Source organism: Euleptes europaea, chromosome 19 (genome assembly GCF_029931775.1).
Source record: "Euleptes europaea isolate rEulEur1 chromosome 19, rEulEur1.hap1, whole genome shotgun sequence".
Taxonomy (NCBI): Eukaryota; Metazoa; Chordata; class Lepidosauria; order Squamata; family Sphaerodactylidae; genus Euleptes; species Euleptes europaea.
Genome location: NC_079330.1, coordinates 37,319,025 through 37,390,440, shown reverse-complemented (window position 1 = coordinate 37,390,440; position 71,416 = coordinate 37,319,025). Strand labels below are relative to the sequence as shown.

The following is a 71,416-nucleotide window of genomic DNA, read 5'->3' as shown; positions in this document are numbered from 1 at the left end:
ATGGGTGAATATTGATTTGTGCAAATGGGATGCTAGTAGTAAGAGTGCAGTGATGTTTCTCTGTAGTAGCAAGTTTTCATCGTACTCTTTTGAGTGCAGGGTCACGTTGGGAAGGAGCAGACCTGCTGAACTCAAGATGCTTCCAGTCCCAAGACCCATCTCTGGGCCCACTTCTTACTGCTTTCATTTATTTATTTACAGAAGTGAGTAAATAAGCTACTATGCAACCGTTTCCAAAGTGGCGGACCACAGGCGTCAAAGCCAGGTGAATAGTCAAGACCAGTCACATTCGAGCCATCGGGTTCTGAACCAGACAGACCTGGTCATTGACTCATGTCTGATCGTCACAGTTGAACATGGTAAGTTCAGGTCTCAACCCCCTTTGACACAAAATTTGCGGCATCCCCAACTCCTGAATCTGCCTCAAGGAAGTCAGACCATTTGTCCGTCCAGTTCAGTACGGGCTGAATGACAATAACTCTCCAGGGTCTTTGGTGGAAAAAGAAGCTTTTCCTAACATCTGCTGTCCCTTTTTTTAACCGGAGATGTCAGGGACTGAGTCCAGCACTTTTCTGCAGTCAAGGCATGAACTCGGTCATTGAATCTCCTGAAATAAGAATCGCATTTCTTTTTGGATGTATCTATGACATGTAATACTACAATTTTTTTCTCATTAAATAACATGCTGTAGCATTCTTGGCCAGTCATAATTTGAGAGGGGGATTTCCCCCAATTTTCCCCACCACAATCCTTGCCTCCTGCCTACTCATTGGGACTCACTCCAACCCCGTCACCCCCATGCCTAAAATGCTCCCCAACTTTCCAAGCTGCTTTGCCAGGACACAACACAAAGCTGACACTCAGATGTGACGCACACACAGCCCATTGTGGAACTAACTATGTGGTTCTTTGAATACCTGTCTGATACATGTTGAATTCCAATATTAAAAAACGTTGGTTTCCAGTGCACCTACCATCATGTGCAGCTTTCTTAGGATTTATTGGGGGGCTTGGGGTGTAGTGGTTAGAGTGTCGGACTAGGCTCTGGGAGAGCCAGGTTGAACCCCCACTCAGCTATGGAAGCGTGCTTTGCCCCAACCTGGACTCACCTGCCTCGCAGGGTTGTCATGAGGATAAAATGGAAGAAAGGAAGTATAAATGAAATAAATAAATAAATTGTTGTTTGGTATTGTAATTGTGTATAATAAACTGCCTTGAGCCATGGGGATAAAAATGTTTTTAAAATGAAATAAAACATGCAAATCTCAGTTTGGAGAATTTGGACACAGTTTTTTGCACCACCAGCAAAGGTATCATTTTAGCTCAGGAGCGGCTTCACAGCCCCAACCAGAAGCTGCCAGGTATCCTATAAAGATGCCGCTTGAGTTGAGGCCTCCTCTCCTTCTGGCCTCAGGCCACAAAGAGGCAGCAGGTTAGTGGCTGAGTGGAGATTTGAACCTGAGTCTCCCTGTCACCCCAGTTACCATGTAGGGGAGGGGCTGTGGCTCAGTGATAGAGCATCTGCTTGGTAGGCAGAAAGTCCCAGGTTCAATCCCCGGCATCTCCAGTTAAAGGGACACGGCAAGTAGGTGATGGGAAAGACAGCTGCCTGAGACCCTGGAGAGCTGCTGCTGGTCTGAGTAGACAATACTGACTTTGATGGACCAAGGGTCTGATTTGGTATAAGGCAGCTTCATGTGTTCATGTGAGCAGTCAGGCTTAGAGCTGTTGAAAAAAAAATTCAGTAAAATTCGGATTCGGCAAAATTGGGCCCATTTTTATCCGGGAAATGCCGAAGTCCGAACTCCCCCGATTTGGATCCATGGAATTCGGCACTAAGTTCGGAGTTCGCGAATAAATTTGGCCATTTAAAGCCATTAAAAACACATCCGCGCCTTTCCATGGCTCCGGGGGGGGGGGCATTTTTGGAGGTAAAGGTCCCAAACTTTCAGTGTAGCTTGAGGGGACCCTTCTTGCAAGAACCCCCAAGCTTTGTGAAGATTGGGTCAGGGGCCCCTGAGTTTTGGGGCCCGGAAGGGGGTCCCCCCATCTGCCCATTGGAATAAAACCATTAAAAACACAATCGTGCCTTTCTGAGGCTCCGGGGGGCATTTTTGGAGGTAGAGGTCCCAAATTGTCAGTGTACCTTGAGGGGACCCTTTTTGCAAGAACCCTTAAGTTTTGTAAAGATTGGGTCAGGGGGTCCCAAATTATGGGGCCTGGAAGGGGGTCCCCTCTTTGATCAGCCCATCGGAATGAATAGAATAGACCTTTTGGAGTTTGCAATGCAAACCATTGCAATTGCAACACGCGACCTTGGGAGTTTGCAAGCCATGGAAAGGAACAGAGGCGCGCTAGCTATGCATATGCTATTAGCTAAGCAAACACGAAGAAAGGTGCAGGCGAGTGGGGGAGTGGAATTTCTCCTTATGCAACATTTATTGCAATAAGCAATGAGGCTTGCAAAATGGTTGCAAAAGTAAGGCTGGCTTATTGAACAAATCAGTAGGAGCCAGACGGTTTATGGGAGAAAGGGGAAGAGATAAGCACCGGCTCAGCACGATTTTATGCCTTCCATACAAACAAACAAACCCAAAAGCACAACACATTACTGAGAATGACCAGTAAAAGTTTTGCAGACACAGGTCAAGGAGGTTTTCCAAAGCGCAAAGAAGAAAGTGGAGTGAGGCACACCCCCTCTTATGCAACGACCCCTTCGGAGTAAAAAACGCCAAATATGGTAAGTGCTGATTTGGACCCCACCCCTGCCCCCAAGCTCCCGTCCTCGTGCTCCCAAGAGGCTGCGCGAACCTACTGCCACACGGACTCAACTCCAGGCGAGGGTGGCCAGGCCACGGGCAGAAAAAAAGAAGAACACAAACTCCCGCAGAGGCGAGCGGGCACAAACACAAACCCCTGGCAGAACAGGAAACCCCCCCCTCAAACCTGTACGGCTCGGCTCAACCCCAAATAAAAGCGATCGGGCACCAACCCCCCCCCCTCAAGCCAGTACGGCTCGGCTCAACCACCTACAAATGACCCAAGGAGGAGGCAGGGCAGTTGGCGAGCGGAGGGAGAGACTCACATGTGCACACCGCCACACAGACTCAACTCCAGGCGAGGGTGGCCAGGCCACGGGCAGATAAAAAGCAGAACATAAACTTCCGCAGAGGTGAGTGGGCACAAACACACGGCAGAACAGGCAAAAAAACACCCTTTGGCTTCCCCCCCCCCCCACCCACAGAAACTGCTCCCACACACACACACAGAATCTGCTTCCCCCCGCCCCCCACACACACACAGGAGAAAAGGTATAGAGGAAAACCCCAAAAATCAAACTGTGTGGATGTCTTCCAGCAGGAGCAGGGACGAGAAGTAAATTCAATCCAGTCCTATTCCAGTAAGCAGGATTCGGGATCTCGCAGTCAGGAGCAGCACTACCAAAATGGAAGGAAATGAGTTGCAGACTCGGGACGGGAGGATGGGAGTTTTTATACTCTTCTCCTGGCCAATTCAAAAGGGAGAATCCTTGTTCTGATTGACCAGAAGAAGACCCAGATTGGTCACCATTGGCCGTGGGAGAATGTTGCTTACTAACTGATGGTTATGCTGCTGATTTGGAGCCGCCGAATTTGCTGAATTTATTCGTCAGTTGCCCGAACTCGCCGAATTCGGGTCGTCGTTTTCCCGCCTTTTTTTAAATTCGGCTCCATCCGAACTGAAAACCACTCAATCGGGGAAAATTCGGCTGTTTTTCAGTTTGGATGGAACCGAATCGACAACCCCAGTCAGGCTTCCTTCCCTCATGCCTACAAATGACCCCCCCCTCCTCCCCCGCCAAGCACGGCTCTTCCAGGTACCCGGCATGACCTCTCACCTGGTTTATTTTAAACTGCTGCAAAGACTTTGGTGGGCGGAGGGGGTCCCAACCCTTTTGGTTGCAAAGCTGGAATGTTTTTCAAAAAAAGTAAATAAAGTATAAACAAAAGAAGCATAGGGTATTATAAACCAATTTCAGGGCAATGAAAAATATTCTGCTTTTTCTAACCTACGGTAGAAATGTAACATTGGACTGGTAGAAAGAGAAAAGGCTCTTCAGCTTTAAATAGAGCTGGCTGAATTATTCATCGTCAATAAGAGGCTTATGTGGAATAAATTATTCAAAAAAATCATGCTTCCCCTGTCTGATGAGCACTGTTTAAATAGAAGTTCAGCTGGTTTTACAAAGGAGACCTGAGAGCCCCCCTCAAAGAAAGGGTGTTGCCCGATCACAGTCTGCGTCAAAGCAACTGAAATTCTACATCCAACAACAACTGACCCCACACTCCAAAATCACTACTCCTTTAAAGAAACAAGTTCAAAAGGAAGCCCCATCCTCCCCAAAGGTCTGATTGATCTGGTACCATTCCAAGAGGAAGTAGCCAGATACCCTTCCATTATCAATGAAAAATTATCCCCCTAAGGAAGGTTTCAGATTGAAATTTGCATTGTGTATATTGCAGGATTCCTTTGAAGCACTAAAGTTTGAAGCACTTTGAAGTTTTGGGTTATAATATTAAAAGGCAATGACAGTGCATGATCAACATATAAACACCATGCAATCCTATGCAGAGTAACTCTGCATAAGATTGCACTATAAAATGTCTCCCTGCTATGCAGACTGCAAAAAGAATGAGCTACAGTATGATGGGATGGCTCAGGAAATGGCTTTTGTAATGGGAGCAGAACTGTGGACTGCGCCACTGCTGAGGGCGTGCGCGCATTATCTGTTTACGGTAGATGTTATCCTGCTCTTACTGCATCGTGTTCCAATTCTGTCTTTCTATTCTCTATACTGTTTGACATATCATGTCTATACTTTTATGCATTGTTACTAAAGAACATGGATCAGACCAGAGAGGGAGTTCATCTAGTCCAGCATCCTGTCTCACACAGCGGCCCAACCCGTTCCACTGATTTGATTGTATTGTTTTATGCCATTCAGTCATAATATAAAAGCCAGTGTGAAGTACTGGTAAGAGTGTCAGACTGCAGTCTGGGACACCCACGTTCAAATCCCCGCTTTGCTGTGGAAACTCGCCAGGTGACCTTGTGCCAGTCATACACGCTCAGCCTGACACACCTCACAGGGTGGCTGGGAGGACAAAATGGAGAAGGAGAAGAAGGATCTCAGAGCCCCTTTGGATCAACACTGAGAAGAAAGGAAGGGTGTAAATGAAGTAACTAAGTAAGTAAACTGCCTTGAGTCTTAGTGAGAAAGAAGAGCTATAAAGAAAGTAAATAAATAAATTTGCATTTTCAAGGGAACTGAAGAACCTTCAGATCAGCACCTTGGACAGCAGACGGCTGTGCTCAAGAGCATCCTCCTGAGCGATACCGGCTTGTGCTCGATGCGCCTCCCGACACAGCAGAAGCAGCGTTTGCTCTGGCTGTGGAGCTGAAGCTCTTGCAGGAATCCCATTTCAGGACATGAATGGAGGGTTGTCGGTCAGGGCCATTTGTTCCGCTATCAACGTGTAGCTTTTCCAAGGACATCATTCTCCCTCCCCCCCGCCCGTCCCGGAATAATTAGGAAAACAAAAGAAGGAAAGGACGTCTGAGGGATACAGAGGATAATCTGGAGAAGCAGCAGAAACATGGCAGGAAAATGATAATAACTCCCTGATAGGTTGTACAGTGTTGTCATCTTCAAACTTTTTAGAGACCCAAGGCCCAGCCTCAGCACAGCCAGCCCAGCGGTACCCACCTTTGAACTGTACACTGTACACCTCTGCTTTTGTTCTTCTCGTGTTCCTTCTCACTTCCCCCTTTTTCCTTCCCTCGGTCTTCTCTCTTGCTCTCTTCCCCTGCCCTTGGTGGCTGTTGTAAGGGCAGAAAGGTGGGGGTATAAATTTTGTAAATAGAAATGTTGTAAATAACGCCCTTGTATAAATCTGTGGAGAGAGTGGGTTTGGAACACAGCGTGAGACTCATTTCGTTTATTTATTTACTTACTCCATTTATAACCCAATTGACACCCAAAGCAGCTTACAGTGTTCTCCTGTCCTCCATTTTATTCTCAGAACAAGGCTGTGAGGTAGGTGAGGTGGAGAGAGGGGTGCCCAAGGCCACCCAGCAAATTTCCATCACCAGAATGGGGGTTCAAACTGGAGACTTCCAGATCCCGGGCCATTAGGTGGGTGCCATTAGGGGGAGGGGGAGGTTTGGAGCAATTGCAGGCACTGAGTAGGAAAACCAAGACGAATGATTGGGGGTGCGTGGCACTTTTCCTATGAGAAAAGGCTAAAGAGTTTGGGAGTTGGGGGTGGGGGAGAAGTATGGGCAGTATGTTAGAGATTCCTACCTTTATGCATTGTTTCTATGCTTCTCCCATAACACTAGAACTCGGGGCGCCCAGTGAAGGTGACGGGGGCAGAAGACTGAGGGCAGCGTCTTCACGCAAGGCAGAGCTCTCTGGTGGAACGGATGGCCACAGAGCAGGCGGCGTGCCTGCAGCGTGCCGAGGTGATAGACTGCTGAGCTTCTAGAATGAATTGTACCACTTTATTTATCTACTTCACTTATACCCCCATACTGCCCGATGGGAATCCAAAGCAGCTTACGTTGTTCTCGTATCCTCAGTTTTATCCGTACAACAACTCTGTGAGGTAGGTGAGGCTCAGAGTGGGCAACTGGCTCAAGGTCACCCTGCAAGCTTTCATAGCCGGCGGAGGGATTCAAGCCTGGGTCTCCCAGCGCCTACCTCAACCACCACACCACACTTCAGGCCCCAGGGGAGAGATGGAGCTTTTCAGTGCTCCTCGTTTAAAAAAATCTCCTCCATTAAGTAGGAAAAAAAGAAAAGAAGGCACAGCAGGAAGCCAGTCGAACACCATTTCCCCCTATTGTGGTCGGTGACCTTGAGCCCATCGCTCTCTGTCAGTCTAGCCTACCCCATAGGGTTGTTGTAATGGGGAAACGGGGGAGAAACGCGGGCGCCGCCCCGCCCCCTCCGCGCAGCGGCGTTTGGCTGTGTGATTGGCAGCAGCAGGCCAGGTCAGCCCGAGCCAATCACGAGTGTCCACGTCGCCCTCGCCAGGGCTCAGCCCGCAGGCGTCAGGGAAGGGCCGGCCCCGCCCCCCCCCCCGCGGCCGCGAGGGAGGGAGGGAGGGAGGGAGGGCAGCCGCGGGGGGCGGGGGGCGGGGGGCGGGGCCGGCCTTGCGGGGCTGTCGTGCGGCGGCCCGCCTCGATGGGCTCTGCGGCGCCGCCCGCCCCGCCGCCCCTGCTGCTGCCGCCCGGCTGCTCCCCCGAGGTCCCCGCGGGGCTTCTGGGCGGGCGAGGAGGAGGAGCCGATGCCGCCGCCGCCCGTGGGCCCTCCTGACCGCCCCGCAAGGTAGGCCGGCGGCGGGGCGCCCCGAGGCGGAGTCGGGCCCCTGAGCCCGCCGGTGGGGGGGGGGCCGGGACGGGACGGAGGGGGCGGGGCCGGCCGCGTCCCGGTGACGTTGTGGGGGGGTGGGGGGGGGCGCCTCGGCCTCGCCCCGCCTCGCCCCGCCCCGCCCCCACTCCTGCCGGGGCGGCTGCAGGGGGCGCCGCGGGGCCCAGCGCGCCCGGGGGGGCGAGGCGGGGGGGGCAGCGGGCGAGCGGCGACGCAGGTAAGGGGGGGCTCCGCGGGGGCCGCTTTCTTCCGCCCCGGCTGGTGCGCGGGGGGGGGGCGCCGGGCCTGGGCCTGCTTGGGGTGGGGCGGGCGTCCCTTGGGCCGGGGGGGGGGCGAGGCCGCCAACCCGCCCGCAGATGGGGGGGCGGGGCCGGCCCTGCCCCCCCTTCCCTCCGCCGGGCCCCCCGGCCCCGCCCCCGCTTTGCCACGGACTGTTGCCATTGACGGGCGCCGTGGCTGCGGGGCGCCTGGGCTCGCCCCCCCCCCCCGCCTGCCCGGCCGGGTGCCTCTCCTGGCGGGGGCTGCTGCACCCCTGCTCGCCTCTCCCGTGGACGAGCTGCCCACGCAGGTGCCCCCCCGCCCCCCACCCCCCCGGCCAGTGGGAATCTGCAGCCGTGCGTCTGCCCCCGCCCCCCCCCCGCCCCGTGGCCTCTCTGGAGGCGGCTCTGGCAGAGGGGGTTTAGCAGAGACCCGGCAGGCGAATGGCGGGGGGGGAGACGGAAGCCCCCACTCCCCTGGCGGGCCCCCGAGGCCCTGGCCCTTCCTTCCCCTGCGATGCCCAGAGTCACGTAGCCAGGCTCAGTGAGGGGGTTGGGTTCAACATTCAGGATCAAAGTGGTTTTTTAACTCAAGAAGGGACGTTCCTCCGGTCACCATGGCCAGTTGGCGGTTTTTCTTTGCTTGTGACTTGACCGACTTACTAAAGCCACCTATTACCAGAATTGGAAACCACCCGTTTTATAGCTGGGGCAGCCAATGAGGGAGAAAGAATGAGACTGAGGGACTCTGCAAGGTGTTTCGCCAGACGCACCATTTTTCCAAACTTCCCTTGCCAAGCTCTTCAGTGGAACAAAAGTTCTACTTGGGGGAAAGCCTGTAGCCCTCTCCATGTTGCTCTTTCCAGCCATGGTGCTGAAAACAGATTGCAATCTGTACCACGCAATCCTGTGCGTGTTCACTGGGAAGTAAGTTCAGGGGGGTTTATTCCCAAGCACGAATGAATGAATTCACCCTGGCCCTGTGTTCTGCTCCTCCTGAATGCTGGTGCGAATGGGAGAATTTCTAGAATTAATTTTAGAATTGGACCATGTGCGCTTTTGCAATATTTTCTCAATTCTTCCAGTATTTGCAAAACCCCACCACCTGTATGTGTATATGGTTTAATAAAAAATTGCACAAAAGCAATATTGATCATACCACATGCAACTAGGGTGTGCAGGGTTTTCTTTTGATTCAGTCTCCTGTTACTTATTTATTTGGTACATAGTAATCCTGGCCACGGAGCTCAGGGCAGTGTACGTGATCTACCCTCACAACAACCATGTGAGGTAGGTTAAGCTCTGAGACAAAGTGACTGTTCCAAGGTCACCCCAGCAAGATTCCTGGCAGTGTGGGATTTCGGACCTGAGTCTCCGAAATCCTCGTCTAACGCTCCAGCCACAACACTGCACTGGTTCTCATGCTACTACAAGCATATCTATGTTATGCTAACAGAAATATGCGGTGATTAGGAGAAACTGCATATGATGCAGCAGAGAGAGCATGGGAGAGTGTTCCAGCATCCCCTCCCCGGAAGGAATAGGCCACCCATTGGCCCTGAATTTTCTGTGTTTCTTTTTTGAGAAGGAAGATTTTAGCATGTGTACTTGCGGAGGTGCTAACAAAACCACATAGGCGGTGTTCCAACCAGTGGTTCAAGAGCTCAAGGAAAAGGATTTGTGGGATGACTAAGTGGAGATGCAGCAGAGGTTTTTACTGGGATGCATGGGTGTCAGGACCGGCCTGGCCTGAGTACGGAGTGCTGTGGTTTAGCCAGGTGCTAATCCAAGGTCGCAACTGTTATTCTGTCATACTAATGTTTTGCCTAACTTCTGTGGGAAATGAAGGGTTGCCCTAGCAACCGGAGGTGACCTGATTTTGTAGCCTTATATATATATACACACACACACACACAATCTTCTGTAGACTGCATCCCATTAGAGTCTTTCTAGCTTCTGGAACTTGTGTATTTCCAAATAAACCAGCTTTCTTAGGATTTCCTGCCTATGGAGTCTTTATGGATTTGCCAATGAGCACAGAGCTTACAATGGGTGGAGAAAGCAGGTAGAGCTTCCTCCCCCCCCCCTTCCTTCCCAATTCCTCTCCTTTAATGGTAGCACTCAGGAGTACTCTGTGAAATTGATGTGTAGTAGAGGAGGGGCAGATGGGAGTTGTTCACACAGTGCAGACACAACCACATGATGTGGTCATGGCCGACTTTCGGTGGTGTCGCTGGGGTGAGTGCTACGTTTGCCCAGGAGCTCCTGGGTGAAATCCAAGTTTGCGTTAACCTTGGGGTGTTTTATACACCCCAACCCGACCCTTGCAAGTGGGTTGGGTAGCAGGAATTCCCTGCAGCCCATTATTGCAGTTTGACCTTCTAAATACTCCGAGGGAGCTTTATAAGTCCCCCGGAGTTTTGGATGCCGGTCCTGCCTGGGCACTGAGGGAAAGAAATCGCCAAAACGCAACTTCGGCATAAGACTACCCTCCACCACCTTATAACCAACATAAGGACTACTTTAAGACAAGAACCTCTCCTCTGGATGCCCAAGTGAGTACACAAGAATCCCTCGTTTCTTACTGGCGTACTGAATAACCGGGGGGGTAGATGAAGATATTCTTCCTTATTCCTCCCTTAACTGAATCGGATAAGTTTGACTTACAAAATCCACCAGGATTGGAGACAGGAGCCTTATCAAGTTGATCAGCTTAAATCAAAACAAAGAGTTAGAAGGACGCTTATGAGATGGACTAAAATCCTTACCAATGAGAAGCAACCTTGAGGGAAGGGGAGGGAGAATTACTCTCTGAGTTGCCGGTGAAAAAAGGACTTCCTGCCACGTTTGCATAACAAGGGATCCCTTGGACCGGAAGACCCTCTATACCACCCTCTCTATCATCTGTTCTACAACAACAGGAAGTAAGTCGTAGGACCGGATACACGTCGCACTCGAGCAACATAGAAATAATTCCTGAAGGAAACAACCATCGAGAAGAGGTGGTAGAAGGTCCGCGGCGAAATCAACTTCCGGAATACTTCCTGGTTTGATCCGACCTAGAGCGTCCGGTAAAACTCGCTGGTACTCCAAATCTTTAACAAGCTGTTTTAAAGTGAAACTTTGACCTTTTCAATTCGGAAAAATTGTTAAGCTGATCATTGAACTATTCTCTGTTAACTGCAAGCCAGAGGGCCCTGTCTGACGACATGTATTTTACCAGCCTTATTTCAATGTAAATGTCTGGATTTTGGTTCTTGTAGGTTATCCGGGCTGTGTAACCGTGGTCTTGGAATTTTCTTTCCTGACGTTTCGCCAGCAACTGTGGCAGGCATCTTCAGAGTAGTAACACTGAAGGACAGTGTCTCTCAGTGTCAAGGGTGTAGGAAGAGTAATAGCACATTATCTTGATACTTACAGGACAATACTTTTGCAGGACAATACTCAGCTCAAACCCAACCCTTTCTGACTATATATTACTCTTCCTACACCCTTGACACTGAGAGACACTGTCCTTCAGTGTTACTACTCTGAAGATGCCTGCCACAGTTGCTGGCGAAACGTCAGGAAAGAAAATTCCAAGACCACGGTTACACAGCCCGGATAACCTACAAGAACCAATGAACTCTGACCGTGAAAGCTTTCGACAATATGTCTGGATTTTATTTACAAATGTAAACGTCTGGAACTCACCCCTGTTTCGACTTATTACATAGCCCTGCCTTCACAAAATTAAAAGAAACTTCACAGCCTTAACCATGGAGAAAAAACTACAGGAGATGTTTATTAAACAATCTGAGGCAACAGTTAAACAATTTGAACAGATGACAACACAGATGGCGCAATTGATTTCAATGGTGACTACTCTTGACCAATCTGCACAAGCTATCAATCAGAAGATGGATGCTGTCACGCAAGATATAAAAGACGTCAAGACCCGAATTATGACTATGAAGATGGAAAAAGATGTCAAGGATCAAATGATGATCATAAACACAGACAAGCAAGTAATGGATTCTTCTGTCAAAAAGGTTATGGAAGTACATGAGGATATAAAAAAGAAGATAGAAGAACAAGAAAGCAACCTGCTTGTGACAATGAAAACAGACATACAACTGATGGATTTCTTAGTTAAAAGAGCTGTGGAGGGTCATAAGGAAACAAAGAAAAAGATAGAAAGACAAGAAAAACAGACTGAAGCAACACAAACCAACCAGAATACAGTCAAGATGATGGTCAGAGAAAGCTGCCGAGAGAACAAAGAGATTTGGCTTTTACACCTGACTGATCCACTACAGATCCGGAAGGAAATATTAGATCATGGCTAAAGGTCTGGTTTGAATACAGGCATGGCTATTTACGGTATAAATTGAGATTTGGACATTACAAAATAAAATGGATTATACAGAAACTTTTTAAAAAAAATATTGAAGATGATGATATTTAGTATGATTCTCAATAGTATTTAAACTTTTTAAATTCATGTTACAATGGCTGCAAAATTGTTAGATGCAGCCAAAGGGAAAGGGATGGATGTTCCAGAAAAAAGGGGATTAGATTAAAATGTTAGAGCTGGAGGAGATGGAGACTAATTCTTGGGATAACGGGAGATTTGGATGAATTATAGTGAACATATATAATATCTGGGGAAAATGGAAGGTTACCTTTTACTCTGATCCGAAATGTTAAATTTTATTTGATATGAAATCTTAGTATGAGATTAATATTAGGATCAAAATACATCAACGATGGACAGTTGGAGGAGGGGGGAAGCCTATTTGTTTTATTTTCATTTCCAATCAAGACAACAATTGATGTATTTGTGACATTGATATTGTTTTTGAATTGTTGTTGATACTATGAAGAATTTATAGTTTTAAAAAACCAATAAAAATTTATTTTAAAAAAAATGATGTGGTCATGGCCACTCACTTTGGTGGCTTTAAAAGGAGGAGAAGAAGTCCATCTCTGGCTATTAGCCATCATTGCCAGATAGAGCCTCTGTGTGCAGATGCAGTGTATCCATGAATACAAGTCCTGGGGGCAACACTGTGGGCGGGCTTTGGCCTCTGCACCCTGCTTGAGAGCTTTCCAAGGCATCTGGTTGGCCATGGTAGGATGCTGGGCGAGACGGGCTTTTTGTGTGCCCCAGAGTGGGGATTCTCTGTTCTTGATGTTCTGGAAAGAGCGGCTGCAAATTGGCAGGTGCCAGTCACCTGATTGTATAACTTTATATTCTACCTAGGAAATAAAATAATGTTAAACATACTGGACTCCTTCAATTCAGGGCTCAGCTAAAATAAATTAAAATTCAACTTAAAAAAAACTGAAATCTGCAACATGCTTAGGGTAATTAGGTATATTAGCATAATTTCTCTTTTTATGCATACATTATTCTGTGATATATAATATTTTGCTTATTTTGGCCAGGATTCTAGTCCTCATGAGTGCAACAGAGATCTGTAAGGCAGTGGAACCTCACCTTCTGGCCACTGGTTTCTGAGTTTTCAGCAGGCCCCTTACACCCTTCCAAGTACATTTCCATAACCAAGAAGGCTAGGAGCTCACTTTCTTTTTAAAATGAAAGCTGGAACTCTTAGGGAATTGGATGATATGGCCATTCCCACATTCCCCAGTTCCGCGGCATGCACTGCCCTACCTCCATTTGGATTTTATGCTTTCCTGTTGATTTATGAGATCCTTTACCACAGGCTCCATAGACACTCTGCCTGGCTCTGGGCACACTTAATGCCAGTGTGAAACACATCAAGTGAAAGATGTTCCAAGCAAGCTTTGTGCACTGGCTAGAAAGCTACTCTTGCATGAAATCTTTAATGGTACAGTCATGAAGGAGGACTGTACCACCTCAGGAATTCAGAGAGAGGAGACACATAAGTATGTATCAATTGGGCAATTATATTATTTTTTAAAAAAAATCTAGGCCCTGATATTGTTAGCTTGTGTCTGGACTGCATCAGTTCAAATTGTGCATGCTCACATGATAAACATGAATATTTACAGTTTGCATGTTTTTGTCTCCCTTTGGGGCTGTATATGTTTTTAACTTTGTTAACCACTTTGTGCTGTGAAGAAGCAGAGTTGTGTGTGTGTGTTAAGTGTTGTCAAGTCAGTCCTGACTTACGGAGACCCCATGAACCAATGTCCGCCAAAACAGCCTATCATGAACAACATTGCTCAAGTCTTGCAGACTGAGGCCTGTGGCTTCCTTGATGGAGTCAGTCCACCTCATGTTGGGTCTTCTTCTTTTCCTGCTGCCTCCTACTTTTCCTAGCATGAGATTGCCTTTTCCAGTGTCTCTTTGTTCTCATAATGTGACCAAACATTCTTAAATAAATGGTGGAATGATTCTCCTAGCCTAAAAGCAACAAAAAATAGGGAGGATGGTTATAACCTATCCTTTTCTCTGATAGGCTACTTTTCTATATGCAGGATATTATTTTACAGCTAGGAGCAAACTCCCCAAATGCAGTCTGAAGTGGTACAGCCCAGACTAGGTTTTAATGAAATCGCGGCTGCAGATGAGATTACTGTGTGGGTGGCCTCAACGGGCAGGCAGGAGTCGCAGCAACCTTTGATCCCCCCATTGCTTCTCAGAGGATGACAGCACCCTTTTCCTGACATGGAAGGGGGTGTTCCTCCCAGCAGGCACCTCCCTGGGTCTGCATGACACTGCTTGGACTAGAGGGAGACCGGATTGCGTTTTTCACTTGTGGTGGCGTTGCTCTCCAGAGGGTTTCTGGCTGTACTGAATGTGTCATACTGGGCCGTTTCAGTAAGCAGGTCTGTGCATGTTGCGTAAGTCTCTGCCCCGTCAAGGGACATTCAGACAGTCCCCTCACTGTATTGCTGTACTGTCAGTTCCTGTGGGCTGTTGTTGTTTCCAAAATACATTTGGAGTAGATAAGGAAATGTGGCCTTCTGGGAGAAAATGCGACTTGCCTCTGCGGGGGGGGGGGGGGGAAGAGAGAGAGAGAAGAGGAGCCCCTGGCTCTGGTTGCAGGAAATTGCCTTCCACTGAGGCAGAACGTCAAGCCATCCAGACTGTGGCTCTCCAGGCAGAGAAAGGGATTTCCCAGCACAGAAGATTGTTTGGCAGGAGACGCCATCTGCAGCCCTCTGCTTGTGCGGGAGGTTCTCTGTACTGAACTCCTGCCGGTGCAACTCACATCTTCTTTGCCAGTCATGACCAGTCATAATGTTTTTATGCCAATAAAGGAATGATGATGATGAGGCAGCTGAATTTTCAACAGACTGTGCTATTGTTTGTCGGCTAGTTTGTGCAACTTCAGCAGGCTGCTCCAGTGTCCTCCTTCCTAAGGGTACACTACAGAGCCCCCCAGCATTTTGCATTTGTGTCTTCTCCTGCAGTCGCATGGAATTCTACCCTTCCCCATCCTGGCTACGCAGCTGCTCCACTTAGCAGACAACAGACAGTTAAAGCAGTCACAAATCATATCAATCAGTCCTCAATAAATGCTGTGTTTGAGGGAAAACCCCCATCATTCAGTGTTCATCTAAGTAATCCTTAGCTATGGTAAAGGGTTCCTGCACGTGTGCAGTTTAGCAAAAAAAACCCCAAAAGAACCCCACTGTAAACCTGTTCAGTAAGCATTTGAGGCGTTTGTTGCTAAACCAAACAGCCCCTGTGATTAGCATCTGTCACAGTCAAGCCAAGCATGTTCAACTGTCCCATGCAGGGTGAAATACGCGGCACCTCTGCTGCTGAGCCACGGCTCCTCCCCCCCCCCCTTGCCTGTTAGGAAATGTTCAAGAACTCCTTGCCAAAGGGATGGGATTGCATTGGGGAAAAGCAGGCTGTGAGTTTTCCTCAGGCTGCTGCGGGAGTGGAAGCAGCATCTAAGCAGTGCCTGTTCCCTCTAGGTGCCGACTGTTAATTTTGCTGCTATGGAGACTCTGTCCCTGGAGCACCAGATCCAGAGCGTGCAGAGACACATCGCCTTCCTGAAGAAGGAGCAGATGGGCCTCCTCCATGACCTGCACTTGGAGATCCTTCGGTTGCAGAAACACTGCACAGGTCAGTTCCTGACAGCGTGGCAGACTCTGTTTTCCTTGTTAGTACAGTTATCAGTCCTCAGAGCTGGAGGATATCCAGGCATCTACTGCACATCTACTGTATATTTTTTTTAATTGTTTCTTTTTATACAAGTTTCAAGTATATATTTTTTATTCTACATACATTGTTTGTGTACCGTACTTTTCTCATTCCCTTCCGTCCCTCCCATCCCCCTCCCTAGCCCCACACCGTCTCCTTATAATTTTTAGTCTCTTGATCCCAGCCACGGGCACAAAGTCTGGATCTTCCACCGAATGTCTTTTCTTCCTTCCGTTGATATCCATTCTAAGTAGGTCTTCCATCTACTCGTGATTTCTTGTCTTCCCATGAAGTCTTCTGGCGTATCATCTCGACGATATCCGACTGTATAAATTCAAACAGATAGTTGTGCCAGATTTCTATAGTCCATTTACTTTTATCCTTCCAACCCAGAGCTATTACTGCTTTGCTTGCTAATAACATAGCCTTGAATATGGCCTGATCCCTCTTGTTTACCCCTGAATCCCTTAGATTGTCTACAGTGCCAACACATGGAGCTTAGTCCTGGGAACATATGCGCTAATTGTGCTGGTGTTTTGTACCATTTTGTAAAAAATTTATGTTCCAATTCATTGAATTTAATCACTTTAATTTCCTCTAGACCTTTCATAATTTTACCTGCTGTGTTTTCTGATATCTGACCTTCCTTACACCAAGTTTTTTGTAAATATGATATTGTCTTGTCTTTATTTGATAACATTTTCCTGTAGATTTTTCCTGCCAATCCTTGTTTTGATTTTTGCATTTCTTTATATATTTCTTCCATTGGTTCCTCTGACCATATTTCCCCTTTTTCATTAAACATTTTAACCCTTCTATATAGGCCTGTTGTTTTTAGCCAGTGTTGTTTGCCTACCTCTTCTACTATCTCCTGTAAAGGTTTTAGGGTTCCTCCTCTGTACATATCTCCCAATCTATAATATCCTTTTGACCTTAGGGTTTCCCACCATTTACTTTCTCTCATTTCAGTGCGTATAGTCTCTAGCGGGGCCTATCTTGAAGTCCTTCCTAGCCATAAAGGTTGCCATTTATTCCATACCTCTAATGCTGTGCGTCTGGGTCCTATAGTTAATTTTAAATCTTTTGAGAAAATGCCAAATCTTCCTATGTCATTGTTAATTTTATTTTCAAATCTATCCCATTTCTGGTCACTTTCTTCTATCTCTTAATAATGACTTTAATTGAAATGCGGCGTAGTAGCTATTCAAATCTGGGGCTCCCCAACACAGTTCTGATCTAAGGCTATATACCAACCTTTTTTGAATTCTACATTTTTTGCTATCGAATATCCACCCTCTTATCATTCTATTCCAATGTTCTATTTTTTTTGTACTAATTCCTAGTGGTATCGTCTGAAATAGATACGTTAACTTAGGCACCCAGAACATTTTAGTACTTCTAATTCTAGAGGAGATTCCTAAATTTTTATTTCTCCATCTTTTCATATCCTTCTCTATCTTTCTCCATACATTATTATAATTGACCTCTGCTATTCTATTAATATTCTTTTGTAATATTATACCTAAGTATTTAAATTTTTTAGCTCCCAATCCTATATTTGTAATTTTATTACCGTAATCTCTTTTTTTTTCATCCCTATTCACATTGACATATATAATTTCTGATTTAGCCATATTGACTCTTAATCCTGAACACCTTTCAAAGTCTTCTAATATAATCTTTATTTCTTTTATTCCTTCTTTAGGGTTTGTCATAATAACCATGATATCATCAGCAAATAAATTAATTTTCATTTCTTCTTCCTTAGTCTTATAGCCTTCTATCCTTGCACTGTTTCTTATCCTTTCTGCTAGCTGTTCTATCGCTATGATAAATAGGAGTGGCGAAAGTGGGCATCCCTGACGAACACCTCTCTGGATCTGAAAGACTTTCGAGTGATCATTGTTAACCTTAACCACAGCTGTTCCATCCCTATGTAACTCTTGTATTGCATTTAGATAATGATTCCCTATTCCCTTTTTGCTCAAAACCTTCCACGGGTATTCTTGGGACAGAGTGTCAAAGGCTTTGAATACATCTAGTTTTAAGAGGGCCAATTTTTTTGGTTGGCCATGTTGCAGGACATTAATTATATTTCTGATAGGGTGTGCTATATTCCTGTATTTTACAAATCCATACTGGTCCTCTTTTATTATATTTGGGATGACCCTCTTTAGTCTATTTGCCAATATTTTTGCGAATATCTTATAGTCTTGGTTGAGAAGACTTATAGGTCTGTATGAACCTACCTCTTCTGGATCTTTCTGTGGTTTTAAAATCACTATAATTTCTGCTTGTCTCCATGAGTCTGGAGCTTTCTTGCCCTTCAAGACTTCATTAAACACCTCCTGAAGTTCTGGAGCTAGGATTTCTGCCATTTCCTTGTAGAATTCACTTGTAAACCCATCAAGACCTGGTGATTTGCCTTTTTTTAAGTCTTTGATAACATCTCTTATCTCTTGCAGTGTGATATCCTCTTCCAATTTAACTATCTCTGTCTCCTTCAATATTAAGTTAATGTTTTCTTCAAAACCTACTGTGTTCCTTTTCTTATATAATTTTTTATAAAAGGACTCAAACGCCTCCATAATTACTTTAGGGTTTTGTGATGATTGGTTATTTACTTTACTTTTGACTCTTTGTTTTTCCTTTCTATTTTTCAGATAATTAGCCAGTCTTTTTGCTGAGTTTATGCTATTTCTTTGGTATTCATTCCTCACCATAACATCCCTTTTCCATATTGTTGCCAGATCTAAAGCCTCTATCTGTTTTTCAAGTTCCGTAATTTGTCTCTGTATATTAGGGTTATATCTGTTTGTTTATTCTGTAATCTTACCAACTCCTGAATTTTAAGTTGTCTTTTTGAATACCACTCTCTTTTTATTATTCTTTTTTTTATGCAATATCCCCTTATCACTGCCTTTGCCGCATCCCATAAGGTATTAGTAGTGACGGATCCTCTGTTTTCCTCAAAATACAGCTTTATGCTCTTTCATATATTGTCTATCCTCTTCCTTAACCATTATTAGATTATTGTACCTCCAGTGACTTTTTTTTTGTTCTTGGTTTATCGCTATTTCAATACTTATTGGGGCATGGTCAGATATCAAAATTGGGTGAGTTATAATTCCTTTTATATTCATATTGCTGTTCTTTCCTAAGATTATGTAATCTATGCTTGATGCCGTTTTATGTCTACTAGATATGTGAGTGGGTTTGGGTTGTAAGCCCATAAGTTCATGTGCTTCTTTCAGACCCCATTCTCCCAAATTTATTGTTTTATCTTTTGTAATATTGATATTAAGATCTCCTGCTATAATAATTTCCCCTTCTGAAAATTATTTGGTTTTTTTAAAAATTCTATGTAAAACTTCTTTTGTCCTTTATTCGGGGCGTAAATATTTACTATTGTATACCATTTAAATTTCCAATTTAAATTTAACTAATAAGTATATACTGTCCCTATCTACTATTTTTTCTACTTCCACAGCTTTATATTTCTTGTGAATCAAGACTGCTACCCCTTTTGTCTTAGAATTACTTCTAGCTTCTGCTATTGACACCCAGGCCGTATCTTTTAAAAGCGGCTTCTTATCATTTTTTTTCTTTTGTGGTTCTTTCTGGAGCTCCTTCTATTCCAGTGAGATGGAGGAAGGGCAAGATCAGCTGTTTGCTTTGGGGAAGGAGGGCAGGAATACCAGTAAACACATTGAGGGCACTGTGGCACCCACGGGCATTGCTCTGGGGATCACTGTATTCCATTATACAGGGGATAGATGTAGGCTGGGCATTAGAGAACACTCACAAGCTCTAAATATTTGGCCAGCAAAAAACCTAAAACAGATTGGCTGTGTGTGGGTGGGGGGTGGGAATTGTAGAACTTGCCTTCCTGAAGAATTTGAAAGAATGATTGGAGGAGCATCTGCCGGGATTCTTTAGGTATATGTTTTCTCATCCCAGATCTCCTTTCTGGCTGGTAATTCAAACAAGGCGAGGTGAAAGAGCAATTTTGTTTTTAAAGCATGTTGATGCAGTTATATAATCAAGATGGTGGGACCCTTTGACTTGAATGCAATCCACTTAAAAATATTCTGTGAGTGAGTGAGAGAGAGAGAGAGAGAGAGAGAATCGAGCGTGCGCGCACACACACCACCATCTCAGCCAGGATGAAAACAAAGAATGCCTGTGAGCATTTTATTAATCTGACAATCCTGTGCCAGATCCAAGATCGTAGGAGGGAATGGATGTGGGGGTGGAGAGGCTCCTGTTAAAATCCTGCCTCTGTACTTTGCCCATCCAAAGAGGATTATTCTGCAGTCCTCAGTCTCGCCTCTGTCTTCGCTGCTGCTAACTGATCTCGTTTGTATCAGCGTGGGGAGGAGGATTAAGTGTACTTCCAGCTCAACTGCAGAATTGTATTTGAAAGAGACAGAGAGCTAGCATTAAATTTACTAACTGCTATTAAAAAGAAAGCAGCCAGCAACTGAAAACAAAAAGGGAAATTCCAGAAATAGGCTGGTTAAAAAAGCATGTGGGAAATAGCAGCTGGTTTGTTTTGGAATGCAAGGGTGTCAAACTATGGAATGGTCCTCCACTTGTGTGTGTGTGTGGAGGGTGACATGTGGATATGCCCCAGGGAAGATGGGGGCCCTGATGGTAGGTGGTGACTTTCTCCACCAAACCATGACAGGAGCCCATTAGATGGCCCCTGGCAGTGGACCCCCAACGATCCACATTTCATTTGTGAGGGTGTCCGCACCCTCATTGCTCCATGATCCCCATGTGCTTTGTGAAGGAGGGAATTAAAAAAAAAACTGTTGCTTCTTTCTCATGATCTGTGTGGCTTTAGGAAAGTATAAGACCATTCTCCTCTCCGATGGTCTCGCCTATGGCCAGTGTGAGATTCTTACTCTAATCCACAGATTCTTCAATGCAGCAACAAATGATGGGCATGGAGCTCTGTATGCACTTGTGGAACAGATTTTGTTGATGGGTGCAGGGAAGAAGGACACGTAAGTTTGGAGGGGTGAATTCAGGAAGTGTGAGCAATATTTTTGTGGGTTACTCAAGACACTGGGCTCCCCAGTGACTCCAATTCCAGACCAGGAAGCAAAAACAGGAAGTAAATATTCTGGGACACTAGTTGATATGTCCACAATTGCATTGCTTAGGCCAGAGAATGAGTCTGTGAGGCACTGAACCAGGCTTGGGTGGGGGTTGACTTTGATCAGGAGTTGTGTAGCACTGACTGGGGAACAGACTCCAACAAGCAGGTAGGGTGACGCTCTGAAGGTCTAGGACAGTTCCTGAAACAGCACACATGCATGCACCTTTTCAACGAGTAGGGTAGCAGGATGGTATTTTAGGAGAATGCCCAAGAAAGTTGCAAGTCATTGTCCCACGCAGAAAGTAGGTTCTAGGTAGCTGGTAAAGGAGCCTTTCCAAGACCGTGGAGAGCTGCCAGGAAAGACATGTAGTCCCGCAGGGGCAGTAGGTTCTCTGTGTGTGTGCTGTCAAGTCTCAGTTGACTTATGGCAGTCATGTCCAAAGTCCGGCCCGGGGGCCAATTGCGGCCCCTGGGCCGGTTTGATACGGCCCCCCAGCCTGTTTTGCAGAGAGAGAAAAGGAGGCGCGTGGGGGCTGTGCCTGTGCTTTGCATCCCCGACTGAGGGGGCGACGCTTGGGTGGAGGGTCGCCTCGATTGGCTGTCTCAGCCCCACCCCCCGAAATGAAGGCCAGCGAGTCTGAAACCCTATAGAGGCCACTTCCTTCTTACCCAGAGCCCGCGCATGGGGACACGGCCTTTGTTGTTCTGACGCATGGAAAAGCAGCAGCAGCTCCTCCCGAGTGGGTCAAGGGGGATCCTGAGGATGGGTTGGGGGGGACTCGAGGGTGGGAAAGGTGGTGGTGGGGGGCGGGGAAGGGAAATGCAAGGGAGATCAGAGGCTGGCCCCAATCCGGTAGAGGAAAGACACCCCCCAACACACACACAAGCACCGAAAAGCCTGGGAGTGGGGGGGCTGCTCCGTCTGGCTCTCCTCCTTCCTCTCTGCAGAGGTATGGGGGGGGGAGATGCAGCCCCTTCCCTGCATTGCGGAGGCCTTGCGAGGGATCCAGATTTGCAGGGTGGGTGGGAGGGAGGAAAGGAGACACTGGCTGGGTCTTGAGTGGTGGGGATTGTGAGTCAAGGAAAGGCAGGGGGAAGAGGGGGCTGGATTTGGGGGCGGAGAGTGTTTGGAGTCAGACCCCCAGCAGGTTCTCTCCAAGGCAAGTGGCTGCTTCGAAAGAAGGGATGGGGTGGGGGAAATAAATGACTCCTGGCATGTATCGTGTTTGTAAAGGAGGCGCGTTCAGACGGGGCCGAGTCTGCAGAGGACACCCGTGTTCATTCCGGAGGTCAAAGCCCCGAGCAGAGAGCAAAGAGGTCAGAAGGAAAAAAGAAGAGAAGAGTTGGTTTTTATATACCCACTTTCTCTACCACTTAAGGGTGGCTTACAATCGCCCTCCCCTTCCCCTCCCCACAACAGATACCCTGTGAGGTAGGTAAGGCTAAGAGAGCTGTGACTAGCCCAAGGTCACCCAGCTGGCTTCGTGTGTAGGAGCAGGAGAAACAAATCCAGCTCACCAGATGCCTCCACCGCTCATGTGGAGGAGTGGGGGAATCAGACCCAGTTCTCCAGATCAGACCCCACCGCTCCAAACCACCGCTCTTAACCACTACACCACACTGGCTCTCATGGGGAGAAAAACTCCACATTCCTCCCTGCACGGGAGATGTCAGAGTGTTTGAATCTTGGACTCCATGAGAATGAAAACCAGTTTATTTCCTGGCTCAGATGAAGGGAGGACAGAATACCCCCGGCATGGTTGAAGGGAGAGAGTTGACAGTCCCAGAGGGGCACATGAGCGGGGGACGGGGGAGGAAGAGTTCCTGCTCCCTCCCTACAGAAGGAAGTTTGGAGATTTAGAAGCTGGGGGGCATCCGGTGAGCTTAAAGGAGCTTTGGGGAAAGGAAGGAATGTAGCCATGGTTTTTGTGGTGCAGTCTGTGGTTATGGGCATAATAAGTATGCCGTTTGCAATAAACTTTGCATAAAATAGTTAATTTGCATTTAATTAAAAATGTCTGGCAAAATGGTCGGCCCTCACGCATGTTCACTTCATAAAATCTGGCTCTCTTTGAAAAAAGTTTGGACACCCCTGACTTATGGTGACCCCATAGGATTTTCATGGTAAGAGACACTCAGAGGTTGCTTGACATTGCCTGCCTCTGCGTGGGCTGAGAGAGTTTGGAGAGAACTGTGACTGGCCCAAGGTCACCCAGCAGGGTTCACTTGGAGGAGGAGTGGGGAATCAAACCTGGTTCTCCAGATTAGAGTTAGCCGCTCTTCATCACTACAACATGGTTTTACATAGTATAATTTCTCAGGACCTAGAAAAGCCATCTGTTACTGTCTTGTAATGGAAATCAGGCTTTGAGTAGCATGCAGCACCCAGGATAGCTCCCAGGGAAGGCCTATGTGGTTTTAATAATAAGCCCAAGATGCTTGCACTCTCAAATAAAGGTACTGGCCTGCTAAGCCCTGGCTTGGATGACCCAAGCTAGCCCGATTTCATCAGACCTCACAAAGCTAAGCAGGGCCGGTCCTGGTTAGCATTTGGAAGGGAAACTTCCAAGGAAGTCCAGGGTTGCTACACAGTGGTAGGCAATGGCAAACCACCTCTGTTTGTCTCTTGCCTTGATAACCCTATGGGATTGCCATAAATTGACTGCAGCTTGATGACACTTCCCACCATCACTGGCCTGGTGAATGTTTGCTCTCCTTCCACAGAGAGCTGGTGGGAATTTAAAAGTTTCACAGTCCCGGTTGAGCCCGACACCACAGTGTTGCTAAGAGACCTTCAAGTGTGCTATCCATGTTATTATATTTAGTTTGCCTTCCCTCAGGAGCTCAGAATCTTTTAATGTATGATAGGATTTTTAAATTAAAATGGACCATGGATTATTGTCTGGCGTAAATTATAGTTTCAGTAGTAAAATATTTTTATTTTTAACACAGTTTACTGTGACAGCCAAGTATGCAATTATATAGTCTCTCTTATGATCCTATAGTGGCAGGTGACCAGTGGTGTTCATTCATAACCATCCTTTGAAACACAGAGTTTGTCAAGTTGTCATTCTACAATGAAAATACTCTTTGAAACAGAAAAGAGAGCCACCTATGGTAGCTATAATTGCTGTTTAAAACTAGTCAGGTCGTGTTGATCCATTTAAAACCTTTGGGGCCTCTCTGAGAAATAAAAGTTCACTTGAGATATTGCCAGTGAGGAAGTATGAGACAGTACAAAAAGCAATTGCTGCTAAGTGGGTTGATTTCTTAAAAGAATTTTTGAATTTTTTTAAAAAAGAGAAAGGAGAAAGAATGCCGCATAAACTTTCAGTCTCGGAGGGGGGGAGGCGTGCATCCCGTCACTCCATGAAGCAAAATTGGAAGCCTTCCTCCCATGGAAGAGCCTCTCGGGTTGGATGAAGGATGACCGCCTCGAATTAAAGCCTCGCTGATTTCCAAAGGAGAGATTAACATTCCTGCTCCTGTGTTTACTGTAAGGAGGGAAATCCAAACCATAGAGAAACCTAAACAGCCCATTCGTACCTGAGGGAACGGGGGAAACACGACTCAGCAGACTGCATTTCAACTGATTTGGAAACAACAACAAAGAACCTGGTGTGTAACAAATAGATATCAAAATCAAACTCATTCTCCATTAACATTTCATATTCTCCAGATTTGGAGAAAGAATCAGGAGAGGTATGAATTGGGGATCCTCAAACATCTCTACAATTTAAAAAAACCTGAAAATTGGGCCAAGTTTGTCTCCTTGCTCCTCTCTTGTTTTAATCTATATCTGAACTATATGGCAACCAATTTCTCAGAGTCTTGTCATCACCCAAAGCTTGCATGTCGTAGCATCCCAATTCTACTCTGTGCCAACGATGCAGTTCTCCTGTCCCGCAGAAGAATTGGTTTGAAAAGATCCTTACAAACCTTTTCTGAGTACTGCTCTAGGGAAGATCTTAAAATAAACCATCACAAATCTAAGATTATGATCTTCTCTAAGAGGAGAAAAATGCCTCTGGATATTAGACGGCTTTGAGGTTGACCAAGTGAAGGAGTTTGTTTATCTTGGCATTCTTTTTTCCCATAACCTAAATTGGAATGCCCATCAAAAAGCAGTGTCCAACAAAATTAAACCTGGGGTTGGTGCTATTGTCAACTTTTTCCATACCAAAGGTGGCAAATATATTCCAGGGGCTATTCAGGTTTTCAATCTAAAAATTATTCCAATTGTTCTTTTTGGTGTTGCCATTTGGATAACTGTTGTAAATGAATCTATAGATCATCCATTGCTTCATTTTTTACGAAAACTCTTAAATTCCTCTTGATGTGTTGCTGGCAATACCGTTCGCTCCGAGTTTGGCCACATGTCGCTCGAAGCTAGGGCATGGTTGGCTGCCTTTAAGCTACAACTTAAGCTGTACTTTAGCACTGAGGGGCTCCTAGCTTCCCTGAAGCACGACCCTTTTAAATCCTCATGGCAAAAAATCTTAGATGAGATATTGTCATTGTTGGGCTTCTTGCAGGATATGTTATTAGATCTTGGAAAAACTGAAGCTTTCACCAAAATTAAAAAGTGCATTAAAGAGCTTGATTATAACAGCACTACTTTTCGTGCTCGCCATGTTTGTTCATCCCAGTTCTTCAAAATACCACCACCACATGGTTTGCCTGCTTATACTTATTATTTCACAACTCCTCGTCTTTCTAGAGCCTTTTGTTTAGCTAGACTGAATGCTAACCCCTCTATGGTTATGCAGGGCAGGATTTTGAATATACCATACCCAGACAGGACCTGTCCTTGCTCTCCTGGCTGTATCGATTCATTAGCTCATGCTGTCAGGACCGGACCGGCCTGAGAACGGAGTACTGTGGTTTGGCCAGGTGCTAATCCAAGGTCACAACTATTATGCTGTCATGCTAGTGTTTTGAGAGTTGTATGTGTTGTCTAACTTCTGTGGGAACTGAAGGGTTGCCCTAGCAACCAGAGGTGGCCTGACTTTGTAGCATTTGTTCTCTATATACGATCCTCTGTAGACTGCACCCCCATTAGAGTCCTAGTTTTCTGGCTTCTGCAACTTGTTATATATTTCCAAATAAACCAGCTTTCTTAGGATTTCCTGCCTATGGAGTCTGTTTATGGATTTGCCAACGAGCACAGAGCTTACATTAGGACTCTAATCTAAATTCACTTTTACTTCGGTGGTACCCTGGTGGGAGCCGGGGAAGGACCGTCGCGGAACCTCCAGCGGGAGCTTCTGTAGGAAGCGCGCCGCACACATCAGGAGGCTCATCGGTTGGCGGGACTGGTGGCGGCGCAGTGGCTTGTGTTGTCCAGAAAGGAGTCTGTGGGGTTGCGGCAGGCAGCGCAACGCGCCCGGGAGGAGGCCCGGTAGCTCGCGACTCTAGGGGAGGAGGCCCGGTTGGCGCAGGAAGACGCAACTCTGCTGACCCAGTTGGTCGCCCAGACAGGGGATTTGGAGGTCCTGTTGGGTGGGACTAGTATGTGTGCCCAGCAGTCCGCACCTCAATCCCTGATGGCGAAGGGGGTCACGGTCAGTGACCGTATCCAGCAGGACGCCGAGAATGCCGCCGCCAAGGCCGTCCTGAGTCTTATGGATCTACCGCCGGCAACGGCTACGGTGGAGGACGTCCAACAGGTCCTGGAGAAGGAGTTTGGACCGGCGTCCGCAGACCTGGCGCCTCAGGTCCTACCGCTGTTGGCGAATCGCGAGGAGCTACGGTTGTTATTGCATCAAGCAGCAGAGACACTGCTAACAGACGTGGCGGCGGCTCGAGCCACCGAGACCGAGGCGGCTCTAGCCAAGGCCGCCCAGGAGGACGCTGCCCCGCAGGCGGAAGCAGCTCGGGCGGCAGCGACTGGAGCAACAGCCAAGGGAACTGTCCCCTTGCAAGGACCAGGGTCGGTGGGGGGGGGACAAGTGGTTGTTTCTTTCGTTTTCCCCGTTTCGTGCCCTCCTGAGAGAGACCGTTCGTCAACAGAGGGCTACTCTCTGTTACGACCTCGTGCCGGACATCCGAGAATACCCGCAAGGGGAAGACTCGGACGACGATGAGATCGAAGACTGGAATACCAACATAGGCGTTTCCCATGGGTGGCGGGCCGGTGGTGCAGGAAACGAGGTCCAATGTTTGCGGATTCAGAATCGGGATCTCAAAGAGCGAATGGCCCAACTGCAAGATCAAATGTATGTGTTGTGTCGCAAGTTTGGACAGTGGCAACAGACTCGGCACCTCCCCGCTCCTTTACCCGCGCAACCTTGTTACGGTGCCCGCTCAACTGACCCCAGGAGTGCCTGGAACCCCTCAGCCGGCGCCGCCAGGAGTACCGCCACCTGCAGTGCCACTGCCACAGCCGGCAGTGGTACCCCACCACCTGTTCCACCAGTGGTGCCCCCGCCCGCGGTGCCGGGACAACCAGTAGTACCACCGCCTGGAGGCGGGGGGCCGTTACCTGCGCTAACAGGGGTACCCATGCAGCTGTGGCCACAGCCCCTGCCTCGGCATCTTGCCCTGCACAGAGACTTGAGAGTGACTTTTAATGGCACTGCTGAAAATCTGCCCTACTTCTTGCATCAAGTGGATAGTTTCATGAGAGAACAGGGCCATACATTTCCCACGGAGGACAGTCGGGTTTGGTTCGTTTCGTCCCTCCTGGAAGGCTCTGCAGCAGAGTGGGTGATTCAACAGTTTGATCTCCGGGCTCGATCCATACGAAGTTTGAATGACTTCATGCGGGCTCTGCGGAGGTGCTTTGATGACCCATTCAGGGGGGAGAAAGCTAAAGCCAAGGGGCGAGAGTATGCTAGCGAATTTCAATGACTCGCGAGCAAAATGGCAGATTGGAGTGAAGCTACCCAACTACAATGTTTTCGGGAGGGACTGTACCCCGACACCCTGTACTTGGGCGTATATGCAGCGAGACCCCCCGAATCTCAAAGAGTGGATTATGTTGGCGGAGGAGGTGGAAAGCCGCCGACAATCCCTTTCCCTGATGCAGCGCAGGGCGAAGGAAGGGGGGCAGAAACAAAGTCGCGCTTTAACCAGGGTACCCACTCAGCCACCACGGAGACCAGAGGGCAGAACGTTTTCAGAGAGGAGCCTGTCTCGTGCCATAGGTCACTTTGCTGCGAGAGCACACCGCGGGGACGTGGCAATCGACGCAGAAGCACACCGGGGAGCCGACCCACCTACTCAGGTCGAGCGGTTCCTCCTGCATTCATTCTCCATGTGGAAGAACCCCCGGAGAAAGCCCCAATCCCTGACCCATTGGGGTCCCGGATTACAAATGCCAACCCATCGGGATACCGGATTACAAATGCTGACCCATCGGGGTCCCAGATTACAGACGCAGCCATCAAAGGCGAAGATAATTAGTCGTCATCCGAGGGCGAGGAGAAGTGGACTTCCCTTGCATTAAACTTAGATGCACCAAAGACTCAGGAGCAGCCAAAAAACGAGGCGTGTCTGTGGGTGACGGAGCGACACCGCAGACTTTGACTCCCATCTGGCCCGCTGATCCGCAGATGGTGAGTGATGTGGAGGACACTGTTTTCCTAGATGTAATTTTGCAGCATCCCAAAGGAGGTCCTCAACTACCAGTTAAAGCCTTAGTTGATTCGGGATGTGCGCGCACCTTGATCAGTGAGGACACGTTTAAGACTCTCAATGTAAAAGCAGTACGTCTGCCTCATCCCATCCAATTTGCCCAAATGGACGGCAGTAATATTCGGGGGGGCCCAGTTGATCGGCGCACCGGCAGGGTGGCCATGGGAATAGGCCATCATTGGGAGCAGATCCACTTCACGATAGCACCGGGCATACACTACGCCGTAGTACTAGGGGCAAATTGGCTGAAAGGACACAGCCCCATCATTGACTGGGCGGCCAGAACAATCGAATTTGCCCAACCTCAATGCAAACGTCACCGCCGGGAAATTGCCGTTAAAACGCCTATCCTCGTTTTGGCGGCTCCCAACCCCTCCCAACTGCCTCCTGAATATCAAGACTTTGCAGATGTTTTTAACGTGAAAGAATGTGACGTTCTGCCCCCCCATCGCCGGTCGGACTGTGCTATTGTGGTGGGGGATGGCAAGTTGCCTAAAAGCAAGATCTATCCAATGAGCCCGAAAGAGAAGACGGTACTCAGAGAGTTTCTGGACAAAAATCTTGCTCGAGGTTTCATTCGGCCGTCCACCGCACCCTATTCTGCTCCTGCTTTCTTTGTGCGCAAAACGACGGGTGATTTGCGGCTCTGTATTGACTTTCGCAGACTCAATGCAGTCACCCTCACAAATGCCTACCCCATCCCTCTCATCTCTGATTTATTGAGCCAGCTAAAGGAGGGACACATTTTCAACAAACTAGACTTGGTTGAAGCCTATTATCGAGTGAGAATTCGAGAGGGGGCTGAGCCACTGACTGCCTTTTCTAGTTGTTTTGGGATGTTTGAGTACCTAGTGATGCCCTTCGGGTTGAAAGGCGCCCTGGGGGTCTTCATGCAGCTGATTAACGAAATCCTGCATGACTTGCTGTTTAAGGAGGGGTTATCTAGATGACATCTTGATCTATTCCAAATCCCGCGAAGAACACGTTGTCCTTGTCCAGGAGGTTTTGCAGTGCATTAGAGCAAATCAACTCTATGCCAAAGTGTCGAAATGCGAGTTCCACCAAGACCAATTGACTTTCCTTGGCTATGTAATTTCCCACCGAGGGTTAACCATGGACCCTGAAAAGGTACAAGCAGTAAAAGACTGGGAACCGCCTGCAACTCGTAAGCAAGTTCAAAGATTCCTCGGGTTTGCCAATTTTTGTAGAGGGTTCCTCCCCAACTTTGTTCAAATTGCACTGCCTATCACGGACCTACTCAAAACCAAGGGGAAGGGAGATGCGGCCATGCAACCGTCCGCCCGGGTAGAATGGACCCCCCAATGCCAAACCGCTTTTGAGACTCTTAAGTGCCCGTTCACCTTCGAACCCATTTTGAAACACCCTGATTGCAGCCAACCATTTGTAGTGCAGGTGGATGCTTCTGAAGTTGCCATGGGAGGCACCTTGCTGCAATGAGGAGAGGATAATCAATTACACCCATGTGCCTATTTCTCCAAGAAGTTTGCCCAGGCTCAACTAAATTGGCCAATTTGGGAAAAAGAGGCTGCGACCGTGAAACACGCTCTCACGGTGTGGAGACAGTTTTTGGAAGGGTCTGACTGCCCTTTCGAAGTCTAGAGTGATCACAAGAACCTTGAAGCCCTGACCGGTGCCCGCAAAGTCTCCGCAAAACAGGTACGATGGGCGGACTTCTTTTCCAAGTTTCGGTTCTTGCTTAAACATGTTCCAGGGAAGCAGAACCTACTGGCAGGTGCTCTGTCTCGCCTACCCCAGTATCCAAATAAAGTTGATCGCCCTACAGAGTCCCTCTTCACTCCCGCCCAAAGGGGTCTCACCCCCTATTTTAACAGTCCAAACCCGGGCTCAGACCCGGAAGCACACACAGGCGTCCCCACAGGTTGCAGAGGAGCAACCTCCGAACGAACCCTCTGTCCCACTGCTTCCCCCAGCAGCGGTGCCCGGAGAGCCTCCAGCTGCCCCCCACACATCGCCTACACCAGCGGAGGAGCCCAGGCGTGCCCGGTCTCCACAGAGCCCAGCTTCTGGAAGATCCGACGAATGGAGGCTGGAAGGATTACCTGACTCTTTCAAAGACATGCTTATTCGGGGTTACCAGTCAGAACAGTCCTCAAACGTTTTCCCTACTGGTCTTGTCAAGCAAGTGGACTTATGGTGCAAAAATGATAAATTGTATGTGCCTGGAATGTTGAGGGGGGAGGTATTGGGTCTCGTGCATGGAGCTAAAACAGCGGGCCATTTTGGGTTTGTAAAGATGTTGCATTTACTGCGCCATCAGTTTTGGTGGGCGGGGATGCTTCACGTGGACTCTTTTATCCGCAGTTCCCCCATCTGTGCCACTGCCAAACATGTTCCAGGGAAGCCGCCTGGAGTTCTCCAACCCTTGGAAACCCCCGCAGGGCCATGGGAAGTAATCGCCATGGACGTTATAACAGACCTCCCTCCCAGTTGGGTGATCACGGACCTGTTTTCTAAACAGGTACATCTGTACAGGTGTACCCTCCTCCCCGAAACTGGCCCGACTTTTCGTGTCACATGTCTTTAAACATCATTCGTTTCCGCGTAAGGTGCTCAGCGACCGCGGGACTAGTTTCGTGGCTAAGTTCTGGAGAGCTTTTCTCAAGTTGGTGGGGGTAGAACAAGGGTTGTCAAGTGCCTTTCACTCCCAGAAGGATGGACAAACGGAACAGGTGAATGCGGTTTTGGAATGTTATTTGCGATGCTATGTTAACTATCATCAAGATGATTGGGTAGACCTGTTTCCTTTTGCTGAGTATGCTTACAACAATTCTGTGCATCAGTCCACAGGGTTCAGTCCCTTTCACATTGTGTACGGGAGGGAATTCAAACCCGTTGCCCATGTGGATGTCTCCAACGAGGAGGGGGGTGCTGAAGTAGCGGAGTGGGTGGATACTGTACAGACAACCTGACTGTGGCTGGTAAAAAAAATTTGGAACGAGCCAAACGTGCGTACAAGGCTCAGGCAGACAAACACCGGTTGCCGGGTTGGGTAAGCAAGGTGGGGGACCTAGTCTACTTGTCCACCAAAAACTTACGGTCCCTGCGTCCATGCAGGAAACTCAGCGCCAAATATATAGGACCGTTTCCTATATCAAGAATCATAAATGCTGTCACAGTAGAACTCTCCTTGCCTAAGTCACTAAGGAGAGTCCACCCAGTATTTCATGTCAGTCTTCTAAAGCAATATGTACCCTCATCAGAGTAGCATCCTGAACCTCCTCTCGAGGTACCGCAGATGGTGGGGGGGGGGAGAGAACACTTCGAAGTGTCCAAGATTCTGGATTTGCGTTTTCATCACGGGACACTTCAATACCTAGTTCGTTGGAAACACTTTGGTTCTGCTTATGATGAATGGGTGAATAGCCGGGATGTCTCCGCCCCTCGACTTGTGCGTCGTTACCATGCGTCCTACCCTGACAAGCCCGCTCCGGTACAGGCGGGGAAAGGGAGGTCTTAAGGGGGGCAGAATGTCAGGACCGGACTGAGAACGGAGTACTGTGGTTTGGCCAGGTGCTAATCCAAGGTCACAACTGTTATGCTGTCATGCTAGTGTTTTGAGAGTTGTATGTGTTGTCTAACTTCTGTGGGAACTGAAGGGTTGCCCTAGCAACCAGAGGTGGCCTGACTTTGTAGCATTTGTTCTCTATATACAATCCTCTGTAGACTGCACCCCCATTAGAGTCCTTCTAGTTTTCTGGCTTCTGCAACTTGTTATATATTTCCAAATAAACCAGCTTTCTTAGGATTTCCTGCCTATGGAGTCTGTTTATGGATTTGCCAACGAACACAGAGCTTACACATGCCCTCTTGGAATGCCGCTTTTATGAGGAACTTAGATCACATTATAACTCTCCCCTTTTAACATATAAATCTAATGCCTCTGTGTCTGACATAATGCCTTTATTATTAAGTGACAGGGATCCCAAGGCTACATTGTCAGTGGCAAGATTTGTTTCAGTCCTTATATCCCTCAAACATTAGATATATGCTGCTCAAGATCAATGGATCAAGGAGCTTCTAAGGCAGGGGTGTCGAACTCATTTGTGAGAAGGGCCAGATCTAACATCAATGTCTCTTGGTGGGGCCGAAGATGGGTGGCCTCCATGGGGGGGGGGGGGGAGTCCCAGTTGGGAAGCTTCCCCCGCCACCACCACCACCACCACGGAGGCCAGGTCTACCCATTGGTTTCTTCCATGGGAGTCTCAGTCAGGAGGCCAGGTCTACTGCCATGCAAACCAATGGGTAGACCTGGCCTCCAGGCAGAGACGGGTTCCCCCCGCCACGGAGGCCAGGTCTACCCATTGGTTTGCATGGCAGTAGACCTGGCCTCCCGACTGAGACACCCCCTCCCACAGAGGCCAGGTCTACCCATTGGTTTCTATGGGCATAGAAACCAATGAGTAGACCTGATCTCCGTGGGGGGTGGGAGAGGAGAAAGTCCCTGTTGGGATGCCAGGTCTACTGCCATGCCTGGGGGAGAGGGGGGAGATGGCGGGGAAGGTGATCCTGGTCCCCGCCGGGGCCAGGAGGGCCCGGGAGAGGGGGGGCGTGGAAGGTGAGCCTGGCTCCCATTGGGGCCAGGAGCGCCTGGGAGAGTGGGGGGGATGGTGGGGAAGGTGATCCTGGCCCCCGCCGGGGCCAGGAGCGCCTAAGGGATAAAGGAACGGAAAATTGGGCCATGTGTCAGTGGCAGAGCATCTGTCCCAGATTCAATCGCCAGCCTCTCCAGTTAAAGGATCTGGCTGTAGGTGATGTGAAAGACCTTCACCTGAGACCCCGGAGTGCTGCTGCCAGTCTAAGTAGACAATACTGACTTGAATGGGCCAGTGGTATGGTGTGATATAGGGCAGCTTCATGTGTTCATGTGTCCATCCCAAGCAAAACCCCACTTTTCTTGGAGATTAATGAGATCAGGGTCACCCGGGTACTAAGCGCAGGCTGCCAGTTGTCTGACATCATTGTTTCATCTGTTCAATAAAAAAATTAACCCCCGGCCAACCACCACCACCCACCCACCTGTACTGCAACTGCCACCATTTCCTTCTGTTTCCTTCAGAAGGATAATGCATATCTAGGAGCTGTTTAACACATTATTTCCTTAACTCTTTCCCCCCATCTTCCCATTCTGTATGGGGGGTTAACATTGACAAAAAGCATGTAAAGGCAGCAATAACTTACAAAGAGCAGTAGAGGAACAAATAAAGGTCAAATAGGGAATGACAACAGCTGTAATCTTAAATGCATTCCTAAATAAAACAACATTATAATTTGTCATCTAAAAGCCCCCCCCCCTCCTCAGAAGAGCATCCTGGCTCTAGCCATCATCTGGATAACAGGCAGCTACAGGGAGTTTGTTTCCCTTTCCATTTGAAAAATGTCCCTCCAAAGGAAAAACAAGCTGTGAAGCCAGCGTGGAGTAGTTGTTAGGGTATCAGACTAGGATCTAGGAGACCTAGGTTAGAACAAAAGAAGAGCCCTGCTGGATTAGACTCAGGCCCATCAAGTCCAGCAGTCTGTTCACACAGTGGCCAACCAGGAAGCCCACAAACACATCCTGCCTGTGTTTCACAGCACCTAAGACAATGGGCATGCTCCTCTGATCCTGGTGAGATACCTGAACAGCGGCTTTCAGGAGATGGGGGGAGGGGAGAATGCTACTGGGTTATTTTTCTCCCCAGGCTTCATGAGTTTTTGCCACCTACGGTTTCTTTTTATAGCCATTCCAAATGAAGCCTTTGTTTTTTTCCATGACAAAATTGTGCCAATGGAATAGATCGTAAATGGAGGAGGCTGTCCTAATGATGGGACGGTGGCAACAAACTTGATAACACATTATTATTAGCCTCCAAGCACCACTCAGCTCTGCTTAAGCGGAAGACAGCTCCTGCCCCACCAGTGGCTTTCCGGGTGGGAATCCCAGCCACGGGGACTGGGAGGTGAACGGGTTGCCATTTTTGGTCAGAAGGAAGTGAGCACATGGAAAATAATCACCATGTTGATTTTTTAAAAACAAGAAATAAAAGCTGTCTAATTCAAATGCTTCTTGGTAGAAATCAAAAGAGGTATATAATTTTTTAAAATCTACTAATAACCCCAAGAGCGGTAGGTGAACGTGGGAATCTACCGTAGACTGATCCGGTATTTGCTTCCTCTGCTTGGCAGCAGCTCTGCAGAGGTCTCTGCCATAGAAAACTCTTTCTGCACACTGCCTCCCCCCCAAGACCTTTTTGCTAGAGAAGACGGGGACTGAGCCTGGCATGTCCCTACACGGAAGTCAGGTGCTCTGCTACTGAGCCAAGCCCCTCCCCCCCCCGCTGCAAAATATCAGCACACAAAAGAACAGAGAACTCTCTGGTACACCATAGATTCTAGGTGAAATCCTTCCCCGAATTCTCCCCTCCACAAGCAGCAGCCCCAAATCTACAGGAATTCTCCAGTCCTCCTCCCACCCTCAAGCCTTTGAACGGCCTTGGCTGGGTCCGGCTGTGCCCAGAGGCCTACCTGTACCCAGGAGCCCTGTGGGGGTGTGGCCAAGCCTGTGAGGGACCAGTTGCCATCTCTTTCCTGCCACGCCCCTTCCCCACCCATAGGGCGGAGCTTCCAGACCGCAGACGGCTGTCAATGGGTCAGCTGTCACTGACTGGCAGGCTCTTAAAGGGCCGTTGATCAGCTGGCCGGCGTGCGGATTTTGGCAGGCACTGTCTGTGACTGCGTTGGGCTTGGTAGAGGCTGGGCTTGACAGCATGGGTGGCCCGGAAGGAAAGGGGCCTGGCGCTGTCCCCCAGCCTCTTGACAAATATGTTCATTTTGTATGCGTCTGCAGAAGTAGGGTCTGACTCTCAGAAACACGCACTGGAATAAAGATGGTTAGTCTGAAAGGTGCCACTGGATTTTCTGCTTTACTGCGGTCCTTTAGCTAGAGCTGCTGACTTTAGCTAAAGGAACCTGGTGCTTTCTGGCCCCAAAGCAGACACTACACTGCCAAGCCCTGAAGGAGGCTCCCGTGTACGGAGTCAGACCCCGACATGCCGGTGTTAAGCATGGACTTCCACAGCATCTAAAGGAACCTGCATGGGACTCCCTTCCTTCATTGCTTGCACCCTGACAGAGAGAGGAACGTTCCGCATTCCTATTTTGTACATTTGAGTCAGCTCCGCTTTGAGATCCTGTGGTATTCCCTGAGCAATTAAAAAACTTGGTCAGCTTCTCTCCCCTTTGCCAGCCCCTCTAGTAGCAGGGTTGTGTTTGGGTTTTTTTACAGACGATAAATACTGTTAACAATTCTGAGACGAGTTGTTGATTGGAATGAATCCGACACGTTCAAGGGATCATCATGACTGCAGGGATAATTAGCACGTCCCAGTGGTTTGTGGAGAACAATGGAGTAGTGGGACTCTCACAAAGGAATCATGCGGGTCTCTCCAAAGGAGACTGGGCTTCTTTTGGCATTCATGCTCAGGCCCACTGACGGGCACGCTCGCTTTGGCCTGTGGACCATATCAGCAAAAATGGCCGAGCACTTCTACCAGGAAGGCATCCACGAGAGGGGACCTGATCCACAAAAAAACACATGCTAGTCTCATGTCTTGTAGGTTATTAAGTGTTGGTGCAAGTAAACTTTGCACATCTGGCATACCCATTTACACACTCCTATGGAACATTGGAAGCTGCCTTCTACCAGGTCAGACTATTGACTGGCTCTGGCTGAGGTTCTTGGGGTCCGGGACAGAGAAGCGTCTTTCCCAATCTCACTGTTCTTTAACTGTGCCTTTTAAGTGTACTGTTACATGTCCAGCATTTCATACTTTTTTTTTTTTGCCGTCAAGTCACAGCTGACTTATGGCGACCCCTCATGGGGTTTTCAAGGCAAGAGGTGTTTTGCCATTGCCTGCCTCTGCGTCACACCCCTGGTATTCCGTGGAGGTCTCCCATCCAAATACTAGCCAGGGTCAGGGCTGAGAGAGTGTGACTGGCCCAAGGTCACCCAGCAAGCTTCCATGGCGCAAGGCGGGATTTGAACCTGGGTTTCCCAGGTCCTAGTCTGACACCTTAACTGCTGCACCATGCAGACTTTCTAACTACTGGGGATCAAAATGGGGGTGGGGGTTCTGCATGAGAAGGAGGAGTTGGATCCAGACTCATTTTCCCACTCATACAAAGCACGGCTGTCAGAGGAGCAGAACGGCTTTTGCTGCCCCCACTCCCACTGCAGCCTATTGGTCTCCCCAAAGTGCTGCTCCTGGGGGACAGCAGGGGCCCCTCAAAAACAGCAGGGGGGGGGAATTGGGGGGCCTGCAGCAGGATGAGGGGCTTGATGAAAATGACCTCTCCCCCAACTTTAGCAGAACATTTAGTCTGGATCCAGCCCCATTTTACCCTAAACAGGCCAACTCCACTTTAGTTGGGGGAATTAGCTGGGAGGCAGAGCGGGGGCGGGCTGACTGACATTGATAACCTTTGTATACCAGGATAGTCCTGGGGAAAACCCTCCAATGAACAGGCAGTTGTATAATTAAAATGAGTTTTATTACAAAATAAAATAATAAAAGCAAGAAATATACTTTCCAACAAAGAGTACACACACAAAGCATACAAGAGCTGACTAAGAGAAAAACAGAGGAAGCGGGATAGGGTTTCAGGGATGAGTGATATTTTTATTTTTTTTCTTTATATTTCAATTTATAACCTGCCCTCAATACCCAGCCAAAGCCAGGCTCAGGGCGGCTAACATAACAGCCAGTCTACCAGTTGCGAAGACTCGGCCAGAGAAAGCAGCATTGAAGGCGAAAATGGCCAGCCTTTCTGGGAGCAAAGGGAAAAGATCCACATGCAGCGCGTGGATCTAGAACATACACTATGAATGGCCAAAGGTCCAATTTTTGTACCCCAAAATGGGTCCTGAGGCGGTATGAGGTAAGTTGGCAGGAAAGCCAGAGACAAAGAATTTGATTGGAAAGAATCAAGGTATTGGAAGAACAACATAAAAACAACTTAGTAAAGCAACTCTTAGAGAGATCAAAAAGTTAAACCAATTAGACATGCTTGAAACTGAAGTTACAGGAAAAAAATAAGATTTTTAAACAAACATTTTGAACATGCGAATATACCTGAAAGATACTTAGCACATTGTTTTTAAAAAGAGACTGAAAGAAGAACAATAACAGGAGTGAAGGAAAATGAGCTAATTACTCACGGGCAGCCCAATCCTGGGGAGGGGGGTACTTGCGCCGTGGATGGGGCAGCAACGACGCAGTTGAGTGGCCTCCCAAGAGGCTTGCTGCACCACCGCCAGGTCCGCAAATTTGGCATTTTAAACAAAATAATAGAGAGGCAGACGCCAGCGTGGGCGCGCCAGGGCAGAGGGGGCAGAGCCGCGGACCAGGCTGCCGTGGAGACATGCGGCCACAGCAGGGAGGGGGAGGGACTAGGCAAAGCATCTCACGGATGGGCACACCCCCACACCCACCAGGGCTAGAGGGAGGGCAATGGGGGCTGGGAGGGGGCAGGGCTAGGCAAAGGAGGGTGTAGGATGGTGCCGCCCCCTCCTGGCCCTGAAGGAGTTCAGCAGAGGCTGCAGGGGGGGGCAGGTGGTTACCCCGGCCCCGTGCCAGCGGACCATGGCGGTCCAACACCGATAGCCCCACATGCTGCAACAGCCACTGGGGGGTGGGGTGGGCGTGTGACTGGATTCCACTTGCCAGTCCCCATCCCCCATTCCGGGCTACTGGCGCAGCCCCCCAAACCCTAGTTGCCCCTGTAACCTCAGCAAAGCAGGCTGGGGGAAGGGGGGCGGAGGTGCAGGGTTGTAGGGGGAACAGCAGGGTGTCAATGGCGAATTTGTTGGCCAGGGGGTGCCCACCCTGCTGAGGCCAACCCCTCTGGACAGGTCGAAGTGCCAACTGCGGTGAGGAGGTAGGTGGTGCAGTGGTCGCAGAGAGCGGGACAGGTCACCCAAAAGCTCCTCTGCTTGCGCCTGCCTCTTGGCAACACCCCGTGCCTTTCCTAGCAAAGACCCAAGGTGCCCAGAGGCGGTTGCCATGGTGGCCAGGAAAAAGACCAACAATCGCTCACCCTGTGAGGTGGACCTGGGCCATGCATGACAGCTCTCCAGGCCTCAACGATGGGGAGGTGGTTCCCCCTAGCTCAGAAGGCATCAAGCCCCAGAGAAAGGGGCAGGTGGCTAGGAATGGGCAACCCTGTGGCACGGGCAACCATTCCCCCAGGGTGACACTTGGTGTGCCCCCGTTCTCATTCTGCGATGCAGCCATGGTTGACTGCTTGGGCTTCCCTAATGCGAGACCCCACCCTCCTGGGGCTTGGAGCACCTCAAGGCTTTTTGGGAGGTGTCCCGCAGTGCTGAGGATGAGGTCTGGTAGCCATCCTCCAGGTGGTGGCTGGAGATCTGGGATTACAACTGATCTCCAGGAGACAGGGATCAGTTCCCCTGTAGACGCTGGCCACCTGAGAAGGTCGTCTCAATGGAGCAATGCCCCATTGATGCCTCTCTCCCCAAACCCTGCCCTCCTCAGGCTCTGCCCCAACGATCTCCTGGTTTTCCCTGGCTTGGAGCTGGCCGCCATCGGGTGAGGGCCAGGGAGCCAAGGGAATGGCCATGCCACCTCGGAACCATCAAGGGGAGCAGGGAGAACCTCACAGCCAGCCCGCTCCATCTCATGTTGGCGGTGGCCTTTGAGAGTCCTGCCCCCAGCCAAACCACCCAGCTGCTCATCCAACCAGATAGGGTAGGTAATGGTCTGCTTGGAGTGCTGATTAAATTGCCTGAGGGTGACACATTGGGGATTAGCTGGCCCCATTGTCCAGCCAGGCACACCTTAGGACCAGGGGGAAAGTTCAGCAGCCAACCACCTTCCTGCCCAAGATATACACACAAGATGGATCCCAAAATTCTCTGAGGCATCCATTTTGTCTTGCTTTGGTCCCCGTGCCCTCCATGGCACCCCTAAGCTGGAGAAGGGGTCCAGCAACTTACACTGTGTTTTTTATCTCTGAGCCACACCTCCTTGCCAACTTGCAAATGTGCATGCTCAGACCAACTGAGAGCATTGGTCTGTCTAGTCTGTTCTGATTAGCAGCAGGTCTGAGGCAGAGAGAAAGGCCTCACCCCTCTGCTGTAGATCTGTTTACTGGAAATGCCAAGGATCGAGCTGGGGGGCTGCATTATAGAGAGCGTGCTCTGTATCTCTAAGTCAGGCTCCTTTAACAAAGCAGATCTTTGTTGCGGGGGGGTGGGGTAAGGGGATATCACACCATGGAAGAAGCCAATGGAGAGCAACATTCTTGCAGCTGAGTGCTATGTGCTAATTGCAACTACTCTAAGAGAGCAGGACTCCACGTGTTATAATGTATAGCAGAAAAGAAGAGGAGTGGCATGCAACAGGTGCGCCTCCCCCCCCCCCATGATGGCAGGAGAGCCTTTCTTCCCCGCCCAGCTGTGGGAGATACAAGTTGATGCAGATGATGAGAGGGAAGGCATCTTGGCACACACCAGTGCACGCCGGCCCCGAGTGACCAGGCCCCTGCCTCCCCTGCCCACACACACATGGCGGCGCACACAGCCCCGCATGACTGGGCCTCAGTCTCCGCTGTAGGCCTGGTGGAACATCTCCATCTTACAGGTCCTGCAGAACTGAGCCAGGTCCCACAGGGCTGGGTCTCACGAGACAGAGAGTTCCACCAGGCCAGGGCCAAGACCAAAAAAGCCCTGGCCCTGGTCGTGGACAGCCAGACACTCTTGGGGCTAGGGATCTTGAATAGATTTGAATTGGCGGATTGTAAGGCTCTCAGGGGGTTATACAGGGAGAGGTGGTCCCAAAGATAAGACCATTAAGGACTTTAAAGGTTAAAACCATGACCTTGATCCGGAATTCGATCTGGAGCCAGTGCAGCTGGCAGACCACCCGTTGGCTATGTGCTGCCCATGATGTTCCAGTTAGGACCTGCGCAGCCGCATTCTGAACCAGTTGCAATTTCCGGAGCAATCTCAAGGGCAGCCCTATGTAGAGCGAATTACAGTAGTCTAGCCTAGAAGTGATCGTCACATGTTTCGTGCTGCCCACTGGCTTCTTCCCCCAGACACCTCTTCCCCAAAGCAAAAGGCCTTGGTGTTTCTCCACCTCATTGGAACAGGAGGTGCTTCAGAAAACTCCAGGAGGGACTCCATGCTTCAGAAGATTTCTACGTCTGCAGGGAGTGTACCCATTCGGAAGCAGCTGACCCCTTTAAGGAGGGATGCTTGTGGCTTTCCAGAGTTTTGTAATTCCCTGTCACAGCAGCCGTTTTGTGATTGGTTCTACCTCTTGCGGCTCCTGCTGTCTCTTCTCAAAATTCTAAAAGAGCCCACAAAATCAACAAGCTCGGGGTCATCTGCTGTGGTCTGATCCTTTGTGGCAATGTTGTGAGACAGACTCTTAATGTTGAAAGTTTGACACGCGCGCACACACACACACACACACACACACCCCACTTCCCAGTTCAAAGCCTCACTTGTTAGTCTGGTTGGCACACTTCGCTTGAACAGGGACCCCTGCCTCTCAATAGTAGAGCACCTGGCCTCAAATTCAATCCCTGACATCTTGAGTTAGAATGATTGTGAACAACAAAACAGACCTTGGCGAGCTGCTGCCAATCAGAATTGACAATATTATGCTGCAGAGCCAATGATCTCGCTCAGTAAAAGGCATGTTCACATGTTCATAAACACATCGTCCCACAACACTCCCCACCGTAGGGTAGGGCTGTCAGCCAGCGTGGGGTAGTGGTGAAGAGCAGTAGACTCTAATCTGGTGAACCGGGTTCATTTCCCCACTCCAACACATGGAGCCGGCTGGGTGACCTTGGGCTAGTCTCAGTTCTCTCTCTGAACTTTCTCAGCCCCACCTACATCACAAGGTGTTTGTTGTGGGGAGAGGAAGGGAAGGAGATTGTAAAATGGTTTGATTCTCCTTAAAAGGTAGGAAAAAATTGGCATATAAAAACAAACTCTTCTTTCCATGACAAGGGGCAAAAACGCACGGTCGCTTTATCCTTCTTTAATCTCTATTTCAGCCAGGATTCAACCTGGATCGAACGCATGCGTTTCGCTTAATGTGCGTTCGATCCTGGCTAAAACAGGGATTAAAGGAGGATAAAGCGACCGTTCCTTTTCGCCCAAAGGCTATACACCTGGAACAGTTGTGTGCCAGCCCAAAGTTCAACAGGTGCTCCTTTTCCGTGTGCCAGCCCAAAGTTCAACAGGTGCTCCTTTTCCACATATGGCAATGGAGAAAAGCTGCACCTGTTTGACAGCTGAATCTCCAGCAAATCTTTACAAGCACCAAAAAGCAGCAATTTTATGGTAGTTTGAAAAATTAAATTTATTGTACTGCAATACCCAGCTTCTGAGTCTAGATTTTATCCTTATTGAAGTTTTTTTTAAATTTTATTAGAAAAAAAACAATGACAATAACAACTAAAAAAAAGCAGAATTACTGACAGTCTTCGTAATTTAAAATTTATATATATATACACACACACACAATAAAATAAGATCAAGTCTCCCATGCTACAGCTTATTACTGTGTCTTCATATTCATCATTACGTCCTGACTGAGCGCAACATAATCCTCTTTCCCGCCCTTATTTATGAAATTGTCTATTTTACTTATTGTATGTGACCATACCGCATCCAATCTTATTGTATCTCTGTTTTTCTGATATACTGTTAGCTTAATTAAAACATATATTTCTTTAACTTTAACCAGCCATTCCTCTATCTTTGGAATTGATTTTTATTTCCAGTGACTGGCAAAGGTTGTTCTAGCCACAGTTATCATATGTAACACCATACAAAGTTGATCTTTAGCTAGATTAGGTACCAGATTTAACAAGAATATCTCAGGTTTACATGGAATATCAACCTCCATTCCAACCGTTAGACATTTCACTATTTCAGACCAAAATGATATAGCTCTCTCACATTTCTACCACATGTGTATAAAATCTGCTTGTTTTCTATCACAGTACCAACAGCTGTCATTTTCTGATTTATGGATTTTACTTTGTCTAAGTGGGGTTATATACCACATATATACCATCTTTATTAGATTTTCTCTCATTTGCATACTGACTCTAAAATCTAATCCCTTTGTGAAAACGTGTTCCCATTCTTGGTTACCCTTATTGAAGTTTTACCTCCTGCTGTACATTTCTGCTCAAAAGCTAAATTGGCCTCAAGGGTTTAAGATAATTGTTATCACTTCTAAATCAGGAGTTGTTTTAGCTGCAGGAAGCGGGGAAAGAAGGCAGTCGATACTGATTTCTACGGGAGGTAGCAAGGGAGAGTAGAGTGGCTTTCCTGAAATTACAGCATGGGCTCCTCCTTTATTTCTATGACTGTTCTTTTTATCAGATGATCCTCAAGGGAAAAGTAGGGAGGGGTGAAGATTTAGCCCTAATAGTTTGTCTTCCAAATGTGTAGCCCGGCGGTGGGCAAATTACAGTCCCGGGAGCCACATCTGGTTTCCCCAGGCCTATTCCTTTTCATCTGGCCTGCAGGCTGCTGACTACTTTGTCAGGAGGATCAGCCCACCTGGTCACAGATCAGCTAGTGGGCAGATGCTCCCAAAATATTAAATCTTGAAGTGCATGAGATGGGAGAGAAGGCTCAGTCTCCGCGCACTTTGGAGTGCTCCAAGATGGATATCAGCATTTCCTGTTTCCAGCTTCAGTTGGGTGGCCAGCCTCAAGGGGGAGCCTAGAATTCTCCTGGAATTACAGCTGATCTCCAGACTGCTACATTTCCCTGGAAGAAATGGCAGCTTGGTAGGTACACCATAGCGTCTAGGAGAAAGAGAATTCCTAGAGTGACATTACATTCCTTCTGAGCTCCTTCTACCTCTCCAAAATCTGCGCACCCCAGGCACCACCCCCAAATCCCCCAGAATCTCCTGAGCAAACCTCAACTCCATGCCAAAAAACGTGCTTGCTCCTGTTTTTTAAAAAAATTACCTTGAAATCATCAGAACTGACCACACAGGACAGATTAAGACCTGATTCACACATACAGGAAAAAGAGATGAGTACCCAGAAGATACCACTTTCCCCCATAGGGGGATTTAGGGGTTTCCCCAGGCCTATTTCTCTTCTGCCCACTGGTTCAGGTTTCAGTGCGCTTTGAAAAAAAACAAGCAGAGCTATACTGATGGGAAAGGCAGGGGTCGGAACTTGAGACTGGTCCACGTAGAAGCCCTGTCTTTCAGGACCTCTAGTATAAACTGATGATTTGCTTGATTGATTGTTTATATTTGTTGAAAACAGTTATGAGCTGCCGTTCTACCTGGAGGGACTCAAGGCAGCTGACGATGTAAATAAAATGATGATGATACAAAACACATAAAATACTACAATTTAAAAACTCGACTCCCCCCCTCTTTTGCCAACGTATGGCCACCCCATAGTATTTTCAAGGCAAGAGACATTCAGAGGAGGTTTGCCACTGCCTGCCCCTGTCTAGTAATCCTGCCTCTCTGAGACACAGTAATCTCTTAAAGGATCTTAATGCCAACATAAAGAACTGTTGTTATTTTAAAGCCATAATCCATTAAAATGGAACTGATGCTGGTAGTTTTGTGCAGAGCATCTAATGGTCCTTATGCCTTGGAACTTGGCCAGTACACATGTAGTAAACAAAGTCAAACAAAAACCCAGTGCAGTACTTCCAGGAGAAGGCCAAGAGAAGACAATTTGTGTGAGTGTCCAAGGAGCGCACTCCAAGGTTTGAATTAGAAACCTTATGAGATCTAGCTACTTATTATGCTCATTCCTCCTTAAATTTGAACTCAGGACTTCCTAGGTCACAAACCAATGTTTTTGTAGCCCAAGTGCTATAGTAGTTCCTTCCGCTCCTGTGTGTATTTTCCACTCCTGTTTGCAGCTATTATTCCCCTGATCTGCAGATATGGGGTGACGAAAGCACATCTTTACCATCCTGTGCATTGGGGTGTAATCTATTTATTTGCTTCATTTAAGCAGGGTATAGGTATCTAAATACATAAATATGTACCTACAGATGTATAAAGCCCATCCAAAAACATACAATAGAGCCCTAAATCACTTCTGTGATTTCGTATTTATTTATTTAAAGGTAAGGGTCCCCTGTGCAAGCACCGGGTCATTCCTGACCCATGGGGTGACGTCACATCCCGACGTTTCCAAGGCAGACTTTGTTTGCAAGGTGGTTTGCCAGTGCCTTCCCCAGTCATCTTCCCTTTACCCCCAGCAAGCTGGGTACTCATTTCACCGACCTTGGAAGGATGGAAGGCTGAGTCAGCCTTGAGCCGGCTACCTGAAACCGACTTCCGTCGGGATCGAACTCAGGTTGTGAGCAGAGCTTTTGACTGCAGTACTGCAGCTTAACACTCTGCGCCACGGGGCTCCTAATTTATTTATTTACTTCATTTATACCCCACCTTTCTCCCCAACGGGACCCAAAGCGGTTTACAGCATCATCAACTTCTCCATTTTATCCTCACAACAACCCTGTGATGTAGATTAGGCTAACAGAGAGTAGTCATTGACTAAACCCTACCGTCTTGTGAGACACTAACCACTGGACCGCGTTGGGTGACAGTAAGCCCATATGGGAGAAGGCAACCGGTGAGCTGTCCTGGATCCAGGCAGTTAGAGAGAATGCAGCTCAGTTTTAAAGAAATATCAAGAAACAACTATCACTGACCCTCCTTCCTGTTTATGTGTTTTGTTTAGTGGTTTTACATATATGTATTTTAAAAATTGTTTTAATGCTTTTGATAGTTTGCTGCCCTGCAAGGACCTAAACTGGGCGGAAAGTCGGCACTCAAATGTTTTAAATAAATAAAATAATGTTATTGTCAGCCCTTGGCCCACAGAACCAGAAATCACCACAAAGTCATATAGAGTCCAAACAGATGGCTTTTACTGATCAAATAGGCATACAGTGCAAACGAATAAAATGACAGCTATGAGAGGCTCACTAGCTGGGAGATATTATAAGGCAGGAAAGGCGGGAGATTACACGCATGAATACAGTTTCCCAGGAGCTGAGTTCCCAGGCCTAGGTATGCGACCTTGGGGGGCAGACAATACAGCACAGAGACAGAGGCAATAACGAAACCGAGATAGCAGCCTGATAGCAGCCTGGGGAAAGGGCCAATGAATTTGGCGCTGAGCTTATGGCACGGTTGGGTGGAACGGAGATTTTTGGTGGAAAGGTAAACCAAAGCACCCACTTGCAGATCACCCCCGGGGGAGCGATGTTTGTCAGCTTGCGCTTTGTATTTACGTTTGGCCCGGTCGAGGTTGCTAACGAGCCAGGGCCAAGTGGTACGGAGGGCGTGTGCCCAGGAGGCAATGTCGGGGTTCCCCTCCCCCTCTACATCATCTGTAGGAGCGATGGGACTGAAATCTTGTCCATACACAGCAAAAAACGGGCTAAAACCTGTGGATTGATGCATGGCATTATTGTAGGCATATTCTGCTAAAGGTAACAGTTCCACCCAGTTATCCTGGTGGTAGTTAACATAACAACGCAAATAACATTCAAGTACAGCATTGACACGTTCAGTTTGACCATCAGTTTGAGGATGGTATGCACTAGACAATCCCTGTTCCACCCCCACCAACTTGAGGAAAGCTTTCCAAAACTTAGAAACGAAACCACTTCCGCGGTCACAAATTATTTTACGCGGAAACGAATGTAAACGAAAGATATGCGTCACGAAGAGGCGGGCCAGTTTCTGAGCAGAGGGGATCCCTGCGCATGGAATCAAATGTATTTGCTTAGAAAACAAATCAGTAACAACCCACAACACAGTTTTACCCCCACTGAGAGGGAGATCAGTCATGAAGTCCATAGCAATCACTTCCCAAGGTCTGCTGGGCGTTTCAAGAGGTTGTAGCAGTCCCGGGGGTTTGCCCTGCGATCGTTTCGCAGCGGCACAAACGGGACAGCTGCGGATGAAGGAGTCAATGTCGGAACGCATTCCCCCCCACCAGAACTGTCTGCGCAATAAGTGAAGGGTCTTCAGAAACCCAAAGTGCCCAGCTGTTTTGGCTCCATGAGCTAAATGTAAAACGTCCTTCCGGAGAGCTTTGGGTACATACAATTTTGAGTCTTTGTACCAGGACTCCCCTTGTTCCAAAACACCAGGAGGTAGGGTATGAGCGGAACGTTCTAAAAGGCACTGGTCCCGAAGGACAGTTAAAAAGGATTCGGAGATGGGGATTTTGGAGGGAGCCCCCCCGTCGGTCATGGAGATCTGAGAAACAGTTATAGGGCTAGTGCTTACGTGCGGCGGCGCGCAGACTGCAGGCGGCTGAGCGGTCGGAGGGGTAGGAGGGGCGGGAACTCCGGTCTGTTGCGGTGGCGGCTGGGCAGCCGGTTGGGCTGGCGGAGCTTGCGAGTTAGGGAAGGTGTGCTGATGCTGGGATCGGGTTTGCACAGCCAGCATAGGTAGGGCCCCACGTTGCATAGGGGTGAACAGAGAGTTGGTGGGTCTTTCGAGTTTTACCGGATATTGTGGTAAACGGGAGAGGGCATCCGCGAGAACGTTCTGCTTCCCAGGGACGTGCTTCAGGGTGAAACGGAACTGAGCAAAGAACTCCGCCCACCGTTGTTGTTTCGCCGATAGCTTATGGGACCCCGTGAGGGCAGCTAGATTTTTGTGATCGGTCCAAACTTCAAAGGGTACTTTAGACCCTTCCAAGAATTGCCGCCATAAAGTCAGTGCATGATGAACTGCAGAGGCCTCTTTCTCCCAGATGGGCCAGTTTAATTGAGCGTGCGCAAATTTTTTTGAAAAGTAAGCGCAAGGGTGAAGAAGACCGTCCGGTCCTTGCTGGAGGAGAGCCCCTCCCATGGCTACATCGGAAGCATCGACTTGCACAATGAACATTTGATTTGGGTCTGGGTGCCGTAGCACCGGCTCCGAAGTGAAGAGGCGTTTGAGGGCCAGAAAGGCGGCTTGGCATTGCTCAGTCCATAAGATTTCTGCGGAGGGCAAGGCAGCCGAGCTTACTTTTCCCTTAGTTTTCAGCAGGTCCGTAATGGGTAGAGCCACTTGGGCGAAGTTAGGGATGAATCCCCGATAGAAGTTTGCAAATCCCAGAAATTGCTGTACTTGCTTACGGTTGGTGGGGGGAGTCCAATCGAGGACGGCTTGGACTTTGGCGGGGTCCATGCGAAGACCTTGGTGGGAGATGATGTATCCCAAAAACGTGAGTTTGCTTTGGTGAAATTCACACTTAGCTAGTTTAGCGAACAGTTGATGGTTACGCAGGCGTTGTAGAACTTCCCTGACCAGAGTCACATGCTCGTCCACAGTTTTCGAATAAATGAGAATGTCATCTAAGTAGACCACCACCCCACGATATAGAAGGTCATGTAGGATTTCATTGATGAGTTGCATGAAGACCCCCGGGGCCCCTTTTAATCCGAATGGCATTACAAGGAATTCATACATTCCGAAACAGCTAGAGAAGGCAGTGAGGTGTTTATCTCCTTCGCGGATACGGACTCGGTAGTAGGCTTCCACCAAGTCTAATTTAGAGAACACACGGCCTTCCTGTAATTGTCCCAAAATATCCGATATTAATGGGATAGGATAGGCGTTGGTCTGGGTAACCGCATTGAGCTTTCTGAAGTCAATGCACAGGCGAAGGTCGCCCTCTTTTTTCCGGACGAAAAACGCGGGGGCCGAGTTTGGGGCATTCGAAGGGCGAATGAACCCTCTGGCGAGGTTTTTGTCCAAAAAGTCCCGGAGGACTGTGCGCTCGGAAGCGCTCATAGGGTAAATCTTACTTTTGGTTAATGTGCAGTCCTTTACTACTTCAATCGCACAGTCTGAGGCCCGGTGGGGGGGTAAGGCATCACATTCCCTAAGGTCGAAGACATCTTCAAAGTCCCGGTATACAGCGGGTAGAGCCGGTGGTACTGGGGCAGTAGAGGTTAATGCTGGAACGGGCGGAAATGGCAGAGCAAAGTTTTGCCGATGCTGGTCGCAGGTGGGACTAGCGAAAGAGATAGTGTTTGTTTCCCAATCAATACTGGGACTATGTCCTTTAATCCAGTTAATTCCCAAGACCACTTCAAATCGGATAGGGGCTATAGTGAAGTCTATTTGTTCCCAGTGGGAACCAATTCCCATTGCCACCCCTATGGTGCGGTGATCAACTGGACCCCCCTGGAATTGGCTCCCGTCCATTTGAGCAAATTGGACGGGGGCGGGTAAAGCCTCTGAGTCGGCTCTGAGTGCAGCAAACGTGGCTTCGCTTATGAGAGTGCGACAGCAACCGGAGTCAATTAGTGCTTTGACGGGGATTTGTGGACCTCCGTTAAGTTGTTGTAAAACTGCATCCACGTAGACGGTGGAGTCCACTTCTTTGATTTTGGTAGGAGCATTCGGTTTGATAGGAAGATCCTGAGAGGTCTGTGGAGATGCTCCATTCACCACAGACCGGAGCCGTTTTTTGACAAGTCGAGGGGAGATTCCAGGTTTAAGGCTGGAGAAATCCAAGGGTTTTCCTCATCCGAAGAGGGAAAGCTGTCCCCCAATGGGGCACTTGTAATCCGAGACCCGGCGGGGTCGTTGGAAGCAGGCAGGGAGGCTGGGTCCCCGGCATGGAGTGCAGAGGGTGTGGGCCTTCCCGGAGCTGCGCTGCGGGTGGCCGCGGTGCCTCTGCGTGGTGGACGACCTCGGGCGCGGGTTGTCGTGCTGGGACGAAATAATTCCTGGCGGCGTGGGCAAACGGCTGCAAAGTGGCCCATTTCTCCGCATGTAAGACAGGCACCCCTCTGAAATCGGGCTTCACGTTCCTGGAGCGGACGTGGGGGATTTCGTGGGACGAGCAGTGGTGCCTTGGGTTGAGGCTTTTGGGTGCCCTTCTCCTTGTGCTTTTGACGGACGAGAGAAATAAAGCGGCGGCGGCTTTCCACTTCCTCGGCTAATAGGATCCAGCCTTCGAGGGTATCGGGATCGCCCCGCATGTAAGACCAGTTCAGAATGTCAGGATGCAAGGCTTCCCTGAAATGATGGATTAGGGTGGTCTCGGGCCAACCTACAATTTTACTTGCCAGTCGCTGAAATTCATCGGCAAATTCCCGAACTGTAGCAGAGCCTTGTTTTAATTGTAAGAGTTCCGTTTTGGCTCTTTCCCCCAGGAAGGGGTCCTCAAACCTCCTTCTCAGGGCAGTCATGAAGTTGTTGAGGGAACGAATCGCACGAGAGCGGGTGTCAAACTGGAGGACCATCCAGTCAGCCGCTTTGCCTGTCAGGAGGGAAGCTACGTACCGCACCCGGCTATCTTCCGTGGGGAAAAGTTGACCTTGTTCTCGCATATAACTGTCCACTTGATGCAAGAAACAAGGCAAAGTCTCAAGAGATCCGTCATACGTAGTCCTCAATTTGAGTTGCTTCCAAGGGCCGGGCGCGGGTTGACCCGGTTGCACGGGTGGTCCGGGCGGAGGAGCAACAGGAGCTCCAGGAGGCAAGGGTGGAGCAGGCACATTAGCAGGTGGTTGCACGGGTGGTCCGGGCGGAGGAGCAACAGGAGCTCCAGGAGGTAAGGGTGGAGCAGGCACATTAGCGGGTGGTTGTACGGGTACCCCCTGACCCGGTATCGGAACGGGCTGTCTCTGAGCTATCAGGGTTTGTTGTAATTGCCTGTTCTCTTGAAGCATAAGTTCCATTACTTCCTGGAGTTGATCAACACGGTCGGAGAGCTCCCGATTCTGGGCTCGTAAAAGATGAACCTCCTCACTTGGGCCACCAGTAAGATGAGGCTTACTGGTTCGGAAGCTCGTGGCCCATTGAGAGCTATCCCCATATAAATCCTCGTCTTCAGACTCATCTGAGTCTCGACGTCGGTCAGCCAAACGGCGTGCGCGTTGGGTCGCACGCGACGGGACAAACGCCGGGGAAAAAGTTAGACCTGATAGTCCCAGTACATAGTCCTTGGGGCGCGTGTCCACGTTCGCCTGATTCCTAATCCTTGCTGCAGCCGCCCTGGCTGCTTCCGCCGCCTCTCTCTCTCTTGCGACCCTAGCCGCTTCAGCGGCTTGCTGATCCGCAAGAACTTTGGCGTTCTCAAGTCTTAGGGCAGTCTCTGCCGTAATGCGCGGCAAAAGTTCTGTCTCGAGGAGCAAGAGTATGGGGTCAGGTTCCCCGCCCAGCAGAGGTTGTACTCGAACCGCCAGTGCGGATGCCTCGGCTCCAAACGTCGGGGTCAAAACTTGAGCCAAGGTGGCTACCGGGGTGTCCTTTGTACATTCCACAAGGAGAAGAGCGGTGCTAATAGCGACTCGCTTGGCCTCAGCCTGGCAGCTGGCCGCATCCGGGATCAGGGAAAAACCCTCCGGCGGGGCTCCCGCCATGGTAGAAAGAGTTTGTCGAGAAATAAGATTATCCAAAAGTCCAGTTAATATTTGTAAATCCTCAGTCGCCAATCGGGCATCGTCCAGTAATTGATCCAAGTCCTGAAGATCTAAACGAGCATCAGTATCCTCCGATGTTAACATCCAGAGACGTCCTGTAAGAGATTGCCACTGCGCCTGTACCAGTCCCCTCAAGCGGCAAACCTCTCGGGTCGTCCGGAAAAGTTCAGCGATTAAGTCTTGTAACAGAGTAGGGTCCTCTGAGAAGGGCTCCAGGGTAGTAGATCACCTGGAGAGCTGCACAGCTCCCATCCAAGTGGCAGGCGAACCCCCCTGGGCTCCAGCCTGGCTAGGAGAACGGTGAAGATGAGAGATAGCTGTCATAATGTCAGCCCTTGGCCCACAGAACCAGAAATCACCACAAAGTCATATAGAGTCCAAACAGATGGCTTTTACTGATCAAATAGGCATACAGTGCAAACGAATAAAATGACAGCTATGAGAGGCTCACTAGCTGGGAGATATTATAAGGCAGGAAAGGCGGGAGATTACACGCATGAATACAGTTTCCCAGGAGCTGAGTTCCCAGGCCTAGGTATGCGACCTTGGGGGGCAGACAATACAGCACAGAGACAGAGGCAATAACGAAACCGAGATAGCAGCCTGACAGTTATGCAAACACATTTTATTTATGAAGGCCCTGAAAAAACTGGGCACGTTACATAAGCTTGTGCAGAGGGAATGCTGTAGTATCTGTACTTGCAGAGTTAGACTGGAAATTTCAAGAAAGGAAAGGAGAGGAAAGTGATACAAAAGGAGCCCGTGCTCAAAATGAGACAAGAGAGAAAGATCTAAAGGAACCAGCATGAACATAAGGAAGTGGTGCGTACCCAAGTCAGACCATCGTTGGTCTGTCCTGCTCAGTCTGTTCTTTCTTCTAGGAACAGCTCTCATCCTATATGCCCTTTCTTCTAGGCAAGCTTCCAGCAGCAAGTGGGAAATTGTCCTGGGACCTGCTGTGTTGTGTGTGAGGGGCAATCTTCCATTCCTGATGGGAGCTTACAGGGTTACCTTCAAGTTCCACTCCCAGCAGCAAATGGGAGATGGTTCTGCAGGGATGTAAGAGGAGATGCCCCATTCCTGATGGGAGCAAATGGACTAAGCCAGACTGTAGACCTCAGCTAGAGTTGTTAGCCCAGCACTGGCACCCACTGGGAGATTGTTGGGGTCAAGGACTTACCTGATAGCCGTCGTGCCAACGTAACACCATAATTTCCAACATGAACTGGAAGTGAGATCATCATGTTGGAGACACTCTAGGATTCACCCAAAACTCTATGATTAAACCATGAAGTTTTGGGTGAATCCTACAGCATTGTGCCAACATAATGAATCACTTCCCATTCATGTTGGAAGTGACATTGCAGTGTTGGCATGATGCTGAATTGGCTCCCTCCATTTCCCCCCATCAGGCTTTCAAACAGTGGCAGGATATAGAAGATCTCAGCTGATGTTCAGTCAGGTTGGACATCAGCCTTTCCCTCAGCAGATGCATTTTAAGGCTCGGGTATATGCCAGGGGATCTGATCAAGGATCCTGAGGTGTCAAGAAACAAATGAGTTCCATACATGAATTATGTGGAGAAGTACTTCCTTTTGTCAGCCGTCGATCTGCTGTCTGTCAATTTCATTGGACACTCAAAGTTCTTGAATTATGGGGCGCTTTTTATCTGCATGTCCACATTTTTCCTCTGCTACATGGTGTCCCCATCTCTGCATGTGGCTGACAATGTAATTTCTCTTTTTGTCTAGAGTTGACCCATGACCTCGAAACAAAGGAACTGGAAGTCAGCCATCAAGGTAAGGTGGAATTTCTCTGTGCAATAACAGGTGAGAGAGGATTTCACATCCACAAAAACAAAGAGCATCCAGACGGAATTGGTGGCACCACAGTCAGACCTGTAGATCAGTTTAATCTACAATTACACAAGTAGTAAATTGGCAGTTTTACCTGAACCATTTAATATTTCACAAGGTGTGGGAAAATTAGATTTGCAATCCCCCCCTCATTTTTGCCTACGTAGGACTGAGAGAGCTACACAGCCATCCTGGGTCTCCTGCCCAAGGAGTCCTCTCTCCGCTCCCATAATTACAGTCTCTGTCTCTCTCTGTCTCTCTCTCTCTCTCTCTCTCTCTGTCTCTCTCTCTCTCTCTCTCTCCTCCTCCCCCTCTCCCTCTCCCCCCCCCTCTCTCCCCCTTTCTCTCTCTCTTCACCACAACAACTAGCTCGTCTTGATAAGAACGGGTACTCCAGAGGGCCGGTGCCTAGGAACCCTCTGCCACTTAAAGGAGCAGCTCCGCCTTTTCATCTCCCTCACCTTTTAGGCATATGTTTGAGGGGACTAGTGCACTTCCTTGTTGCACGCTCAGGGAGTGGGGATCAAACAGTGTTCCCTCTCCTTTCCACTTTTGGGATGTGTGATTGAAGAGGGCTTGGTGAAGATCACAGAGATCTGACAAACCATGTTCCAGATGTTCATAAATTTAGTAAGAAAATAAAACATGTGCACACCATAGTAAGCACAACAGACTGAGCAAGGACAAAAGAAGGCAATAAAACCACAGTCCCCTGACCCTAATTCTTACACTCCCCAAATGATGGAAAATTAGGATAGGCTATTAATACTGAGGGTGTTTATTATCCCTTCTTTTGCCCTCTCCTTACAGACCTGTCCTAAAAGGAAGGTCTGCTCCTTCCCCTTGCCCCCTTGAAGCTCTATAGTTTAGGCTCTATAGCTGGCTGTTGTATTTTGCATTTCTATGGGACTACATGCTTGGGAATTGAGTCATGCCCCCCTCTCTCCCCCCATCAGCCAGCAAAAGGACTTTGTAACCTATGATCCTGTACAGAGTGGAGGTCCAGTTTTAATGGACCTTGATGTCTGTACGTTTTGTGATATGCTAATTCTGGGGTGCAAAGGCCTTTCACCAGCCAGATGCATTGAAGTTTACATCAATGAATGCAAAAGGGTGGACAGACACCATCAACTTTGTTCTATTCCCCCATCCCGGCTTTTAGTGCAAAACCTACAGTGATCGCTTGACTTTGAGTGGAGGGCTTCTTGGAGTGGAAGGGGATTACTTAACCCTTTCCTTTCTGGCTGTTTGCTTAAAATGGGCCGCTCCCTCAACTGCTTATCCCCTGAAGACATGAGGATCTGATTGCCTGTAAAACAGAATGTAAGACTAGATGGAGCTAGACAAAGTCCCCCACCAAAGACTGCTAAGCAAACTTCATAGTCATGGGATAAGAGGACAAGTCCTCCTATGGTTTGAGAGCTGGCTGAAAAATAGGAAGCAGAGAGTAGGAATCAATGGTCAGTTCTCACAATGGCGGGATGTGAGCAGTGGGGTGCCTTAGGGATCTGTGTTGTGACTGGTGCTTTTCAACCTGTTCATCAATGACCTGGAGTTGGGGTTAAACAGTGAAGTAGCCAAGTTTGCAGATGACACCAAATTATTTAGGGTGGTTAAAACAAAATCGGACTGTGAAGAGCTCCGGAAGGATCTCTACATACTGAAAGAATGGGCATTAAAATGGCAAATGAGATTCAACATAAGTGTAAAGTGATGCATATTGGGGCAGAAAATCCCAACTTCACATATACACTGATGGGATCTATGCTGGCAGCAACAGACCAAGGGATCTTGGGGTGGTAGTGGATAGCTCAATGAAGATGTCAACCCAGTGTGCGGCTGCTGTAAAAAAGGCAAATTCCATGCTGGCCATAATTAGATGAGGAATAGAGAATAAAACTGCTGATATCATACTGCCCTTGTACAAATCTATGGTGAGACCACACTTGGAATACTTTGTACAGTTCTGGACACCACACCTAAAAAAGGATATTACAGAGCTTGAGAAGGTGCAGAAAAGAGCAACCAAAATGATTAGGGGACTAGAGCAACTGTCCGATGGGGAGCAGTTAGGACGCTTAGGGCTGTTTAGCTTGGAAAGAAGGCGGCTGAGGGGAGACATGATAGAGGTCTATAAAATTATGCATGGTTTGGAGAGTGGACGTTTTTCTCCCTCTCCCATAATACTAAAACGCGGGGTCATCTGCTAAAGCTGGAGGGTGAGAGATTCAAAACAGATAAAAGGAAGTATTTTTTCACACAACACATAGTTAAATTGTGGAACTCCCTGTCCCAGGATGTGGTGATGGCTGCCAGCTTGGAGGGCTTTAAGAGGGGAGTGGACATATTCATGGAGTAGAGGGGTATTCATGGCTATTAGTTGGAATGGATGCTGGTCATGCTGCATACCTGTTCTCTCTAGTATCAGAGGATCATGCCTATTATTTTGGGTGCGGTGGAACACAAGGCAGGATGGTGCTGCTGCAGTCGTCTTGTTTATGGCTTCCTAAAGGCACGTGGTTGGCCACTGGGTGAACAGACTGCTGGACTTGATGGGCCTGGGTCTGATCCAGCAGGGCCTTTCTTATGTTCTTATGAGCTTTGATCTGATCCAGCAGAGCTCTTCTTAGATGTTTTCTCCACTACTTCTCCCGTTGGGTGCTGAGTAGGGTTGTCAGGCAATACCTGGCAACCAGCGAGATTCTTCATGGAAGAATTTAAAAAAATTACAGCCTCGTGTAGTTACCGGACGTTTTTACAGGAAATGAAAAAGGGTAGCTCTATCTCTAGGTTTTACCATAGAAGGTGACTCCTAGAGCTACCCTTTGTCACTTCTGGTAAGAATTTCTGGTAAATACACAAGGCTGCATTTTTTTAATTCTTCCACAGCCGCTCCAAGTGGTGGTGGGCAACTGAACCAGGGGGTGGGGGATCCCTCTCCCCCAGCAGGGGCATGGCAGCCCTGGTGTGGAGAGACTGAGCCACTTTCTCCAGTACATGATGGGCTCTGGGCTGGGGTTGCCAGGCCTCCTGCTATGGTGGGACAACTTCTGCTGGCAAGTCTCTCTTCCCACTGCCACTTGGAGTGGTGGCGGGAGAAAAATACCCCCCCCCAAATCGCCATCAAGCCAACAGTGTCACATGTCACAGGGGAAGCCAGGGGACTGACATCACTTTCAGAAACACTTGGACATCGTTGGAAGTGGGACCCCCCCTGTGTTCTCTTCTCTCTTCCCCCCCCCGGGCTCCTGCAGGTTGCCAGACCATGTGTGGCAACCCTGACCCAGCCATGCCCGCTCCCAGCACCCCCTCGCTTGGGGCTTGGCACAGCCTGTGTTGCGAGGAGTCCAGAAAATGCCTTGTGTCGCCAGCGGAGGGCGCTCCAGGAGCAGCTGAAAAGTCCCCCTTTAGCAGCCCGCTTGGATCAGCTCCCAGCCATTGTGCCTTTCTGGCTCCTGCCAAGTCCGAAACCCGGGAGGGCCGGCCAGGATCTTTCTTAATCCTAGCCAGTCAGCATATGCCGGGAGGGTTTGGAAACAGAATGGATGCAAGATAGGACAGGCTTAGGAGCTGCGACTGCAAAACAGAGATGTGTTTGTTTGTCACCTGGGATAGATGTTTGCCTCTTCCGGCTCAGTTCCCAGCAACTGGCATCTGTGGTCTTCAGACCTCAGGTTGGGACCCCCAAGAAACCTCCAAGCTTCCTGGACTGTTTCAGGTTGGGAAAATGGCACAGGGATAAAGTCTGTAGCTCCTTCTCCATGTGCACAAGGGTCCTGATCCTGATTTGGCCCCTTACGCAGGGTGCTGCTTCCACGTCCCTCAGCAATCTTTTATGCCTGCCTTATGGCAAATTTTGAATTCTAAACTCCTAGGGGCAAGGATCTGTCTTCTTGTACCCTGTAAAGCATCGTACACAACTATAGAATAATAATTACCACAGTCACAGATTTTGGGGTAAGAGATACCGTAATCTGTGGTTGAAAAGTGAGTCTCTTTAGGCAGGCAGCATGACTAACGCACCAATCTCTCTGTGCCGTCTTTCTCTCACTCTTCCTCCAAAGTGCTTGGAGCAGACACAGCATTCTTTCCTCCATTTTATGCTCAAAATAATTCTAGAGGGTGGGTGACCTTAACAGGGTCTAGAGAGTCTTAGGTGACCTTAACAGCTCAGGTACACTTCCTCTTAATGTGGAGGCTCTGTTGACACATGTTCTCTGTGGTGCCCTTTTTGCACTTCACACACCTCCTCCCATATTGTGGAGAGAAGGTGGTCATGGCAGTGGTGGTTCTGGGGTGGGGGGGTCTCTGCTTTGCATCACGGAGACTATGGACATGCCAGAGTTAAGGACTGGTGAAGTTTGGAGTGACAGCAAGAGGGATGGAGAAATAGGAAAGAGAAACCCCACCCACCCACCCACCCCTGTGGGCCGGTGATCTTTCTCACCAGCAACACATCCTACCTCTTAGTGAGGAGGAGGAGCTCAGAGTCCCCCGAGGCCTCTCAGCGAAGGTGCGGCCGCTGGAGCAGGAAGGGCGTCTGAGGCCTGGAGGGGAAGCAGTAGGAAAGCTAAGGTGGGCGGAAGGTTGACGGAAGGCAGCCCCGACGAAGCGAGTGGCAGGTTCCCAAAAAGCACCCTCCCATTCTCCAGCCAAGCCCCAAACACGCCGAAGGAAAGAACATCGCCTGTGGACCGGATCCAGCTTGGTTTGCCAAGCAACGCCTTTCCACTGATAGGAGCACGACTTCCCCATGGCTCAAGTCCAGAAGTTGTTTTTGAATGCCAGGGACATAGAGATGTGCTCATGAGCATCCCAGAGCATACACAGACTTCTTTCTTTCTGCCCCGTGACGAACCAACAGGCCACCTCTGCACTGCCTGCTGCTGGGTTATTGGGATGAGGAATGTGGCTTGCAGCAGCTCTCGGGGATCTCAAGCCCAGGTTTCCCCCCATCATCTACTGCTCCGGTTGTCAATTCCAGCTTGGAAAATCCTGGAGGTTTGGGGGCAGAGGGGCGAGGGGAGGGATCTCAGCAGGGACGTTTCTTCCATAGGAGAAACCGGAATCCAGGACTGCCTGCCCTCTGGTGCCCTTTGGGACCTTGTGCTTCTCCTAGCCTCTGTGGAAGAGCGTACAGCAGGGTTCCCCAACAGGGTGCCCACCAAGAATTTTAAAAAGTGGGTGGGGCCAGGTAGGGCTTTTGCTCAGCCAGGCTTCTGATTGACTATTGGAGATTTGATTAGCTGTACAGATTTGATTAGCTGTACAGTCGGGGAGGTGACCCACGTAGGGTTGCCAGGTGCATGCCTGAAAAAACCCCGGAGACTTTGGGGGGCGGGGCATGGGGAAAAGGAGGTCGTCAACATCATTCCCAGCTATGTCCCATAATTGACGTCACAGATGCTCTAGGATTTTGCCAGTATCTATAGTAAAATCATAGATATCAGCAAACTCCTGGCATGTCTGTGTCCAGTTTTAGCTGGAAGTGACATTGGCACTTTGACAACTTACTTTTTCCTTTCCCCATTTTCTCCCATCATTCATTTGAGCAGGGAAGGGGGTGCTTCAGCAGGTTTGGCCTCCCCCCAGAAGTGGGCAAACGGCACCCCCAAGAATGCATTTCTCCAGCTGATAATGGTTGGTTGCCTTAGGAATCCATTTCCACTACCAACCCCAATTATTTTCTGGCTCAGAATGTACATTGAGCTTTTTGGTCAGCAAGGATCCCAGGAGGGTAACCGGGTTCATCTGATGCAGAAGTCTGGTGAAACTTTGTCAGCTGGCTAAGGTGAATTCAGCACAAGCTGCCATGAGTCAGAGTTCACTCCATCCAGGAGCTGCGGGAGGGGCACTTTCTGGGACGCCTGGTGTCCCTAATGAAGCACGCTGGAAAACGACATGTCTCAGGATCCCTGGCACACGGCATGAGGCGATGCCAGGCCACTATTCCAGGAGCCAGGGAGGGATGGAGGAACCATCACTACCGGCTGCCGCTATCAGTTGAGACCGGGGTGGGGTGGAGGGAGGACAGAGGACAGAGCTAGGGTTCCCAGGCATGGTGTGGCAGGCAGCGGGAGGTGGAGGGCCAGGGACACAGGGAGGCTACCGTCAGCAATGTCAGTCCTCTCTCGGAATCGCCAGAAACTACACTTTTACCATAGAGTTTCCATTGATTCCTAGAGAGGATTGATGTCACTTCCAGGGAAACGCATCATGCTGTCGGGCCAATGGCCATTGTTTGCTTGCTTGCTTGTTTTCTCCTGCGGCTGCTCAGAGAGGCAGCTGAGGCAGAAGATCCCCTCCCCTCACTGGGGGCTTGATAGCCTGAGACAGAGCTTGGAAGCTCATGGATGAGAGGTGGTGGATGGATTTAGGCTCCACTGTGCTCTTGGTGATGTTATTAGAGCCAGCACCGGGTGGTGGTTAGACCTGGGAGCCCCAAGTTCAGGTCCCCACATGGCTGTGGAAACCTGCTCGGTGATGCTGGGCCAGTTGTCCCCTCTCTGAACCTCCCCGACTGACCTTGCAGACTTGTGAGGGTAACGTGGGGAAATGGAGAATGATGCTTTGGGTCCCTCGCTGGGGAGAACAGTATCTAAATACGTACCTACTTACAGCTGCCGAGGGTCCTCCCAAAAACACGCCACTCCGCTCCAAACCACTTCTACAATGAAATGCAGCGCTGAGAAAGCTGTTGGCACTGACTCCGCACCTGGGTCAGCACCTGTGACAGCCGAGTGACTCAGCAGCGTCTCACCTCCCAAACAGAACAGGACTGGGCTGATGGCAAAGGGGGAGGCTGGCCAGCCAAATCAGCACATTTCTTGCACTGCCAGCATCCTTTGCTGTGCCAGAGGGCACCTGACTCGCAGGCCATGCCCTGTGTGGGGCAGCCCACCTTCCCCCCAACAGCCTCTTTTCAGTCTCTCAGCATCTTATGGGGCAGGACCTTCAGGATGCCATCAAACCATTGCTGCCTCTCCTGACGATTGTTCCAATGCTGCCCTTTCAGGACTCGTGATTAACGGGTTTCGCCCTGGTGGCAAAGCCTGGACCTTAGCCCTAGCATGGGGTCTCATTGAAGCTGGGCTGCACCCCTGTACGATCAGCTACGCATGGGTAACACCCCAGTTTAAACTGGGAGCCGTGCCGATGCAAAGTCCTACAGGAAAGGCCTTGCCAGCATCCTGCTTGAATTGGGCCCAAAAGGTGGTAGTTTAAAGGAGCTGAATGAACAGGAGTGCTAAAAGAAAGCGTCAGACGGGAAGTCACTTCAGGCAAGTTGGAGCACGGCTAATCCCTCAGCATGGATGGATTCACCCTACAGCAGCAGCAGCAGCAGCAGCACTGCTTTCCAGAGATTTGGTGAGGTGTTTGTGAAGAATACTGGAAGCGGCTGCCGGATGAGTGTCAATTCTCTCCGTTCTGTGAGGGTCGAATGTTGCTCTGCAGCTGTGCTGTGGTTCAGTTTAGTGTTAGACAGCAAAGAGATTGGCGGAGTTTTTTGGTCTCCAAGAAACAAGAACCATTCATTGATTGCAGTCTCAGAGCCAAATGAGACACAAGAGATACACAGTCATAGCTTCCAACTTTAAAGCAAAATCCAACAGCAAAAACCACGTAATAACTTCCATTAGGATCAAAATGACACAAAGCAGCATTCAAGCCTGGGAATTCTCCAGAACACTTCATGGGGGGGGGGGGGAGAAAATGGGGTCTCAAGTCCTGGTCTTAAGGAGGTTGCCCTTTTCAAAGAGTGGGGGCACGCGTGCCAAGAGCCTGCCAGCTGCAAGTATCAGGAGAGCAGCTACCCATGATCCTCCGGGGAGGCACTGTCATCTGTTGTCTAAAAGGGACAACCCAAATATTTTGCATGTGGATCAGGCAGTCCCTTAAAGAGCCCAATGGCTCCCCTCACCTGGTGGTGTTTTAAAGTGCCCGTTCCCAGCAGTGGCTGCCCAAATGGGGAGGTCATTATTGTTGGGGGTCACGGTAGGAGTCGGGGTCCACAGGGGCCAGCTGATCTTACCATCGCTTCTCACATAGATGCCAGCAGCTCTACAGGTTCAAAAAGCAGACAAGGCCTTTCACCTCACTGTTGTTGTTTTTTTACTTCATTTATACCCCACCTCTTCCTCCAAGGGAGATCCAAGAGGGCTGGACATCGTTCTCCTCTTCTCCATTTTATCCCCAACTGCCCTGTGTAGTCAGGTTGGACTGAGAGTGTGTGACGGGCCCAAGGGCCCCCAGCCAGCCAGCCTGCCAGCCAGATTCCAGGGCAGAGTGGAGATTTGAACCTGGGTCTCCAAGATTCTTACACAGCACCTTACCTCTAAACCACAGTGGCTGTCATCCAATGGCAATATCCATGGTCAGTGTCAGAATACATCCAAGTATGCAGGGCACAAACCTCCGAGCACAAAAATCCTGCACTTTATACAAGTCATTCCATGTAATGTGCGGAGTGGCCGTGACCAGGGTGGGGAGCGGGACCCCTCTTTGGGTGAATGAAAAGTGTTCCTTCTTGGACAGGACTAAAGCACCCACAAGTGTCAAGAACTAAGCCGTGAGTGAACAGGCGTGAAGCCACTCGGGACGGAGCTCTGCCCGGGACAAACTTCCCCAGGGAACGTCAAGGGGAGCTGGTGGAGCTCCCCTTGCATGTAATTGAGGGAGTACATTTGCCCGGCTGCCATGTTCATGTCGGAGATCACAGCATGCTTGCTCCCTGTGGGAACGGTGCGCTCCTCTTGGCTCCACCAATGCCAGCGACATGCTTGCTGGGGGAAAAGCCAAAAGGGCCACCAGAATTTTGTGTTCTGCTTCTTGAACAGCTGCCAGATGACTCCCCTGTTGGGAAACGCAGGAGGGTCTGAAAGGTCCCCCGCGTAATAGTGAGGCTGCAGAGGCGGCATCCTGTTTCCTTCAGGGAGGGGCAGCAGACCGCCGTGTCCACCTGCGGGCAGCTGGACACATTTTCTCCCGGGGGGGGGGGGGGTCCTGCAGAACTCATGCCCAGAGCCCCAGAAACCCTGGAGATGACCACTAGAAAAGGCTCTTGGACCAAGATGCAGCTAGGATTGCCAACTTCCAGGTGGTGGCTGGAGATCTCCTGCTATTACAACTGATCTCCAGGCGACAGAGAACAGTTCCCCTGGAGAAAATGGCCGCTTTGGAAGGTGGACCTCTTTGGCATTATGACCCATCAAAGTCTCTCCCCTCCCCAAACCCCGCCCTCCCCGGTCTCCACCCCCAGAATCTCCAGGCATTTCCTAACCCAGAGCAGGCAAACTTGAGGTGCACCTGTATAAAAGTGGATCTATATTGAGCGTGGATCGGGTGCAGCACGGCCTGGTGCTGTTTCCGTGGTTCTTTGGCGTGGACAGAGGAGTTGGAGGCAGCTCTGCCAGAGCAGCTCAGGTCAAATGACAGATAATGGATTGGTCAAGGGCCAGCATATGTGATGTCAGGAGAGATTTAACAGGGTAAAGCCAGGGAAATAAGGAGCAGGCGGCCGTGGCAGGGTGAGCGGAGGTCAGAAGACAGTTGGAGACTGGTGGAGGGATTGTGGATATAAGAGTCATCTGCTCTGGGAAAAAGAAAATGGCAATCTATCCCTAGGAAGCCTGAATTCTGGGATCAGATTAGACAATACGGGCAGGGCGCTGCTGCAGGTCGTTCACTTAGAGCTCAAGTACACTTTTGGAAAGGACAGGTGAGACTGTCGTGCTGAGGCTGCCCTGCTTCAGGTGGGGGAATCACGTGGCTGACTTTCCCCGGGTAGTTTAAGACAATTGAAAATGTGCGCATTGGGGGAAACCCTTCTAATGCTGGGCACTTTTGATGGTGACGGACAGACAGACAGACAGAAGTATCTGAAGAGGTGAGACGTGGCTCACAAGAGCTCACACCCCTGCCACAATTGCGGTTCGTCTTCCAGGTGCTGCTGGACTCTTGTTCTTTTCTACTGAGACAGACAGAAGAACAGATAGGTAATTTAAAATCTTACAGTCCTCCTAACATGGCATCAGGCTTGAGTGTGACCGAGGAACAGGGCCCAGTCAAAGGTTGGCAGTTTTTCAACAAAATTGGTTTGCTTTGGAAATTGAATTGAATTGTTTAAATTGGTTTGCTTTGGAAATTGAAAAAATAATTGTACCTTTAAGTTCTCAAAATTTCCACCAAGAATGAATGTATGAATCTACCAAATCAGACCATCAGAGCAGACGGCTAAGTCTTTTCTCACCCCATGAGGCCAGCCCCTCAGCTGGGTTGCGGATAGGGTTGCCAGCACTGGGTTGGGAAATACTTGGAGATTTTGGGGTGGAGCCTGAGGAGGGCAGGGTTTGGGCAGGGGAGGGGCTTCAGTGGGATATGCTGCCATCGAGCCCACCTTCCAAAGCAGCCATTTTTTCCCAGGTGAACTGATCTCTGTCACCTGGAGATCAGTTGTAATAGCGGGAGATCTCCAGCCACCACCTGGAAGTTGGCAATCCTAGTGGCAGAGCCTTCACTTGTGCGCTGTGAGCTCCCGTAGAGCCACTGTGGTTTTTGTTGGTTTGTGTAATGGATGAGGGGCCACACACTGCTTCTCGTCACAAGCAAACGGAGAGCCCCCACCCAGGACAAGGTGGGGTCATTTCATAGCAGCAAGGATTTGGGTTTGGTTTTTTTTTTTTTTTTTTTTTACTAAGGCAGGGCTCCTCCTCTTCCTGTCACATGACTTATGCCATATTGATTCCTGTCATAGGTTTGCAACTCAATGGGTCCCCGTGCTGCCAGCTGAAAGTGAAAGCTGGGCTCCAGGTCTGGCAATATCAACAGCTAGACGCTTCCCACCACCAGAGAAAGGTCATTTGCAGTACCCATGAGCCTTTAACCATACCAGGTCTTGAACTGAGAACTTTCTGCAGGCCAATGCGGACACGCTCCGACACCGAGCCCACGACCCTGATTTTGCATGAGAATTCTTACATTTGCTATAATCTTTTGCGGAACTATTGTAATTCTAGCAGTAAAGAAGACAACTCGCCTACTCTGTAGGGATTGTTAGGGAAAGGTTTGACAATAAAACAGCCAGTACAGCAATACCTGTCCATTTACCTGTGGCACACCTGTGTTACTGTGGTCATTTCTGGTTGTCTCAGTTCCCAAATCATATTACAGAGCTGGAAATGATACAGGAAACAAAATGATCAGACAACTGGATCTCATCCCTCCGAAGAAAGGCTACCTGAAGGTTTTTAAGCAGAGGCTAGATGGCCATCTGTCAGCAATGCTGATCCTATGACCTTGGGCAGTTCATGGGAGGGAGGGCATCTTGGGCATCTTCTGGGTATGGAGTAGGGGGTCACTGGGAGTGTGTGTGGGAGGTGGTTGTGAGTTTCCTGCATTGTGCAGGGAGTTGGACTAGATTACCCCGGTGGTCCCTTCCAGCTCTGTGATTCTATGTATCAATGTCTTTTTCTTTAGAAACAAGGCAAGGGTGGTGGGGGCAGACCGGATAGTTTATCAATGATGTCTGGTGCAGAGAAAATGGGCAGAGTGGTGGTTAGGAGTGTTGAAGTCAGGCTCTAGGAGACCCCGGTTCCGATCCCCACTCTGCCCAGGGAGCTCACCTGGTGACCCTGGGCCAGTCACTTGCTCTCGGCCTAACCAACTTGCAGGGTTGCCGTGTGGGTGAAATGGAAGATCTGTTCCTTGACACTGACAGCAAGGGGAAGGGTTAGCCAAAATGTACTGCCACTTTGCTAGTGTCCCAGAGCCCTATGTACTGTTCGGAAGGAAATGCCCCTCTTCTGAGCAATTGTGGGGAGCGTAATAACACTTCTGTCGTTTCACCTTTAGAAATTGTCGACCAGGAGCTGGAGGAGAAATGCACGGTCATGGAGGCCCAGCTGCAGGAGCAAGAAAAGGGCAATCTAGAGTTGCGGAAGGAGCTCAGGCACAAGGAGAGTTTGGTGGCCGCTCTGCGGTCCAGCCTGAGGAACAAAGAGAGGAAGTTCCTGGAAGAGCTGAAGAGGAGAAGCCACCGCGTGACCATCCTCAGCACAGAGCTCCAGAAGCAGACGGAGGCGGCCGCCTACCTCTCCTTCCAGTTGCATGCCACCAAACAGAAGCTTCACGGCTCCCGGCAGAGCGTCAAGCCTCTTTCTGACAGGCCTCCAGAGAAAACCTCCCTCCCTCCGCCTGCCAGCGAGGCAAGGCCCAAGAAACGGACCCAGAAGTCTCACTCTCGCAGACAAGCCATGGGCTCCTTCCACGGCAAGGGGGCCTTCAAAGACCCCTCATTCCGTGACCGGCTAAGCAGTTTTGAAGACACTGAGCCCATGCCTGACCCAGCCCTGTTTTTATACACTAAACGCCACCACGCCCTTGCCCACCATCAGAAGTCTGAGCCCAAGGCCACCTCCTCCACCAAAGCAGGGGCCGACCAGCTTGAGCCCACTGCCCCCCTCAAAGGTCTTCCAGCCAGCCCTCCCAGAAGCCAACGGAAAGGTCACCAAAGATCGTCCCGGCAGCCTTCGCAGAAACCGTCAGAACCCACAGGCAGGACTTTGGGGGAGTCTAGGCCTTCTTCCAAAGGGGATCAATGCAAAGAAAATGGAGCCAGAACCCACCATGAAAAAGATGTCGAGTAACTGCAAAATGGAGCGGAGGGGGGTTGGGACACGGTCGTTTTGAGATGGAACGCATCTTGGTCATCTTCTGGGCATGTAGTGGGGGTCACTGGGGGTGTGGGGGGAGGGTAGTTGCAAATTTCCTGCATTGTGCAGGGGGTTGGACTAGATGACCCTGGTGGTCCCTTCCAACTCTATGATTCTATGAGGTAGCTTTTCTAAAGAGGTTGCAAGTGCGGGCAGGTTTTTGCAAATGGGCTCCTAAATCGGGCCAGTTTTGAAAAAGTGCTCAGACCCCCCAGATGTGATCATGCTCCTTTCAGTTCTTCTAACACTGGAATATCTGTGCACTCTGCAGTGTTTTGTGCACTCTGCAGTGTTTTGTTCCTTCCTTTCTTTGGCACCTTTCCCTCCCTTCTATGTTGCCCATGCACATATGTATTTTAGGAAAACAATGCAAAAAAAGCAATCTTGTATGATTGCGTCAAGGTGGGTTTTTTGTGGGGGTACTTTACTGATGCACACGTGCACCGTTGATGGTGTGTAAAACACCACTCTAAAAGAATGTAACTCTAAGCCTTACAACCATTCCCAAGATTGCTTTTTTGCAGTATTTTATCAATATGTGAGTAATGTAAGGGAGCGAATATGGTGCAAAGGAACTGAATATGTACAGTGCTATATGCAAAATTTGGGAATTTTAAAAATGGAGAATTTTTAATCCATCAATTTTACTTTGGAAACAAAACAAAATAATTTGGAAATCCAGAATCTGTGGAGAAGTTCAAATGTGGAGAATTTCAGAAGCATCCCTAGAGTGTTATGGTCAGAGCTGACATGAATGTAGCAAATGTCATTTGTGGTCATAATGATGAACCTCAGTTGTACGACATTCAGCCAGGAGAATCGGAAAATTGAAAACCCCCCACACACACACACAGAGCAGGTTTTCATGCCTTGAGATTACAGCTTTGGGTGTTTTCCATTTTACATTCTGACATACTTTTCAAGCTTGGAGATTTAACATTTTGAACTCCTGATTTCAGTGGCAAAATGGCAGCTTTGGGGCTGAAATCGGTGTTTTGGCTAATACAGATGTGTGCAACTTTTTTCCGTTGAAGCAGCACTATTAGATGAGAGGCTATCAACTGGGAGAAGATGGCCACAGAGGCTGAATGTGTTGGGAAGGTTTTTTTTTAAATATATACTGGGGTGCTGGATACTTTGGGATCATCAAGAGTAGGCAGGGTATTCCGAAGGGGTACAAGACAACTGAGGAATAGATATTCGAGCACACGACAGCAGCTTCAAACATCAACTTAAAAGGCAGCTTAGGGTGGTGGTTGGATATGCAATGCAGGTTTAGCATCAGAGTTGGAAAGCTTCAGACCGGAACTGATCCAACTTGCTGTGGGCAGAGCTCATTGCAGGATATGGGGGGGGGGGGCTGCCTCAGGAATATTAGGTAGTGCTTTGAACGAGTCATACGGCTGGGTGAGCGGTGCTTAGCAAAAAACAAGCAAACCCTACATTTGGGGATATGAGATACAGATCTTCCATTTCTCTTTCTCTCTTTGGACTAGGAAGTATTTCTAATACTATATGAAATGTTTAGGTAAACTTTGTAATGGGGAGATTTACCAAACATTGAGACTTCTAATTTTTTGCCAGATAATAAATTTCTATAAATATTTGCCCCAAACAGAAGAGATGAGTCAAACCTGCCCATGTCATAATGTGGGGAGCAGCTAAATCATTCATTTTCTAAAAACTCTAGTAGGCATCATTTATGTATTGCATTTAAATCCCACCTTTCTTCCACTGTGGAATTTAAAGTGGCATTTATGAGTGTCCCAAGAAATGTTCAGTCCGGGCACTGAGCAGGTCCGGGCAGGCTTAACTTCAGCAAGGTGCCAAAGGGCCCAACGAGAGGCCAAATGGCCGCCACAAGCCATTTTACAGGCAGATGTGACACTGAGCAGCTAACGTGCCCGTGATTCAGCTGAGAAGTGTGGCATCGCAGATGGGAGGGCCTTCAGCCCCCCCCACCCCGGTACTGTTCTTTGGAGCCAAAATGGCTGCGGGGATCCCCGTTTGCCAAGTTGTGAGCTATTCAGTTCCCTGATACCACATCTGTCTGTAAAACTGGTGTGGGAACCCCACCCGTGACCTGTGGTAGATGCGACATCTAATTTGGCCCTTGGGTGTGCATATTCCGTTACTGCGGGAACCCAGATCACCAAGCGCCTGGGATATTTCCAGCCCTGCTCTCCAGTGTGGGGGTACTGAGTTCTTCTCTTTCTTACCACCAGTGTTAATATTGTGTCTGTGTATATGTAAATAAGATTAAGTAGGGAATGGATCATAAGAGGCAGAATTGCACATAACCTGTTTCACCAGCTGTGGCAAACAGGGCAAAATCCACCAGCCTATGTCTAGGTTAGAACTCCGCTAAATTCTGTGAGATTGGCGGATCTGGGTTTTCAGAGAACCTGGAAGAGTGTATGACAATCAAGAAGGATGTAAGGGTTAATCATATGTGTTTTTTAAATAGGGATTAAAATATTACAAGCAGGTCAATGCAGTCTGAAATATTCATTTTTAATGTTCAAGCTCATTGACTTATTTTTCTTCCTTCTATAATGATGCTGTGCTTAAGTGCAGGCAGTGCTTCAAAGTGCTCTTAGGGTGTATCCAGACAGATCTCTAAGCAGCTGCCTGGTATCTAGCAAAGAGGAGGGAGAGAATGAATGAAGTTGGAAGGACATGGTCATGCCTGGCTCACTCTTTGCATGCTATAGTTTTCTGATTCCATCTTCAGAATCCACTCACACATTAGTTTTTACATATTATTTTTTGTTTACTTCATTTATGCCCCAACTTTCTCCCCGGTGGGACCCAAAGCAGCTTACATTGTTCTCATTTCCAATCCTCACAACAACCTTGGCCCTCAATTTGCCCTCTTGAGTGCCACAAGGGTGGGGCCTTTGCCATCATGGCCCCGTCCTGGTGGAGTGCTTTGTCTGAGGAGACTTGTACCCTGTGGGACTTGTCTGCATTCCGCAAAGCATGTAAAACAGAGTTATTCCACTAACGTAATTTTGGTGGACTCTACCAAAAAGCTCATGATTTTTTTATGCCAAAAGCATTTGTTTGCTGAGTGCTGAGTTTTTTTATTTGATTTTATTGAAACTGAGGTGTTGTTATTATATTGCTATGTTGTTAGCTGCCCCAAGCTCCATTTTGGGGGAGGGACGAGATAAAAATCTAATAAAATAAATAGAAAAAGAAGAGTTGGTTTTTATATGCCGACTTTCTTTACCACTTAAGGGAGACTCAAACCGGCTTACAATCGCCTTCCCTTCCCCTCCCCACAACAGACACCCTGTGAGGTAGGTGGGGCTGAGAGAGCTCTAACAGAGCTGTAACTTGCCCAAGGTCACCCAGCTGGCTTTGTGTGGAGGAGTGGGGAAACCAATCCAGTTCACCAGGTTAGCCTCCGCCGCTCATGTGGAGGATAACAAATAAATAATCCTGTAAGGTAGGTTAAGCTGAGAGTGTGCAACTGGCCCAAGGACCCCCAGCAATCTTCTAGAGGGATTCAAACCTGGGTCTCCCAAATCCTAGTTGGACAATCTAACCAGTATGCCACACTGGCCCTCAGATTACCTGCTGTATTTACACTATTTTTTAAAGCCTGCATCCAACAATATGAAGTTTGACTGCATCAAACAGCAGTTTGGAGACATGTGAGATGCAAAAACCAGAGAGGCTGAACAGGCGGAGATTGCCACTGGTCAAGAGATACTCGCCGAGTGCCCTGGGTTTGCTTCTTGGCCATATGTCTTGCTCAGTTCCTGTTAATCTCCTCGGTGATGGTGGTAATGGATTTGTGCCCAGAGTCTTAATACTAGGTGTGAGAAAAGCAGTGAACAGTGCAATCCTAAACAGAGTTGCATCCTTCTAAGCTGATTGATTACAGTGGATTTAGAAGGGTGTAACTCTGTTCAGGATTGCAGTGTAAGTCAGCCTAGTTTACGTCAAACAGAGTGAAATACGACCCAGAGATGGATCCTGGCCCTGCCCCAGCCTCCAGATGACTTTTCATCCTCACCTGTGATTATTTTGGTGCTGTTCAGATGCAACATGGCAAGTAAGCCTGGTGCAGAACCCATAATTAGTGGACATGGAAATGAAAGACGTCCTTCTGTTGTAGTTTGGACGGCTCGTTCGCGCCCACTGAAAAGTGGGCCAGCACCACTGGAGAATAACACAGGTTCTGCTTTGAGGAGGGGGAACATCAATTCTCACTCTGAGGCGGAGGGCATCTTGGAGACAGACGGGTGACTCCTCTTTCCGGTTCTAGGGTAGCCAGGAAGTAATTGATTTCCCACTTCCTGTTTCCTGGCCGGAATCGCCCTCTGCCTCCAGTTTTTCCCTCTTGTAAAAAGAGAACAGGATTTCAAGCCAGGATTCATCCCTGTGGCATTTGCAATAATACACAATAGGTTGCCTCTGATTTTGTTACCTGCAGAACTGAGGCCAACTCTGCAGATTCAGGATTCAGGAGCAAGGGCTGGCCATCTAAAAGTTGCCCGGGTGCCTTTTCTCTGCCAAAAGCTCTTGTGATTTTAGCAGCTTTGTGGGAGACAGACATTCAACAGATAAAGTTGTCCCCTCCGCTGGGGGATTCTTTGCCTGCAGATGTCTGTCTGTCTGTCTGCTAAAAAGCTTCCCCCAGTTGGCAACTAGCCTCAGCCCTTCGAGATTTCAACCAGACACCTTTCGTGGTGCCAGGAGCCGACAGTAGCGGAGAGTCCTCCCATCCCAAAACCACCAGCTGCCTCTGCTGAGGCTATCAGAGAAGGAGATGCATGTGGATCCCCAACATGGTGCCCGTGGGAACCCTGGCACCCTCTGACACCCTTCCTGGTAGACCAGTGTTTTTAAAAAGTAGGCGGGGCTTTTACCCAGCAGGGCTCCTGATTGGCCATTGGAGATTTGATTGGCTGTGCAGATTGTTTTTTTAAGATTGCTTTGTCAGCCGCTGCTACCTCAGCACAAGGATCTTCTTCACTGTGTGGCTGAAGGTAAACTATGGCAGCTGCTGCAGGAGGCAGAACCATCCACAAAATGGCCAGCGGGGATCTGGCCAGCGGGGAACTGAGGCCCAGGCCCAGACACCCCCCCCCACGTTGTCAGTGATGCATCAATATATCATTTATGGCAGTCACCCAAAGTGACGTCATCATGACTTTGACGATGTGGAGACACTCTGGTAATAGACCAAAAACTCTATAGTAAAAACTGCTTCTATCATAGAGTTTTTGCCAGAGCAGCCCCACATTTTCAGCAACGTGATGACATCACCTGAAGTCAGTTTGCCACTGGTGAGTTACCCCAGTGGGACATATAATTGGATTGGTAATTGGTTGACCGAACCCAAAGGGTGCTCATTAATGGCGTAACTTCATCCTGGAGAGGAGTGACCGGTGGGGTACCACAGGGGTCTGTCCTGGGACCGGTACTATTTAATATCTTTATAAATGACTTGGATGATGGAATAGAGAGCATGCTAATCAAATTTGCAGATGACACCAAGTTAGGAGGGGTAGTTAATACCCCAGAGGACAGGGTCAGAGTTCAGAACGACCTCGATAGACTGGAGAGCTGGGCCATAAGCAATAAAATGGATTTCAATAGGGAGAAGCGTAAAGTACTTCACCTAGGCAGAAACAACATAAGGCACAGGTACAGGATGGGAGATAGTTGGTTTCAGACTTCAGTACCTCATTGCATCTCAGTAATAGTAAACTTCACTCCAGACGTTGCAGAGAGTTTAAAGTTTTATTAAGAAAGCAAACGGGTTCAGCATGTCTA

The 71,416-nt window shown here is 48.9% G+C and overlaps 1 protein-coding gene across 1 annotated transcript; it reads left to right on the top strand.

Moving 5' to 3' along the window:
• Positions 1 to 15,577: 15,577 nt before the first annotated feature.
• Positions 15,578 to 65,557, top strand: CCDC92B (coiled-coil domain containing 92B). Its single transcript, XM_056865412.1, has 3 exons — positions 15,578 to 15,727; positions 52,809 to 52,856; positions 64,764 to 65,557. The coding sequence occupies exons 1-3, from the start codon at positions 15,598 to 15,600 to the stop codon at positions 65,555 to 65,557; spliced, it is 972 nt and encodes a 323-aa protein (XP_056721390.1). The 5' UTR covers positions 15,578 to 15,597.
• The last annotated feature ends 5,859 nt before the right edge of the window (positions 65,558 to 71,416 follow it).

What these genes read in the sequence shown, in the direction of transcription:
- CCDC92B (XM_056865412.1), top strand. Translation starts at nt 15,598, where the DNA reads ATGGAGACTCTGTCCCTGGAGCACCAGATCCAGAGCGTGCAGAGACAC. An exon ending in GTTGCAGAAACACTGCACAG is followed by an intron (nt 15,728 to 52,808) that starts GTCAGTTCCTGA and finishes CTTTTTGTCTAG; the next exon opens with AGTTGACCCATGACCTCGAA. An exon ending in ACTGGAAGTCAGCCATCAAG is followed by an intron (nt 52,857 to 64,763) that starts GTAAGGTGGAAT and finishes TTTCACCTTTAG; the next exon opens with AAATTGTCGACCAGGAGCTG.